The 72,089-nt window shown below is 40.0% G+C and overlaps 1 protein-coding gene and 1 pseudogene across 1 annotated transcript; both read left to right on the top strand.

Moving 5' to 3' along the window:
- Positions 1 to 18,032: 18,032 nt before the first annotated feature.
- USP38 (ubiquitin specific peptidase 38) lies at positions 18,033 to 55,524 on the top strand. The gene is made up of 10 exons (XM_036762696.1): positions 18,033 to 19,297; positions 23,442 to 23,577; positions 28,211 to 28,340; positions 29,459 to 29,560; positions 33,068 to 33,226; positions 36,782 to 36,975; positions 40,658 to 40,751; positions 42,520 to 42,626; positions 43,748 to 45,119; positions 53,150 to 55,524. The coding sequence occupies exons 1-10, from the start codon at positions 18,616 to 18,618 to the stop codon at positions 53,309 to 53,311; spliced, it is 3,138 nt and encodes a 1,045-aa protein (XP_036618591.1). The 5' UTR covers positions 18,033 to 18,615; the 3' UTR covers positions 53,312 to 55,524.
- A 10,556-nt stretch (positions 55,525 to 66,080) lies between these two features.
- LOC118854713 lies at positions 66,081 to 68,732 on the top strand (annotated as a pseudogene).
- The last annotated feature ends 3,357 nt before the right edge of the window (positions 68,733 to 72,089 follow it).

The raw sequence follows: 72,089 nt of genomic DNA, 5'->3' as shown, positions 1-72,089 counted from the left end.
TCTCCCCTAATCTACGCCTTCACACAAACACACTCATTCCTATGATGCAGGTTAAAAAAAAGCAGAGGCCAGACTTAATCTTGTGATCTAAATACAACATATTATAACAACAATGTTACTAGCACTTGTTGTGAGGGTGAAAGACCAACAAGAGCACGTGGAAGGGCTGCTAGCACAGGCCCTTTGGTCTGCTTTTCTAAAGAAAGCAACTTTAAGGGGTTAACAATCTCACTCTAACTAAACAAATACACTTAGTTCAAGGGGAAAAACCAGCACCCTGAACTTCAGAGAGAATACAAACAGAAATTACAAGCAGAAATTATGTAAACAGAGCAAATAGCACAAACCAGCAAACAGGCTTCTAGCTGTCTGTCTAACATCTCAATACATAGTTACCAGAGAAGCACCAACATCTGGGTTTTTCAAAGCCTGGAGGGCTACTTCCATGGCTACCCAGAGTCTCTTCACCAGTACTCTTTCAATGAGTGTGCCCCCAAAGGCAAAATGCTAACCTCTGAGTTTATTTACACTTCTTCAGGGTCAAAGAGTGTCACAAGCATGTGACTCAAACCCGGGTGACTTAGGCCTTCTTGTGACTTAAACACTTGCCCAGGTTCAGAGGGCAGAACTAGGCCTTGGCTTGACTAAGCAGGTCATCAAAGACTCCCGATTCAATCAAAGATTCCTTAGTGCTAAGAAGCACTGCAAAATAAAGACAACAAGGGGGGCGGAGCCAAGATGGCGGCTGGTAAGCACGGACTAGAGTGAGCTCCTTACCCAAGTCCCTCCAAAAACCTATAAAAATGGCTCTGAACCAATTCTAGAACGGCAGAACCCACAGAACAGCAGAGGGAAGCAGGGCTCCAGCCCAGGACAGCCCGGATGGTCTCTGGGTGAGCTCTATTCCACACGGAGCTGGGAGCTGGGAGCTGGGAGCTGGGAACGGAGTGGAGCAGAGCCCAGCCTGAGCGGCGTGGACGATCCAGACCGGAAGCCGGGCGGAGGGGGCCCTAGCGCCCTGAATATGTGAGCTGCGGCAGTTACCAGACCCCTCGACCCACAAACACCAAAGACTGCGGAGAAGGTTAGTGGGAAAAGCTGCGGGAGTGGAAGGAGTTCACGGTTCGGCTTCCAGCCCCCGGGGCAGCGGAGGTGGGGCAGCTACAGCTGTTGTTACTTCCGGCTCCAGGCCCACCTGGTGGGAGGAATTAAGTGGCGGATTGCAGCAGGGCTGCACAGCCTGCCGAAGATCTGAGCCCAGTCTGGACTGGGGGTCCTTGGGGAAGGAGGAGTGCGGCTCTGACAGAGCTGGCACCTCCCCCCCAAATGTAGAACATAGAACTCTGTAATCTACAAGCAGTCATACCCCACTGAAAAACTCAAGGGTCAAGTTAGTTAGTTGGGAATATGGCCAGGACGCGAAAACGCGCCCAGATTCAGTCTCAGACTTTGGATTCTTTCTTTGGTGACAAAGAAGACCAAAACATACAGCCTAAAGAAGACAACAAAGTCATAGAGCCTACAACCAAAGCCTCCAAGAAAAACATGAACTGGCCCCAGACCATAGAAGAACTCAAAAAGGATTTGGAAAAGCAAGTTAGAGAAGTAGAGGAAAAATTGGGAAGAGAAATAAGAAGGATGCGAGAAAACCATGAAAAACAAGTCAATGACTTGCTAAAGGAGACCCAAAAAAATACTGAAAAATACACTGAAGAAAACAACACCTTAAAAAATAGACTAACTCAAATGGCAAAAGAGCTCCAAAAAGCCAATGAGGAGAAGAATTCCTTGAAAGGCAGAATTAGCCAAATGGAAAAGGAGGTCCAAAAGACCACTGAAGAAAATACTACTTTAAAAATTAGATTGGAGCAAGTGGAAGCTAGGGAATTTATGAGAAATCAGGATATTATAAAACAGAACCAGAGGAATGAAAAAATGGAAGACAATGTGAAATATCTCCTTGGAAAAACCACTGACCTGGAAAATAGATCCAGGAGAGATAATTTAAAAATTATTGGACTACCTGAAAGCCATGATCAAAAAAAGAGCCTAGATACCATCTTACAGGAAATTATCAAGGAGAACTGCCCTGATATTCTAGAGCCACAGGGCAAAATAGAAATTGAAAGAATCCATCGATCGCCTCTGCAAATAGATCCCAAAAAGAAATCTCCTAGGAATATTGTTGCCAAATTCCAGAGCTCCCAAATCAAGGAGAAAATACTGCAAGCAGCCAGAAAGAAACAATTTGAGTATTGTGGAAACCCAATCAGAATAACCCAAGATCTGGCAGCATCTACATTAAGAGATCGAAGGGCTTGGAATGCGATATTCCGGAGGTCAATGGAGCTAGGATTAAAACCTAGAATCACCTACCCAGCAAAACTGAGTATCATGTTCCAAGGCAAAATATGGATTTTCAATAAAATAGAGGACTTTCAAGCTTTCTCAGTGAAAAGACCAGAACTGAATAGAAAATTTGACTTTCAAACACAAGAATCAAGAGAAGCATGAAAAGGTAAACAAGAAAGAAAAACCGTAAGGGACTTACTAAAGTCGAACTGTTTTTTTTACATTCCTACATGGAAAGATGATGAGTATGATTCATGAGATCTCAGTATTAGGGTAGTTGAAGGGAATATGCATATATATATATATATGCATATATATATATGTTTAAGTATATATATAAGTGAATGTGTATGTATGTATGTATCTATGTGTATATGTATGTATGTGTATGTATGTGTATATATAGATATGTAAAAGAGAGAGAGCAGACACAGGGTGAGTTGAGGATGAAGGGAAGATATCTAAAAGAAATAAAATGAAATTAAGGGATGAGAGAGTAACATACTGAGAGAGGGAGATAGGGAGAGATAGAATGGGGTGGATTATCTCGCATAAAGGTGGCAAGAGGAAGCAATTCTTTGGGAGGAGGGGAGAGGGCAGGTGAGGGGGAATGAGTGAACCTTGCTCTCATCAGATTTGGCCTGAGGGGGAATACCATACATACTCAGTTGGGTATCTTACCCCACAGGAAAGAAGAGGGAGGAAGATAAAAAAAAAAATAAAAGGTGGGGGGATGATGGAGTGGAGGACAGATGGGGGTGGAGGTAATCAAAACAAACACTTTGGAAAGGGGACAGGGTCAAGGGAGAAAATTCAATAAAGCGGGATGGGTTGGGAAGGAGCAAAATGTAGTTAGCCTTTCACAACATGAGTATTGTGGAAGGGTTATACATAATAATACATGTGTGGCCTAGGTTGAATTGCTCAACTTCTTAGGGAGGGTGGGTGGGAAGGGAAGAGGGAAGGGAATTTGGAACTCAAAGTTTTAAAATCAGATGTTCAAAAACAAAAAAACTTTTTGTATGCAACTAAAAAATAAGATACACAGGCAATGGGGCGTAGAAATTTATCTGCCCTACAAGAAAGGAAGGGAAAAGGGGATGAGAGGGGAGGGGGGTGATAGAGGGGAGGGCTGACTGGGGAACAGGGCAACCAGAATATACGCCATCTTGGAGTGGGGGGGGAGGGCAGAAATGGGGAGAAAATTTGTAATTCAAACTGTTGTGAAAATCAATGCTGAAAACCAAATATGTTAAAGAAATAAATTGCATTTAAAAAAAAAAAAAATAAAGACAACAAAAAGTCCACTTTGCTTGCCGTTACATTTGAAAAGCAAAACTCATCAAAGGCACTTGATTACCACAAGATTCCAAAGGAGAAAACAGTACAAAAGTCCCACCCCAGTTACCATAACACATTTGTAAAATGAACTCAAAGACTTCTTTCTAGGAGGTTAATGTCTTTAGCCCTAATTATGCATACTTTAATTTCTTGTATTTGTTTCATTGAAAATCATTTAATCAGTTTTTCAAAAACTTTGTTAGTACTGTATACACTGATTTATGTTTCTTATCTATTTGTCTTTTTTTGCAACAGCTTATCAATTTTCACTATTAATGTTATACATAATAGAAGTGATAAAGGGGATGGTTTTAGAGAAGATGGTGGGAACCTGTGGAGAACTGATACAATGTGAACCAAGAGAACAATTTATGCTACAACATTACAGAAATGAACAAATTGGAAAGACTTAACTCTGATCAATGCAATGATCAGGCATGATTCCAGAGGAACTATGATAAATGCTACCCACTGCATGGAAGAGAACCGATAGACTACACATGCACAACGAAATACATAGTTTTGGATGTGGTAAATACGGGAATTTTACTTGATTATTCATATTGTTACATGAGGGTTTTTTTTTCCTCCTTCAGTTTGAGTGGGGAGGTTTGAAGGGAGGAAAAAAATATTAATTAAAAAAATTTAATTTTGAAAAATCTCACTATTAGATAAGTAGTAGCTATCTAAAACCAACAGCAAGCATTATCTATAACAAGAATAAGCTAGAAGCCTTCCCAATAAGATTAGGGGTGAGGCAAGGATGCCCATTATCACCACGTATTCAATATCATATTAGAAATGCTAGCTATATATCCACATCCAGAGAAAGAACTATGGAGTCTGAATACAGATGGAAGCATACTATTTGCTCTCTTTTTTTGTTTGTTTTATTTTTTTCTTTCTCGTGGTTTCTTCCACTCATTCTAATTCTTCTTTACAACATGGCTAATGTGAAAATATGTTTAATAAGAATTTCTATGTAGAGCCTTTATCAGATTGCATGCTGTCTTGGGGAGGGGGAAGGGAAGGGAAGTGGAGAAAATTTAAAATTCAAAAGCTTATGGAAGTGAATGTTGAAAACTAAAATTAAATAAATTAATTTAACGGGGGAAAAAAGAAATGCTAGCTATAGCACTAAGAGAAGAAAAAGAAATTAAAGAAATTAGAATAGGCAATGAGGAAACAGAGCTATCACTCTTTGCAGATGACAGAATGGTATACTTAGAGAATTCTAGAGAATTAACTAGTTGAAGAAATTTACAAATTCAGCAAAGTTGCAAGATATAAAATAAACCCACATATATCACCAACTTTTCCATATATTACCAACAAAATTCAGCAGTAAGAAATAGAAATTCCATTTAAAATAACTCTAGGCAATATAAAATACTTGGGAGTCTATGTGCCAAAGCAATACTAGAACACAATTACAAAATACTTTTCACAAAACAAAGTCAGTTCTAAACAACTGGGGAAATATTAATTGCTAATGGGTAGACCAAGCCAATACAATAAAAATTACAATTCTATCTAACTTGCTTATTCAGTGCCAATCAAACTAACCAAATCAATCAAACTAACAAAAAAGATTGTTTTATAGAGCTAGAAAAAATAATAAAATTCATCTGGAAGAACAAAAGGTCTAGAATATCAAGGGAATCAAGGAAAAAAAATGTGAAGGAAGGTAGCTTAACAGTACCAGATCTCAAACTGTATTACAAAGCAGTAATCTGGCACTGGCTAAGAGACAGAGTGGTGGACCAGGGAATAAATTAGGTATGCAAGACACATAAATAACCATAATAATCTACTGCTTGATAAATACAAATATACAAGATTTTTGGACAAGTACTCACTAGCTGACAGAAATTGCTGGGAAAACTGGAAAGCAATTTGACAGAAACTAGCTATAGACAAACATCTTCACATCACATATCAAGATAAAGTCAAAGGGGCTACATCATTTAGATGTAAAGGGTGATACCATAAGCAAATCAGGGGAGCAGGGAATATCTTACCTGTCAGATCTATGGGTAAGAGAAGAATTTATGACAAAAAAGAGATAGCATACAGGAAGGAAAATGGATAATTTTGATTATATTAAATTAAAAAAAATTTGCACAAACAAATCCAATGCAGCCAATATTAGAAGAAAAGCAGAAAACTGGGGTGGGGGAGGGTGAAATTTTACAGGAAGTTTCTCTGATAAGGGCCTCCTTTCTCAAATATGTAGAGAAATGAATCAAAACTATAAGAATACCCAACTGATAAGTGGTCAAAAGATATGAATATATAATTTTCAGAAGAAAAGCTCTATATAGTCATATGAAAAAAGCTCTAAATCACTATTATAGAAATGCAAATTAAAACAACTCTGAGGTACCACCACATGCCTATCAGAAAAAGGGAAATGACAAATGTTGGAAGGGAAGGTGGGGACCCTAATGCACTATTGGTGGAATTGTGAATTGATCCAATCATTCTGGAGACCAATTTGGAACTATGCCCCAAAGGGCTATAAAACTGTGCATACTCTTTGACCCAACAATACCAGTACTGAATCTGTATACCAAAAAAGCTAAAAAAAAAAAAAAAAGGAAAAAGGAAAAGGACCTTATGCGGTTTGGGGTTACTGAGAACCCCAAAATGTCAGGGTACAGGGAGGTCTGCCCTCACTCAAACCTTTGTCCAGTCAAGGGGTAGTTTATTATAAGCCCATAGAATTGGTCAGAGTTCCTACTGAATCTTTGCCTTGATGAAGTGAGATTGATACTTATATACAAAAAAAGGAACAGTAAAAAGATCTGGATGGGACCAAGGAGTGGTAAATAGCCTGGGGTGGGCCAGGTGCAGACAGTGAAAGGAATTAAATGGTCTGGGCTGGGTGAAGAGTTACTATGAAAGGGCTGTTAAAAGGGCTATTGAGTATCTAGGTGGACTGAAATGGGCCAGATGCCTGGGATGAGATGCCAGGGACTGGGTTCTGTGGGAAAATTCAGGGACTGGGTTGCTGAAATGTATGAGAAAATTTAGGATCCAGGTCCCATCACCCCATTAAACCTATATGTACAAACATAGTTATAGCAGCTTTTCTGTGGTGGCACTGAATTGGAAATGGTGAATATGCCCATCAACTAGGGAATGGCTGAACAAGTTATGGTATATGATTGTAATGGAATATTATCATGCTATAAGAAATGATGGAGGATGGTTTCAGAAAAACCTGAAAAGACTTATATGAACTAATACAGAGTGAAGAGAACAGATCCAGAACATTGTACAGAGTACCAGCAATATTGTACTGATGATCAACTGTGAATGACTTGGCTCTTCTCAGCAATACAATTATCCAAGACAATTCCTAAGAATTTATGATGAAAGACACTATCCACCTCCAGAGAAAAAACTGATAGAGTCTGAATGCAAATCAAAACACTTTTTACTTTATTTTTACTGAGATTTTTTTTTTTGGTCTGTGTTTTCTTTTACAACATGGCCAATATGGAAATATGTTTTGCATGAATGAACATCTATAATCTATACCAAATTGCTTGCCTTCTCAAGAAGAGGAGAGGAGAAGGGAAGAAGAGAAGATTTGGAATTCAAAATTTTAAAAAACAAATTGGTTTTGCATATAATTGTAAAGAATGAAATATACTTTTTTAAAAATCTATTAACCTGGAGAAGGGAAGATATAATAGCTGTAAGAGGCCTGGTACAACAATGTTTTTACATTGTATTGCATATCCTTTACTTAGACATACCAAGGGCATTCTGGTATAGTTAAAGGCTTGGATCAGAAGAGAACTGAAATTGTATTGCTGCTTTGACACTTACTAATTGTGTGACCTTCAGTAAGGCCAACTTTACTTTTCCAAACTTCAAATTTTTTCAGCTTGTAAAATATACATATCATGTTTACCAAATTCACGAGGTAATTGTGAGTAAATGTTTTTGTAAATCTTTAAAATGCTACTGAAAGTCAAGCTGTTGTGGTCTAGGGGTGCTAGGAACTCCAATATTCAAGGGCAAAAGGCAAGGGTCCTGCCTCAAAAGAATTCAACTCAAACCTTCTTTCAGTCAGAGACAAGTTTTATTAAAACACTGGTTGAGGTGGGCAAGAGTCCTAGTGAGCCTGTGCTATTGGCCAGATTTTAAGAATCTGACCTTATATACAGAAAGGCTGTGGCAAGACCTGGATGGGATCAAGGTGTTACCAAGTATTCTGGAGTGACTGGGAGGTAACAGAAAAGGGGCCTGGATGGAATTAATGGTGGGAAGGGACGATCCAGAGGTGACAATGAAGGGCTGGGCTAGGTTAGAGGTAACTGAGAATTGGAGATTGGGGCAGGGTCCAAGCCACAAAGCAAGGACAGTTGTAAGGATTATTGACTGGGATGGGCCTGAGTACCTCAGGCAAATACAAGAGACTTGGTTCAGGAGGTTTGGTGTCATTTTATGGGTCCAGAGCAAATCCCATCCCCATCAAAGCTACTTTTAACAAGGATGACTATGCTGGGGGGAGGTGGGGATTAGGACGGAAGCAAAGGTGGTGGAATAGCATTAGATAGTGTAATGATAGCTCTTATCATTTAGGTAACTAAAGGATTGGAAGGAGGGAGTTGTTTTCAGAAACTTGTGACTTCATTTCTCTGTGTATATACCTTTCATGCTTCCTTCTAGATTAGGGGATCTTAACTTGTTGGAGCATTTAAAAATACATTTTGAAAGCTGTATTTCAATATAATTTATTTCATTTGTCTTTTCCTTCCTTCCTTCCTTCCTCTTCTTTCCTCTTTCTTTCTTTGTGTCTTTCTTTTTCTTTTCTGTCCCAAGGTATCTTGGGGTTTACAAGCTAGGTTTCTTTCTTAAGGACCGAACCTTAAATCCTAATCACTCTGGCTCTGATTGGCCAACAACAGGTCCCAGGCCAAACCCCACTTGGTGATTGTTTGGGCCCTGATTGACTCAGAGTGAATGTAAATAGCAATTGTTTCTTCTTTGGCCAGAGACCTCAAGGGTCTTTTCTATCCACTTTGATTTTTTTTTTCTAGACCAGGTTAAAGAGGTCATTCTTTGCCACATTTTTTTTAACCCAGCCTTAATCACTGAATGCGTGTTGCCTCACTCCAACTGGGACCTGCTGTTTCAGCAATCTGGCTAGCAGCTTCTGTGGGGGTGTAAGATCCACCCACAGCCAGCACCCAGAAAGCTGCCAACAGCACAGGTTCTTTTGATCTGCCTTAATAAGGAAAGCAAGGTTAAAGGGGTTGACAAGCTTACTTTAATTCAGCATACAAATATCATTCACTTAGTTCAGAGGAAAAAGCCAGCACCCTGAACTTTAGAACAAAATACAAATTACAAACATCAACAGACAGACCTTGTCTGATTCAAATCCCAATACATAGCTACCAGAGTTCAACAAAGTCTCAGCATCCAGGTTTACAAGCTGGAGGGCTCCTTAGCTACAGCTGCCCGTGTTATGCCCTGCCCCCCCTCTCCAGTTTCTCCATCTTGCCCCAGCTCACTCTACTGTTTGTGTCCCCATCTCCACAGAAATGATCCTGCCTCAGATTGTCCCACTATTTGTGTCCCCATCTCCACAGAAATCTAATTGTGTTCTTTCCCTTTAAATATTCTTTCTCTCCCTTTGCTCAGGGCTGTTCGATTTGAGTAATTACTCCGAACAGTCAGGCGCTTCAATAAATCCACATCTAAATTTATATCCGGGTCTCACTTGCTTTTTTTTTGGCACATTTCTGGAGGCCCCAGCAAGATTGGGGAGTGGTCTGTGGCACCACCCCCCCCAAGACCTGGGCCTGGTAGGGTCTCATCCTCGGGTAGTGGACAGTCTCTTACTCCAGATTTCTAGGGGGGCCAGCCTCTGAGACATTCCAAACATCTCAGAGCCCCTGGAGCTCCAGAGGGAGGAGAACTAACCCATCCCTGGACACTGACTTGCCCTCTATTCGGACTTTTGTGGATCAAAAAGAAAAAAAAAACCTCTAGGGGAAGTTGATCTCTGAGATGTTCCAGAGCCCCAGAGGGTAAGTTGAGTCAGGTTTCTGTTTTCTGGTGGGAATTCCCTTCTGGTTCTGGTGGAGATTTGGGGCCGGACAAGGTTTTAGCTGTCAGTAAGGCTGGGAGACAGACCTAATTAGTCTGACAGGCCCACCTTCTGAAAAAAGTACCAATCTCCCAGGCATGCAATAAGACGTTAGTCCTCTGCGTGTTCTGGTTTCTGGTATATGTCCCAGGGTGTCTGTCTGTTTTGTGTTTTGTGGTTTTTTTGTCTGACCATCTGTGCCTGTATGTGTGTGTGTCCCTGAGTGAGAGTAGCCTGTCAGCTGCTGCTGCAGCAGCGGGCAGCAAACTCCCCCCTTGCCCCTCCCTACCACACTGGCATTCCTGAGGAGGGAGCAGAGCAGGCTATGTGTCCGTAGTTTGGTTAAAGTTTAACACTGTAAGGAGAAATACCCATAAGTTAAAGTCAAGTTGTGGGGGGAGATTGATTTATGTTGAAGATGCGAGAAAACAGAGTATGTGAGAAAAGAAAGCCTGAGAAGTGTTAAGACTGAGTTCTCAGGGCTCTGGCATAACCTCCGCTCAGAAAAAGACGGAGTTATCTGAGCAGAAAGACTTAAAGGTAACCGCTCAGGAGAAAAACTTAAAGGTACATGGGAAAAGTTCCTTTGAACTTCTCTGCACTAAAAAAAATTTCTAGATAAGGAAGAGTTAACTCCTTCCTATAGATCAAATGGGAAACAGCTAGAGAGGTATTTTAACCCTTTTTGTGCCTACATAAAGCAGAAAAAGTTTTGTGTAATGGGACCCAGCCAGAAAAGAAGTGAAAAGTGAAGATGTGTCATTCCTAATTTAATGCTTAAGATAAATTAGAGTTCATTTTACTGCTTGTCACTAAAGTTTATGAAAAAAGGAAGAGAGAGACTGTGATAAAAAGTGGAAGATTAGTAAATTTAAAATCTTGAGGAAAAAATCTTGAGCAAGCAGCTTAGAGTAAAAGGCTTGATAGCCTGAGTTAAAAACCCAATAGATGAAGTTATAGAGAGACAGAAGAGGATTATGTCCACCCACCTTTTGGACTAGATCTGTGAGTAGGTTGTGTTAAAATTTAACATGAATATTGGTCCAATATGTCACTTTAAACTGACCTGGTTATAACAGGTGATTCCAAATTGTAAAATTATTTAGTATATTGATTGGCAAAAACAAACGTTCAAGTTAAATAGAATTGCTTCATATATGAATTTTCTCAGAAGTGAAGTTTATGTAAATGGTGACAAGATGAAGGTGAACATACATCCAGCCAGATTGGTAATTAATTATGATTCTAAAGGTTTACATCTGTTTATTATATTGTTGTATTTCTAAAATTTTGTTATATTTCTTGGTAACAAATTAAGTTCATGTTGCTAGGTAACAACTGTTTGGTTCATCTGTGTTGTTAGAGAAACAATTTCTCTAAGTGTTGTTAGATTGATAATTGTACTGTTAAAATAATGAATGGATTAGGAAACTGTTAAGTCATTTCATATGACCATGTCTTTTAAAGAAGTTTAATTTAGGAAGTTATAAACCTCCAGGTTTTGTAACAGCAATACTGGGATCCCTATTTTTACAATAAGTTGGGAAAAGCCTGGAAGTGGAAGTTTTTACTGAAAGAAAGAGAACAGTGGAGTCAGAAACTAGCTGACCTCTGAACCTGGCTCTTCAAGTCAGTAAGACTAATTTTTAATAATTGGCTTTTAGGATATTCTTTTAAAAATCAAAATTTGATTGTTAGGTCCAGGTAAAATAAGTTTTAAAAAGAAAAGGTATTTGTCAGAAACTGCTATTATTGTCAAGTTGTGATACCATGGTGAGTCAGCCTCCCTGGACCTAGCCCGGACCTCCCCTCGGTGTTGCCCTCCCCTCCCCACCTGCTGAGTTCCTCCTTCTTGAACCAACTGAGTCAGCTTCTGCTAGCCCCCACCTGGACCGCTTTTTTTTCCCCTGGCCCCTGGGGTTTGGGCCAAATCTAACCCTCCTGGCTCCTAGCCACAGCCTCTCTGGTTTCTATTCATCAGTATCCCATGTTTTCTGAAGCCCACAGGGGCATAGCTCTCCACTTTTCTCTCCTCCGGTGGCCCTCCCCCAGGACCCAAAACTGCTTTTCTAGCCTCCAGACAGATTCGTTCTCTTTCCTCAGTAGCTCTCCATATTTCCCGCCTCAAGGAGGCTGGCATCCTTGCCCCGTGCCAGTCCCCCCTGGAACACCCCTCTGCTTCCTGTTAAAAAGCCTGGCACTTCTGACTTTCGGCCAGTGCAAGATCTTCAGAAGGTCAATAAGCCATCCTTACACTCTCCTCAGCCTCTTGCTACCCACCCACACTATGTACACTGACTTGGACCTTAAGGACGCTTTCTTCTCTATTCCTTTGGCTCCTGCAAGCCAGCCCCTTTTCGTTTTTACCTGAGTCAACCCTTCATCAGGCTTCTCTGGCCAGCTGACCTGAACAAGGTTGCCTCAGGGTTTCAAAATTCCCCACCCTCTTTGATGAAGCCCTCCACCAGAATCTCTTGCCTTTCCAGGAATCTAACCCTTCTTGCTCCCTCATTCAGTATGTTAATGATCTCTTGTTAGCTACATCCACTGAGGGTGGTTGCTTTCAAGCTACCCACTCTCTTCTGTCTCTTTTAAATTCCCTCGTCTACTGTGCAGATCTGTTGCACTTGGGCACTGCCCTGAGGTTGGAAATCTCTCTCTCTCTTTCTCAAGCTCGTATCCAGGCCATACTAAACATTCCAGTTCCTACTATCAAGAAGCAGGTCCATGACCTGCTGGATCCTTGGGTTTTCTGACCTTGCTAAACCCCTTTACTCTTCTACTGCTGGGTTTGGCCCTCTAGTCTGGATCCCGGCAGAACAAAAACCCCTCTGACTCCCTAAAAAGGTCCCTCGCCTCTGCCCCTGCGTTTGCTCTCCCTGACAGCACTAAGCCCCTTCATCTTTTTGTGGCAGATCAGCCCCTGCCCTACCCTTTCTAAGTCTTCTGCCCTTAACCCTGCCACTCTCCTTCCTGACTCCGACGATTTTTCTGTCTATTTATAAAGAACGGGGCCCCCTCACATCTTCCAGTAGGACAGTCGGAGGCAAGGGGGAGATCCTCACCCTCCTAGACTCTATTTGGCTCCCCTCTCAAGTTTCTCTTGTCCACTGCCTGGGCCATCAATTCGGCAACTCCCCTGAAGCAACTGGCAACCATGCCGCTGCCCAGGCAGCACCCCTCTCAGAAGCTGTCCCTCTTCTTTTTGTTTCAGACCCCCTCCCCTCTGCCACCCCTCCTCTCTCCTATTCACCCTCGGATGATTCCTTCACAGCCAAAAGGAAAAAAGTGGGGGAAGAAGGAGTTCGGGTGGTGAGTTTTGGGAGACAGTCAAACTTTTGCTCCTGAGGTCTTGGGGAGGGATTGGGTGGGAAGACTCCACCAGATCACACCCCTGGGGGGGGGAAGCTACTCAGGGACAGATATTACATCCCCCACCTAGATAACATCCTTACCAGCACAGTCACCAGATGCACATCCTGCACCCAAGTGAATGCCAAATAGACAAAGACAGCTCCACTGGGGGTGGGGCTGCGGGGGGCGGGGAGTGCAACCAGGGGAGCATTGGGAAATAGATTTTGCTGAAGTCAAACCAGCAGCAGCAGGTTTTAAATGTCTCTTGGTCCTTACTGAAGAAAGAGACAGCCCCTGATGGTTGTAAAGAAACTCTTGAATGAATTGATCCCCTGTTTTGGCCTTCCCCCTAGCACTGGCTCAGATAATGGCCCTAGCTTTGTTGCCAAAGTATCTTAAGGTGTGCTCACGGCCCCAGAGCTCTGGTCAGGTTGAATGAGCAAACCGCACCCTTAAAGAGTTTCTACCTAAACTTGTCCTAGAAACCCAGGAGAACTGGGTCACTCTACTCCCTCTAACCCTGCTCTGCAGCCGATGCATCCCTAATAAACTAGGTTTGACCCCCCTGAAATTCTTTTTGGGCGGCTCCGTCCTGTTAACGTTTCCTTCATTAAGTTCCTACAGGGTCTGCAACATACCCAGTCTCAGCTTCATAAATCTGTCTGGGAAGCCCCACCTACTCTAACTTCTGACCACCTCCACCGCTTCTAGCCTGGGGACTCTGTCCTAGTCCGAAAACAGCCTCTGGTCTCAAGCCTAAGTGGAAGGGCCCTTACACTGTCATCCTGACCACCCCATCTGCATTCAAGGTTAACTCCATTCCTGTCTGGCTCCACCACAGCGGTGTGAAAGCAACAACATCCGCACAATGGAAGGCAGAGCCCCTTGACGACCCCCTAAAGCTAAGACTGTTCTGATCTCCTTCTTGATCTTCCTAATAACCCCTTCCCCTCCTATTAACCCCTTCCGTGGTCCCTGGCAATCCCCATGCCCCCAAGCTAAGCTCTACTTGGGTAATCACTACAGGGAACAAACAGTCCTGGACTTTCCAAAGTCACGAAGACATACATCTCTCCCTCAATACCCTTTTTGAGGGCCCACCAGCAGATGCAGGCTACCTGCTCTGTTCTACTTCAGGATGCTCAACCACACGTGCCTGCCCTTGTATCATGGCCTACAACCTCCCCTCAACTGACCTTACTGACTCCCTGTGTGTCCTACTGGGCAGCATTAGGGACTCCAACCAACCCTCAGACCCGTTACTCCGTATCCGTATAATCAAGTCTGACCCCTGGCACCCCAAACTCGATCTTATTGTCCTAAACCCTTTCGACCCTGCTTGGAGAGGCCCGGTCTCTCGGGTACTGGGACTCATTATTATCCCTTGGGTGACCACGGGGTTGCCACACATGGGAGAGACGGTGACCCTGACTGTGACCAAGAAGCCTTTACCAGGTCCCCATCCCATTGGCCCAATAGGGGACCTGGCCATCCCTGCCCCAACACCTATTACTCAGGAACCCCATACCTATCAGGTTTCCTTGCCTGCCCTTTTATCGGCTGTTCATAAGACACTTAACAGCTCTAACCACATACTGGGCAAAAATTGCAGGATCTGTGTTAAGCCCCACCTCCTTACTATGTAGTGGTGGCACTAAATGCCTCCATCACCCCTACCTCCAATATGGAGAACTGTGAGTGGAACCAACCACAGCTCACCCTTGGGGATATACAGGGAACAGGTCTTTGCCTTACATCATCTACCACCACTTTATCCAGTTCTCAGTATGGCTCCATTTGCAAACAAACTCAGGAGATTCAGGCCTCCAGCTCAGACTACATCCCAGCTCCTCCAGGAGCCTCATGGGCATGTCACGATGGCCTTACCCAGTGTGTCTCTGCTACTGTGTTCCTCAGACACCAACAACACCTGGAGGGCCCCCTGTGCATCTTGGTGGCCATAATTCCCCAGGGTTCCCTCCTCCTGGGTGAGGAAGGCTGGCGCTATTTTTCCCCTGAAGGGCAACCAAGTTACCGTCAAAGGTGAGCAATACCACTCCTCATCCCCATCTTAGTGGGCCTGGGGCTTGTGGGCTCCGCCACCACTGGGACGGCAGCCCTAGTCAAAGGGGATCTCAACTATAAGGCCTTAAGTGCACAGGTAAACACTGACCTCTCCCACATAGAGCAGTCCATCTCAGTCCTAGAAAAACAAGTGGATTCGTTGGTGGAGGTGGCCCTCCAGAACCGCAGAGGCCTTGACCTTCCTTTTCTCAAGCAGAGTGGCCTACGCATGACCCTGGGATAGGCTTGTTGGCTAACAACGCTGCGGTGGTGCGGGAAAGTCTGAGGTTGGTACGCCAAATATTGCCAATAGACAAAGGGAGCTGGAAAACTCTGAGAACTGGTATCAGTCCCTGTTCCATAGATCCCCTTGGCTCACTACCCTGGTGACGACCCTGGCTGGCCCCCTCCTCCTCCTCCTCATTATAGCTCTGGTTGTGAGCCCCTGCCTCATTACTCGTTTTCTGCAATTTGTTAAGTCCCGCATAAACTCTGTTAAACTGCTATTGATTAGGGATCTCCATTACCAATTTGCAAGTCCCAGTCCCCCCTGATTCTTGTGACAGATTCCCCTGAGAATGTGTGAAAGAATTGACACACTTTGAAAAGAAAGTGGGGAATGTTATGCCCTGCCCCCCCTCTCCAGTTTCTCCATTTTGCCCCAGCTCACTCTACTGTTTGTGTCCCCATCTCCACGGAAATCTAATTGTGTTCTTTCCCTTTAAATATTCTCTCTCCCTTTGCTCAGGGCTGTTTGATTTGATTTGATTTGAGTAATTACTCCGAACAGTCCCAGTGCTTCAATAAATCCACCTCTAAATTTATAACCAGGTCTCTATTGCTCTTTACTGAACAACACCCGGAGTCTCCTCATCAACACCATCTGGAGAGCCCTGCACAAGTGGCTCTGTCCTCTCTTCTTATAGGGCTTCAGACGTCATGGAACGTCTTGATTGGTTCTTGACTTGGCCCCTCCCCTTAGGACCCTGGGAGGTTCACATCCACATAGATTGGGTTAACACCTAATAGGGCATGGCTCTGGAGTTAGTACCTCCCCTTAGCCAGCCCCACCTTGGGCCCCACCCGAGTCACCAATCCATACCCACATAGGCTTTGCCTCTGATAGGGGTTTGGGCCAGGGACTTAGTACCTAGTAAGACTCAATCAAAGACACTGAATTAAAGCAAACAAAGGCCGAACTCTTCAAGGGCATTTGTTGAACTAAGTGCTAAGGAGCCCATTTTGCTTACCAACACACCTGCTAAAGACCATAGCTTTAAAAGGCCAAGATCTCCCACCCCATCTGGTTGATCATCAGGCCGAGGGACCCAGACAGGCTCTGGAGGAAAAAGTGAGGCCCGAGTCTTTGCATAGCCCTCCCTCACTTAAATCCCATTCACTTGTAAGTCTGGGCATCAAGGCATCACCTCCACGAAGTCAGGTCCTCTTAGAGAAGATAGAGTAACGATCCTTTGTAATCCCGTGTGTTTTTCTATGCATATAAAAACATTCCCAGAAAAGACGCATGAGCTTCTTTCCACTGGCAAAGGCATCACACACGCATGGAGTTAACGTGAATGAGCAAATCTGCAGTTCATAGTTTTAGAGAATGGGGGGGGGGGGATGGATTGGGACTTGAGGAGTGGTTAAGTGATCTGTTCTTGGTCAGACAGCTAGTCCATGTCGGACAGGCTAGCTTTGGGGAGGTTTTATTTAGGCAGGGTGCCGTGCCATCTATGTACTCAGCTGTTACCCACATTTAATAAACAGGTTCACAGATTCACCAGCCTCCCCGTGGGCACGATGGAGAAGCCGGGGCGGGGGAGGGGGCGAAGGGGCTTGTAACTGGGCTCCAGCCACCACCGCTTCAAGGGCCGTCTCAAAGCTCAACAGGAAGCGCCCCGACGTTCCACAAAGCGCTGGGGGCTTGAACCTCAACACTGGTGGGGGGTGGGGTCGGTGCCCCGGGTCTGCATCCCACCCCAGACCCGCCACGGGCGGAGGAGGCGGCTGCGGCTGAAGGGTGCGGAGACCCAACAGCGACCGTAGGCGTCCGGATGTGGAGCGTTTCATAAAGCTGGCAAAGCGCTTCGGGCAGGGGAGAGAATAAGCCGGGGCTGGGGTCCCCATTTTACAGATGAAAGACATAAGACTAGGATAAAGCCAGTGACTAGCTCCTCCTGGCCCCACGGAACTGGAAGGCAGGTCTACTCATCCGAGGCCGAAGTGAGGCCCTCTAGGGAGGAGGGAAGGGCCTAAAGGTTGGGCCCCGAGTCCAACCCAGGAAGCGAATGAGCCCCAAATAAAAGGAGGAAGGGGGTCCAGGCGGGCCGTTAACTCCCACCTCAAGCAGGCTGCCGGGAAGGGAGAACAGGGGAGGGCGGGGAAAGTGTGCGTAGTAACGGCTGCGCACGCGCACAACAAAGGAATGGTGGGGGGAGGGGAGGGTGTGTGGGGAAACAACTGCCTCGAGGCGGCCGGAAGTGAAGGCGCTGAGGCACGTCCCCCCGCGACCGTTCACGCAGACTGCTTCCCGGTCTGGCCTCTTCTTCCCACCGCGGTCGCCTGTGACTGGACAGAACTTCCCCAGTGACGACGCAGCCGGGAGCGTCGGCTACGTCGCCGCGTGACTGTGCTGGAGGGGCGGAGACAAGAAGGGGAGGGGGCGGGGAAATTAAGTAGGGGAGGAGGGCGCGCCTGCGCATTAATTGGCAGAGGCGGGGAGGGGAGGGGAGGGAAGGGGGGGCGGGAGGGGAAGGGGGGAGGTCCAAGGAAGGGGCGGGGCCCCAGCCCGGCCCACCTCAGGCTTAAAAAGGGGCGTGGCCCTCCTCTTCCACTTCCAACTGACCTAGATTTTCCTCACTTCCTGTTTGGAGCTGCTTCTGTATCCGGGGTCAACGGGGTTCTGTCTCTTTCCTCGCTAGTTCCCGGTCCGGTTTTCTCTTTCGGTTCTGCCGGAGCTCGCCCCGACCTTCTTCTAACCCCGGGAGTCGGGGGAGGGGCGAAGACCAAAGACCTTTCCTCCTCCCTGGGCTCCGCGACCCCCGCCGCTACTCCGCGGCCGGCGCCCATGGTGAGGGAGGCCGCCGGCCCGGGACCGCGGCGAGCTTCTACTACGGACGAGGCGGCGTTGGCGGGTGTCGGGCCTCGGGCGCCTCGGCGGCAGCAGAGCCGGAGGAGCGGAGCGTTGGCGGCTCCGGTGCGGGCTCCGTCCCGTCCTGGGCGGCCCCCCGCACGCGCTCCCTCTCGGATGGGCCCGCCCGCCCCATAGATGTTGCTGCTGAGGCGGCGGCGGCGGCGGTGGCCGGTCCAGCTGCTGCCCCCCCTGGCCTCTGCCCGGGTCCTCTCATCCTTTCTGCTGCCACCCCCTGTCCCGTGCCGCCCCCGCCGCCATGGACAAGATCCTGGAGGGCTTGGTGAGCTCGTCGCACCCGCTGCCGGTCAAGAAGGTGATCGTGCGCAAGGTGGTGGAGTCGGCCGAGAACTGGCTGGACGAGGCGCAGTGCGAGGCCATGTTCGGCCTCACGACGAGGCTCATCCTCGAGGGCCAAGACCCCTTTCAAAGGCAGGTGGGACACCAGGTGCTGGAGGCCTATGCCCGCTACCACCGATCGGAGTTCGAGAGCTTCTTCAACAAGAGTTTTGTGTTGGGCCTTCTGCAGCGCGGCTACCGCACGCTGGACAGGAAGGACGTGGCCATCCTAGACTACATCCACAATGGGCTAAAGCTGATCATGAGCTGCCCGTCGGTGCTGGACCTGTTCAGCCTGCTGCAGGTGGAGGTCCTGCGCATGGTGTGCGAGAGGCCCGAGCCGGCGCTGTGTGCACGGCTGAGCGACCTCCTGAGCGACTTCGTGCAGTGCATCCCCAAAGGGAAGCTGTCGGTGGCCTTCTGCCAGCAGCTGGTCCGGACCATAGGCCACTTCCAGTGCGTGTCCACCCAGGAGAAAGAGCTGCGGGAGTATGTCGCACAGGTGACCAAAGTAAGCAACTTGCTGCAGAACATTTGGAAGGCTGAACCTTCCACGCTGCTGCCTTCCCTGCAAGAAGTTTTTGCAAGTATCTCTTCCACTGGTAAGGAGTTTTCTTGTAATTTTCTAACGTGAATTTGTATCAGGAGCTCCATAAGTAAAATTAACCCCTCCCTCCCTCTAAAAAACAAAACACTCACAAACTCACTGGGCAGTAACCACGTCCAAAGATTTGTTGAACTCTTGTTTTCTTCAGGTCTCCCAGCGCTTTATAAATACACTAAAAGCAATATTTGTTCAACATTCAGTTAGCGGGCTCATCGTACCGACACTGCGGAACCTGGGAGATAAGGAAGATTGATAATGCCCTTTCAGAGCTTAGACTCTAGTTGGAGGTGAGGAGTATGAAAACAAGGATAAAAAGGCTGTAATTATCATAACACGAAGAAGTAGGAAGAAGGCCTTAATATACGGGTACAGGCAAAGTAGTTTTGGAGGTTCCACAGACAAATCCCTCCTGTGTCGAGGATTCATGATGGTAGGTGGCGTTTGAAATGGTCAAGGATAGATAAGATTTTCAGTGGCGGAGATGTGACATTCAGGGCATTTCAGGAAAGAGGAAATGTATAAACAAAAGTTTGGAGATTGGGAAAGCTCCTGAGACTTGAGGATTAAAGGGGACTATGCTGGTGTATAGGGAAGGTAGTGGGAAATATAAAATAGGGCCACATCATGGAAGGCTTTAATGTCTCTCAGCTCCCAGTGTATTCACTGCCTGTCCCCCATAATCTAAATGAAGGTTCTCTTTCATCTCTGCCTTCAGACTTTCCTAGCTTCTTTCAAGTCCCATCTAAAATCCCACCTTCTACTGCAGACCTTTCCAAATTCCTCTTAATTCCAATGCCTTCCCTCTATTGACCATTTCCTTTTTATCTTGTATATGGCTTATCCCTGTACATATTTGTTTCCATGTTGTCTTCTCTGTTAATTACATTTGAGCTCCTCCCAGGCAGGCACTGCCTTTTGCTCTTTTATATACCCAGTGCATAGCACAGTGCCTGGCACATAGTAAGTACTTAATAAATTCTCATTAACTGACTGGTAAGAAAAGTCAAGAGAAATACATTTTACAGCTAGGTGACTAAGGAGAGTGTGGTAGTAGGGTGAACAAAAATAGGGAGATCAGAAGCTGGAGGTGATTAGTGGAAGAAGGTCAGTTTTGTTTTAGAATAAGTTTTAAAACTACTAGGTTATAGGAACATAAATTTAGAGCTGCAAGATACCTTAGTAACCATGCAGTCCAGTTTGCCTTATTTTACAGTCGGAAAAACCTGAGACCCAGAGAAATTCATGGATTTGTCCAACGTCATATAGGTGGTGACTGGATTCTCAACCCAGGTTCCCTGACTCTCAGCCAGTGGTGTGTCTGTTGCTACATGCTCCACTCTGTCAAGAAAACTAGTGACATTAATAAAGCTTCTGTACTACTTTGCCTTTGCTCAAGTTATTTATGGACTGTTTTGAAGATGAAGTTTTTTCCTAATCATTAATGACTCATAATCACAGGGTAAACATTATAGCTAACTGAATTGGCTTAATGTAATGTCTCGTATTTCTGTGAATATCCTAAGACTTTCCAGAAAGTAATTTGCGTCCTTACTCAACCTGTCACTAATATTTTATTCCTATCCATTGCAATTTTTGTTCTCTAACATGTAGAAGGGGAGAATAAGATTAGGAATGTGTAATGATGGGAATTTAGAAATATAAATAGTTTTTTGGGGTGAATTCTAAAGAACAGTATCCACAGATAAAGGTGCAAGGAGAAGAGGGAAGTAGGCCTTCTTGGGGTCCTAGATGTAATCATCAGGAAATCTTCTCACCTAGGGCTTCTCATTTCTTATTCTGGTCTGGTATTTCCTGATCTGGAGGTGTCCTGGGGTTAAAGGCCTGCTCCCAGCACTAAATTACCTTTGTTTTCCACACCCAGTCTACACATTCTCATTTGATATGTCATTTATCTGTAATTATATACCCTAATTATACTAGTCATGTCTGCTTTGTCATCCCCCTCTGCTCAAAAACCTGCAATAATTTCCCATTGCTTACTCAATAAAATTTAATTTTGTAAGCTGATGTTTAAGGCTCTCCTTGCAGTGGCCTCGTCCTACCTTTTTAACTTTGTGTCCCCCTAGCCCTCAACTATAAACTCATTCCCAAATTATTCCTCAAACTTTCTAGGCTCTTCACTCCTTTGGAGTTTGCCTTCTAGCGAAATCTTACCCATTTTTTAGTATTTTTCCTTAGTTAAAAGGAAGCATCCAATTTTGAAGTAAGAAAGTAGGTATTTCCAGATATGACTGACATAAAAACAAAAGGCATTAGCAAAACTTTGTGAAATGCAGCCTCCCTTCCCAGTTTGCCATCCTTACTTTCCTTCTTTGCTGATTACCTCCCAGTGGAATGTGATCTCTTCACAGAACTCCCTAAACTCCTCATTCATTGCCTCCTTTGTAGCCCTTGATTATACTGTTTTGGGCAAATTATTCCTGCTCTGGGTAAATTAATTATTCCTATACTCTTATCTTCCTATTAGGTTGTGTAAATTCCTTGAAAACAAAGGACCATATTTTATTAATCTTTGTATCCTAAACATAATGATTCACCAAGTCAGTCAATTTATTGATTAATTTCTTGTGTGGTTTGTAGAGATAAAGCTGGTAAGAAGCACGCACTCTAGGTTGACATCCTAAATCAACTTTCAGTTACTAGTAGAAATGGGGTCTGCTTTTAGACTTTGCTCCCCTCAAATCATACTTGATGAGAACTGTAATCATCTATACCTACTTAAAATACTTTATCACTACTTATATGCTAAGAAAAAAATGGGATGTTGGAATTTTAGGCGGTGCTACATTCCATGCTATATGTTATACCTGTTCGGTCACTTTTAGTTATGCCTGACTCTCTGTGACTCCGTTTGGGGGTTTCTTGGCAAACATACTGGAGTAGTTTGCTATTTCTTTCTCCAGCTTATTTTATAGATGAGGAAACTGAGGCAAACAGATCTAAGTGACTTACCCAGAGTCACACAGCTAGTAAATGTCTGAAATCATATTTGAACTCTGATCTTCCTGACTCCAGACCAGGACTCTCTCCATCCACTTCGCATTTAATGTGAATACCAATTAAAATTGTCAAGTTTTTTCAAAGTATTTTTAAATTATCATTTTAATCCATATATGTCATTGTAACTTTGTTAATATTCTGTCATAAATTGAGTAATTTATCTAATGCGTTAATGTTTGCCTCTCTCCTTTTATCCTCCTTTTTATCTCAGTGGATGTGATGAAAGTAATTTTTTACCTCTTAATGTAACTAATATGAATTTGATACCTGGCATTTATACTTTATAAAGTTTTAATTTGATCCTCACTACAAATGCTCTGTGAAAACTATCTCAAGTAGTATTTTTCTCATCTTCCTAATAAGAAAACTCGTACTGAGAGAATTTGAGACTTTTACCCCCAATTTCATTTACGTACTAAGTGGCAGAGCAGGATTGAAACCCATTAGCAGTATTGATTAGGTTCATTTAATGGTTGTTACTTTGAAATAAAATGTCAAATTATGTAGTTGTATACCACTTTCTGTTATAAACTGTAACACACACATATGTGGAAAATAAACATTATAGCTCCTGCTATGTGCCTGACACTGGACTAAGAGGAGATTTTTGTTTGTTTTAACTTGATATCTCATTGGATCTGGGAAATGGGTACTATTATCTTCATATTTTATGGTTGAGAAAACTGGCAGACATGTTAAGTGACTTGCCTAGGTGCATTCCTGAGGGCCAGATTTGAATTCAGGTCTTCCTGATTACAAGTCCAGCTTTCTCTAGCCATTGTACCACCAGCTGTTTCTGGTCATTAAACAGATAATATATTCCATAAATATAAACGTTAGCACAAAATAAATATATAATAATGAATAAAAAAATAACCTTGATATTTTTAATAAGTAAGACATTCCAGACTTTTGACTATCTGTTGCATGGATGTACATAAGATGTACTTTAAGAATATATATGCCACCATTTTCCTCCTTTTACTATGTTAAAGGATGTCTTTGGGATATAGCATAACAAAATCTTATGTTGTAATTTATATTCTCTTAATATGTTTCTAATGTGCCATATTCCTCAGGCTTTATTTGGACTTTCTTGTTGTATGTTTTTTAAATAGATGCTTCATTTGAACCCTCCGTTGCCTTGGCGAGTCTTGTGCAGCATATTCCACTGCAGATGATTACAGTTCTCATCAGGAGCCTTACCACGGATCCAAATGTAAAAGATGCAAGCATGACTCAAGCTCTGTGCAGGTATTCATGTCACTATATTGACGATGATTGTAGATTTGTAAGCAAGAGACATTTTTAATTAAATTAAATTAAGTTTTCTGAAATCACTACCAAACCCACTTTTAGTTTTTTAAACAAAGTAACAAGATCATAAAACAATTTTTTCATACTTTAAAGTCATAACAGTGCAAAGTGCTATATATCCAGGATTCTCATAAAACTAACCCCTTCTCTCTACTCCACAGACTCCCTTCCCCCTCTCCCAAACCCTAACCATTCCGTCTCCAGAATTTTAAATTTCCTCACTTGTTTCTTCGTTTCTATGTTCACATATTTTGGTCTTTGTTTAAAAGGCTTTTGTCTAATTCTTTTTTAGCTTTCATTCAGTCTGCTTCCTGTCACTATCAGCTTTAAATGAATTAACCTACCCCTAATGCCTTCATTTTCTCACCACCTCTTCTTTTCCTTCCTTAACCTCATTCATCATTATTCTCCCCTCCCCCACCTGATAGAACCTAAGCTTCTTAGGGCAGAGATTGTTTTGTTCTTGCCTTTGGATACCTAGCACTTATATATAGTGCCTGACTTGTTGACTGAATGAATACTATACCAAAACTATACTCTTGGTGCTCTCATTCACCTTCAAATTTATGGAAATTTTAACACTACTGCAACCTATCCCTTTTCCTTAAATTTTTCTTCTTATGCTTTCTATTACCCTTATGTTTTCCTGGTTCTTTCATTTTTTCATTTTTTTTTTATTTAATATATTTAGTTTTCAGCATTGATTTTCACAAGGGTTTGATTTACAAATTTTCTCCCCATTTCTGCCCTCCCCCCCACTCCAAGATGGCGCATATTCTGGTTGCCCTGTTCCCCAGTCAGCCCTCCCTTCCGTCACCCCACTCCCCTCTCATCCCCTTTTCCCTTTCTTGTAGGGCAAGATAAATTTCTACGCCCCATTGCCTGTGTATCTTATTTTCTAGTTGCATGCAAAAACTTTTTTTGTTGTTTTTGAACATCTGTTTTTAAAACTTTGAGTTCCAAATTCTCTCCCCTCTTCCCTTCCCACCCTCCCTCCCTAAGAAGTCAAGCAATTCAACATAGGCCACATGCGTATCATTATGTATAACCCTTCCACAATACTCATGTTGTGAAAGACTCACTATATTTTGCTCCTTCCTAACCTATCCCCCTTTATTGAATTTTCTCCTTTGACCCTGTCCCCTTTCGAAAGTGTTTGTTTTTGGTTACCTCCACCCCCATCTGCCCTCCCTTCTATCATCCCCCCTTTTTTTTATCTTCTTCTTCCTCCTTTTTTCCTGTGGGGTAAGTTACCCAATTGAGTATGTATGGCATTCCCTCCTCAGGTCAAATCTGATGAGAGCAAGATTCACTCATTCCCCCTCACCTGCCTTCTCTTCTCTTCCTTCAGAACCACTTTTTCTTGCCACTTTTATGCGAGATAATTTACCCCATTCTATCTCTCCCTATCTCCCTCTCTCAATATATTCCTCTCTCATTCCTTAATTTGATTTTATTTCTTTTAGATATCTTCCCTTCATCTTCAACTCACCCTGTGCCCGCTCGCGCGCGCTCTCTCTCTCTCTCTTTCTCTCTCTCTCTCTCTTTCTCTCTCTCTCTCTCTCTCTCTCTCTCTCCCTCTCTCCATATATACACACACACACACACACACATACATACATACATACACACTCACATATACATATATATACATAAACATATATATATGAATATTCCCTTCAGCTACCCTAATACTGAGGTCTCATGAATCATACATCTCTTGCAATTTCTTTTTCTTGATTACCTTTTCATGTGTTTGAAAGTCAAATTTTCTATTCAGCTCTGGTCTTTTCACTGAGAAAGCTCTAAAGTCCTCTATTTTATTGAAAGTCCATATTTTGCCTTGGAGCATGATACTCAGTTTTGCTGGGTAGGTGATTCTTGGTTTTAATCCTAGTTCCATTGACCTCCAGAATATCGTATTCCAAGCCCTTCGATCTCTTAATGTAGAAGCTGCTAGATCTTGAGTTCAGATTGTGTTTCCACAATACTCAAATTGTTTCTTTCTGGCTGCTTGCAGTATTTTCTCCTTGATTTGGGAGCTCTGGAATTTGGTGACAACATTCCTAGATTTCTTTCTGGGGTCTATTTGAGGAGGCAATCTGTGGATTCTTTCCATCGCTATTTTACCCTCTGGTTCTAGAATATCAGGGCAGTTCTCCTTGATAATTTCTTGAAAGATGATATCTAGGCTCTTTTTTTGATCATGGCTTTCAGGTAGTTCAGTAATTTTTAAATTATCTCTCCTGAATCTATTTTCCAGGTCAGTGGTTTTTCCAATGAGATATTTTACATTGTCTTCCATTTTTTCATTCCTTTGGTTTTTTTTATAATATCTTGATTTCTCATAAAGTCACTAGCTTCCACTTGCTCCAGTCTAATTTATAAGGTAGTATTTTCTTCAGTGGTGTTTTGGACCTCCTTTTCCATTTGGCTAATTCTGCCTTTCAAGGCATTCTTCTCCTCATTGGCTTTTTGGAGCTCTTTTGCCATTTGATTTAGTCTATTTTTTAAGGTGTTGTTTTCTTCAGTGTATGTTTCAGCATTTTTTTGGGTCTCCTTTAGCAAGTCATTGACTTGTTTTTCATGGTTTTCTCGCATCCTTCTCATTTCTCTTCCCAATTTTTCCTCTACTTCTCTAACTTGCTTTTCCAAATCCTTTTTGAGCTCTTCCATGGCCTGAGATCAGTTCATGTTTTTCTTGGAGGCTCTTGTTGTAGGCTCTTTGACTTTGTTGACTTCTGGCTGTATGTTTTGGTCTTCTTTGTCACCAAAGAAAGAATCCAAAGTCTGAGACTGAATCTGGGTGCGTTTTTGCTGCCTGGCCATATTCCCAACCAACTAACTTGAGTTTTTCAGTGGGGTATGACTGCTTGTAGACTAGAGAGTTTTATGTTCCAAGCTTGGGGGGATGTGCCAGCTCTGCCACACCAGCACTCCTCCTTCCCCAAGAACCCCCAGCCCCGACTGGACTTAGATCTTCAACAGGCTCTGCACTCCTGCTCTGATCTGCCACTTAATTCCTCCCACCAAGTGGGCCTGGGGCCAGAAGCAACTGCAGCTGTAGTTCTGTAGCTGCCCCACCTTCCACTGACCCCAAGGTGGTAGCCAAACAGCAAACTCCTTCCATTCCCGCAGCTTTTCCCACTAACCTTCTCTGTTGTCTTTGGTGTTTGTGGGTTGAGAAGTCTGGTAACTGCTGCAGCTCACTGATTCAGGGCGCTAGGGCAAGCTCCGCCCGGCTCCTGGTGTGGTTGGTTCGGGAAGCGCACACTGGGCTCTGCTCCGCTCCACTCCCAGCTCCGTGTAGGATAGACCTCACCCAGAGACCATCCAGGCTGTCCTGGGCTGGATCCCTGCTTCCCTCTGCTGTTTTGTGGGTTCTGCAGTTCTAGAATTGGTTCAGAGCCAATTTTTATAGGTTTTTGGAGGGACTCGGTGGGGAGGTCACACTAGTCCCAGCTTTTCAGCTGCCATCTTGGCTCTGCCCTTTCCTGGTTCTTTTTTAGTTTCTTTGATTCTGCCTTTCTGTCTCAAGATTTAGCCTTTAGCTCTTTTCCCTTTCTTTAAAAAAAAATTGAGGAGAATAAGGAAATAGTGTCAAACTCACATAGAAATAGGGACACTAATAAATACGTAAGAATCTCCACACATTGACTTCATTTTAAAGTGTAATATCTGTGTTTTATTGTATTTTTATTGATTTTGTTAAATATTTCCCATTTACAATTTAATCTAGTTCAGACCATAACTCAGGAGTTGACACTTGTGATTAAGGGATCTTCCAACCAAGACTCCTTCAACCAGTGCAAACTGACAACCATTCTATAGCATTCTTTTGTCAGATCGTTATATTATAAACTCCAGGAGGACAGGGATGGTCCTTTATTCATCTCTCTTATTCTTCACAGTGTCTCACTCATGGGCACTCATATATTCAGTCCATAGTCAGTAGACATTTATTAAACATGTACTGTGTGCCAGGCACTGTGCTAAAAATACAGATAAGAAAAGGAAAGACAGTACCTACTGGATTGTGGTTTACAATCTAATTGGGGAAGACAGCACACAAAAGAAAGGTGGAAAGTGGGGCTGGGGGATGATGAAGAAAAAGAGGATATACAGCTCTATAGAAAATGAGATGCCTGTGCTGTCCCTTCTCCTTAAATGTACTTTATTACTCTACCTTCTGATTGGAGGGACAAAGGGTAGTAACAATGTGGATTGGATCTTGCATAATGATGAGAGTTCCTGATGAGTTTACTGGGGGCATGGTGGAAAAGTACAAGAAGTCCAAAATGGGTGGGAAATGAGATGTTTGAGGAGAAACTCAAATACTTGTTTTGAATGAGTGAATGGATAATGATTTAAACAGTTTCTTAGAAGTATGTTAGATGGAGAGGGAATTCACTGCTGTTTATTCATCTGAGAACCTACATTTTTGTTCTCATCTTAATCCTTTGTAAAAAAAAAATAAATTAGTGCTCTGTATTGGAACTCTTGCTGTTCCTGAGCAAAATATTTTGAAAATATGCTTACAGGTTTTTTCTGATTTTCTTTTGTCTTTCAGAATGATTGATTGGTTATCTTGGCCTTTGGCACAGCATGTGGAGACTTGGGTGATTGCACTGCTGAAAGGACTGGCAGCAGTCCAGAAGTTTACTATTTTGATAGATGTTACTTTGCTCAAAATTGAATTGGTAGGTGGGATGAGAACCTTTCCATTTAAGGGATATAATGAACAAATTAATGCTTTTGCCTATTTGGAAGGTGGGAAAGGGAGTACTTGCTGAAGGTATGTGAATATTCAGTTAATCAGTTAGAGATTGTACTTGCTTATGAATTATTTGTGCATAATTAAGATAAAAGTACTTTCTAAAGGCCCTTTTAAAATACAGTGTTGTATTAGGAGGGCAGAGTTTATAATCTCAAAGAGGATCATATATGTGTCTGAAAGGTTCGGAACCGCCGGATATAAGAAACTCTCAAAGTAGGAGGCAGAAGAATCAAAGCATATATTTAGGCTCCACAGTAACCAACCCATGAACCAGCATCCCCATTTTGACATATTGATCAAAAGCTCCCAGGCCCAATAAGTACGCCTTACAAGAGTAACCAGGAGGCTACAGAGAAGCATGATGGTGTAAAACAAAATCATGCTTCCCCCTCTATGGTAAAAAGATTACCCACTGGCCTCAAGTCCTTGTTCAGCTTCCTCCCATAGGTCAGCTCTGCTACTGGCAGCTCCTGCTTCAGCTTCGGCTGTGGCTGTAGCTATAGCAGCCTCTGGCTCCAACGGAAGCTGTTTTTAACCATCTGGCTTCTGCGGGGGTGTAAGGTATGCCGGGGAAAGCACAGGTTCTTTCGATCAGCTTAAGCAAGGTGAAGGGGCCGACAAGCTTACTCCAGTCCAACATACAAACAGCATTCAGTTCAGGGGCAAAAGCCAAACTAGTCAAGGGCACTTGTTGACTAAGTGCTAAGGAGCCCATTTTTGGTTGCCAACACAAGTGTTACAATTGAAGTATCCATAGTAATAGCTCATATTCCTATAGCTATTTAAGGTTTGGAAAATCCCTATCTTATATAAAGACATATTTCTAATAAGATTATGTAGCTAGAAGTATTTCATTGTATAGTACTTAGACCTCTGCAGAGTTTTGGGGGATTTTCTAGATTATGCCAAGTACAAAAATAAAAAAAGGTTACTTCAGAAGAAATTTTGGTAACTTAAAATATCTTAGACTAGGCAGTCTTTAACATGTTCATGCTTTTTTGAAAAAATGAAACATGATGAATATTTGAATTTGTTTTAAAGGTTTTTAATCGACTTTGGTTTCCTCTTGTGAGACCTGGTGCTCTTGCAGTTCTTTCCCACATGTTGCTTAGTTTTCAGCATTCTCCAGAGGCTTTCCATTTGGTAAGTTACTTTTCCATTTTATTTCTAAATGCTAAATTGCTTTTAAAATTTTTAGTCAGGTTTTATATTCTCAAAATGAGGTCGTTTCACCATATTAGCAGTAGGCTATTTAAGATACTACATAGGGGATAAATAAGACATTCTGCACTTGTAGTCTAGGCAACTCAGGTTCCTTCTGCCTCTTAACTCATGACCTCTCAGGGTCCCCTAAGGCAACTCTCTAGGACTTAAAAAGTTACAGATAAGTTACTGTTTTGTGTTTGGTGGGAGTTTCCACCCAGAAATTCCCAGCATTGTGGAATTACAGGTCTGGATTTTATTTTTTTCATGGAGATTATAATACTTGAACCACCTGTGTCAGCGTAAAGAAAATGCCTTGTAAATGTTACAACTCTGAATCTGGGTTAAAAATTAAGGAGTATTTTCAAAACTTGAAAGGATAGAATTTTTTTTTCACTGACCTTTTTGGTGACATGTAGTGAATAGGTAGAATTCTTTTAAACACAAAACTCTTTATAAGAACGACCTTGAAGTAAAGAAATAACATGGATCACACAATATTGATTAAAGATAAGGCTCCTAAAAGTTCCAGAATGATATGGAAAGAGCTTAACTTCCCTCTTCCTCCCCTTCTTCCACTCCCCATCTATGTCCTTTGTTCCAAACGTTAATTTCTTGAAAAAATTGCTTTTATTTGATTCTTCTATTTATTCAGTCACCAGGACAGTAGAAGGTGACACTTCAGCTAAGTCTAGGCAGAAATGAGGTTGGAGCGCATTCCAGGCATCAGAGAACAGAGATGGGAAATGGAGTGCCATGAAAGAGAAGTAGTAAGAGGGCTAGGTTGCCTGGTCCATAGAGTGAACAAAGCAGAAGAGTGTGTGTAAGTCATTTGGGGCCAGGTTGTGAGGAGCTTTAAATGCCAAACAGAGAATGTTGTTGTTTGCTCCCGGGGGTAATAGGGAGGCACTGAAGTTTGCATCCCCCTGCATCCTTATCCACATCTGGCCACTGGACCCAGATGGCTCCAGAAGTTTAGAAAGTGAGGCTGGTGACTTTGCACAGCCCTCTCTCATTTAAACCTAGTTCACTTGCATGTCATGGTCCTCCTCGAGAATGAAGGACAAATAGTAACCTCTGTAAGTAGAGAGCTTCCAGTTGGGCAACATGGCTGCTTTCTTTTTTCCTCTTTCTTCTCTCCATAGGATACCACACCCCTACCTACTGGTATTCTGCCCAAAGAGAACGAAAATTTTAATCTCTGAAACTTTTTTTTGTTGTTATTTTGGGGTTTTTCTTGAAGACTAACCTTAACTCCACATCACTCTGGTCCCAGATCAAGCTCTATTTGGTCACTGGGCCCTGATTAGCTCAGAACAAATGCAAATAACAATTTGTTTTGGCCAGAAACCCTGAGGATCTTTCCCTCCCCTTTTTTTTTAAGAGTCCATTCTTTGCCTCATTTTTATTAAGTCTCATTGAATGGGCATTGCCTCCGTCAAGCAGAGACCTGTTAAAAACCTGAGCTTGAAAAGACCAAGGTTCACCACTGCATCCTGGGCCATCTCCAGTTGTCCTGATCCATATCTGGCCACTGGACCCAGATGGCTCTGAAGGCGAAAGTGAGGCTGGTGACTTTGCACAGCCCTCCCTCACTTAAATCCAGTTCTTGTGCATGTCGTGGCATCGTCTCCCTGATATCATGGTCCTCTTTGAGAACAAAGGACAAATAGCAAGCAGCAAAGTTTGAGTGCTATTACAATCATCTTACTACAATAATAAAAAGTAAGGAGTGAGGCATGAACTAAGGTGGTGATGGTCTTGTGAGTGGATAGTAGGAGGCAAAGGTTTAGAGATATTGTGGAGATAAAGAAAAACCAGATTTGGCAATTGAGGGTATTTAGGGTGTAGAATATTTGAGAGATTACTTGTAATTACATTACAGATTACAAGTACTTGCTTGTAATGAATATAACTTTATGGAGAATAAATCCTTCCATCTTTCCTTTTCTTGTCACTGTAATAGAACTGGAAGTTCAGAATGTGACAGAAGATAAGATACTCTAAGGCCCAGATGTACTTACCAAAGGAAAGGGCAAAGCAAAATGCTGTCCCCAGGGTATTTGGAACAATATAGTTGGATGATTTTTTTTCTTCTCTTCCCCCTCCAATGAATTTTCCCCATTTTGATGTTAACTTCTATTAATTTTTTTTTGGAATGTTGATAATGCTAATTATTTGAAATACCAGCTGTGGAAATTTTAGGAGTCTGTATAGACTGATGACTTTTATTTTTCAAAATTAATACCTGGACTGGAAGCAAGATTAAAGCAATTGAGGATTATTGAGGCTGGAGAAGTGAACTGAAGTATGAGAGAATTCTTTCAAGTAAAGGAAACAGGGCACTAAAAATCATGAGAATGGACTATGGCCAAAAGAACCAATTGTATATAGAGTTTTGGTAGTGAGGAGAGTTGGAAGGTTATGTTTTAGGTGGGAGTAGAAGAATAACGGAAGAGCTTTAGATTGGCTTTTACCGTGCATTATCTGCAGAAAAAACTGTAGGTAGAAAGGTAGCTTCCCATAGTAATTATGCAAAAGAACAGGGTTTGGAGGAAACAGTTATGTTGGATATTTGCAAATAATTGGTTTTACCCCACTCAACAAAACGTCATCCATATCTGCTGAATGCAACAAACTATTTGCTGCAAAATTTAAGTAGTTCCATTCAGAATATCTCTTAGAATAATAGTAGTTGTCATTGGAACCATCCTACCTAATCTTTAGTCTGTGTTGACTTTAGTGGACCCTGTCTATGCCATATATTCTCATTAGTTATATCAATACCAACAGTTTTCCTTTTTGTCTTCTCCCTGAACCATGCATTCATTATTATAAATGGCAAAATTCTAGTCCATTCCCTTAAATAATAGAAGTGGGTCTGTGACATAACAGGTTACAAAGACAAAAATGGCTCATGTTACTAAATTATTTTTTATTCTTAAGAGTAGAGAGTCTTCTCTTACTCTTAGAATAGCTATTGAACCTGTGCCATAACTTGTGTGTGTCCTGTGTGGTTTCTTATTTCCAAGATTTTGAGTAGTGTTATGGTTTACTACATCCACACTAGATGGAGCTCCAAACTAAATTTGGGCTTATCTTTTCGAAAATGTAATTCTCATGGAAGATAGCTGATTAGTGTGACCAAAACTAAGGTTCCTTCCTCCTAAAATATTTTCAGAATGGTAATGTTGACCTCACTATTTTAGAACTTGATATTTTAATATATAATTTATTTCTTAAGAGAATTGCATGAAATTCCATGTAATTCTTAAGGGCTGAAATATTGTCCACATTTTGAGAATACCAAGCTTTTAAAATACAGAATATTCGAAAAATATCTCTTGTGTACCATTAAAATACAGTTTATTAGCTAGGCTGTTACCAGGTTTATCATCTTATAAGTACATTTCAAGTGATTTTTTTCCCTTTTTTTTTCCCCTTTAGATTGTTCCACATGTGGTTAACTTGGTTCACTCTTTTAGAACTGATGGCCTGCCTTCCAGTACAACCTTCCTAGTTCAGTTAACAGAGTTGATACATTGTATGATGTATCATTATTCAGGATTTCCAGATCTTTATGAACCTATTCTGGAAGCCATCAAGGTACAGTGTGACATGAATGTGCAATAACATTGACATGTAAACAACTGAAATGGTGACAACTATGGAGTGTGTCTTGAAAGGAAATAGTAAAGGTTAGCATTCAACATGATCATTAATACGATTTTTATGGACTCCGTAACTTATGGATATATTAATTATCAATTTAAGAGCAGTAATCTACAGTGTTAATGAGAGTGGTGGCTTAGCTCTCCTTTTTATATCCCTCGTGTTAGGAATTATTTGTCTGTAGGTTTCTTATAAGTTGTCTAAATTGGTTGTAGAAGTATTAAAAATTACTATGGACTGTGGTTCTGTCCTAGAAGGTAATTCAGTTAGCCTCTGTGACTAAATATTTCAAAGACAAAAAAAAAAAAGGTAAACCTTGTTTTTCTTTTAATGTAACCTGATTGCTAAATAATTTTTCATCACAGCTTAGTTTATAGGCATATGGATTCAATCATGAATTTTCTTTTGTATTCCCTCCCATTTACATCCTGAACTTAATTCACAGGTTGGCTAATGGGTTTTCCAGTTGAAGTCTTTACTCTCTTCTCATACTGAAACTTTTCTGAGTCAAAAAAACAAAACAAAACATGGTTCTCTTTGTTAAAGTCATATTTATTTCTTGCTAGGCGTTTCTAATTTGAATTTCAAAGAAAACATAATGATCCAAGAAGTAGGACATGTCAGTATATAGAGGAGAGAGAAACAACTTTAAAAAGTGATAGCTTTCATTTTCTTCCACATACTGACTTTATCATAATAGGTCAGTATACTGTCTTGTGCTGTGTATTGTCCTCCAGTTAGTAGATTAAAAAGTATATAAGACTCAGTGAGTTTATAACACATATAACATTATAATCAATACACTGGTATTTTTAAAGGGAGAAAGTAGGGTGGTGTCATGGAAAGAATACTTCATTTGTATCAGTCTGAGTCATTCAGTCTCTCTGAGGCTCATTTACCTCATTTATTAAAATGAGGATGAATGACACTTGAATTACCTTCCTCACAGGGTTGTTCTTAGGATCTAATGAGGTGATTTAAAGTGCTTTTTAATAAAAGCATTTTAAAAATGGAAAATGCTGTCAATTAAAACACTGGGTTCTTCTAGCCAGGGCGTCTGTGTCACTCTGTATAGTATTATATAGAACAGCATTGGAACTTGAGTACTAACTATTTCTCAGTAAACATCTAACTTGGGGTAGAATTTGTCATCTTGAGACCATACCCAATTACCTGCCTGTTGGCTCCTTAGCCTTTATACCATCCTTAATTTCTTTGGTTAGTTGCCACACAGTAAAATTCATTAGCAATTTTCAGTTCTGACTGACCAGTAAAGATTTTATCCTGTGTAGTAAGGTTTTTCTGGTGCTCACTGGTTGGTACATGACCATAGTTATGTTCCCAGCTTATTATAGGTTTGTAGCACTTATTCATCATGGTAGCTCATTATGTGTTGCATATGTGTTTATAAATTACATGAGTACCTTTTACCTACTTAAGAAGATAATTCCTGAGAGTCCATTCTTTTAAATGTTTTTAACCAGTTGAATTGGAAAATATTTTCCAAGTGTTTGGAAAACATTCTGACAGCTTCTATTTTCTTAATTTTCCTTTTTTTTTTAAAACAACTATGGCTTCTCAAGATAGAATAGAAATTGGATCACTGTACAGCCGTGCCTTCCTCTTTGAGTGATATGGGGTGAGAGTCAGGCAAGGCATCATTCATTCTGACAGAAACAAAACTATCAGAAAATAAAATCAGTTTGCTAAACTGGAAACAGTGAGGTTTGTTTTGATCTCTAAAGCTTCCTGGTGACTTACAGATTTGTGTTTTTCAGTTACCAGTAGAAAAAAGTTCTGATAATTGCTTCAGCAAATATAAAAGTAGAGGAATAGATTCAAGTCCTGCCTCTGACACTTACTGGTTATACACCTGAACAAGTACCTTAACCTCTTTAAGACTATAACTTAAAAGAGCAGTTACAGATCTGCCCTGGCACAGGGAATTTTCTCACCAGAAGTTCTCTAAACCAACAATGTCATGGCTCCAGATTTTTTTGAAGTACAAGGTACTGTGCCCCCTATTAAGCACATTTGCAGTTTTTGTAAATAATAATTTTTTTTAAAACTACATGAAGCAGTACAAAGAACAGAGTAGAACCAGGAAAAGACTAGACTATTAAGTACACAAAAAAGTTCATTAGGGATTGTGGAAATAAAAAGGATAACTTTATTACTACTTTGTTATAGTCAATATCTGCATCTTGTGGATTAAAATATCCATAAAGAAAAATTTATGGGAATATGTAGCTTGACTTCTTGAAGATAGTGAGAATATTAATATCTTGTAAGTTTTGGGACATTTCTAAAATATGCTCTATTTTTTGAAATTATGTGTAGCCCTTACTAACATATCTTTTTGCATAATATTTCAGAAAAAATATCTTTTTGTGTCTCTGACAGTAACTTGTTCCCAAATTGGGACTTTGCTCTTAATAATAGAAGCTATGTTATTGCCTTATGGCAGATTGCCATTTACAAGAAATTTTGGTACTTTTCTGAAATCCAATTTAAAACTTAGAAGAAGCTCGTGTGGTCATTGTACTTCGGAGTAAAGTAGTTTCTATGGAAATTAGCTGTTAATGAAAGGAAATCACTTCTTGAAATCATGTTGAAGTGTTACCTTTCTAAAGTTTATGTAGCAAGTGGTTACAGTTTTGGAAAGTCTTGCTTCCACCCACTCCCCTTACTCATTTTCCTTTTGTTTCCTCCTCATACTTCTCTTACCCATCAACTCATTTCAGGTCTTTACTTAAATTTTCTCAACTGCATCATAGAATCAGGTTGGGAAATAACTTTATCTCTTTAAAGAACAATGACTTTTCTACAGAACTAAGAAAATTAAATGGAGTTATTTTAGGTAAAATATGAAGTTTGGCTTGCTAAATATATGTACAACTATGCATCTAAATGTTCCTTTTAGCTCCAAACCAGTTTGCACATGTAATTATGGCGTGAATGTTGAGAAAATAAAATAGTGTGTATAAATGATGCACATATTACATTAAAAGGGCTGTAGATTAATTTATTATTTTTTAGCTTAGTTTATTTGATTGCATTTTGGTTTAGTTCTTCATTTTCCTATCTTGTAAAAACACTATAGCATATTTCCTAACCTAAAAATTTTATATTCATAAAAGTTTGACATACAGGGCACAGTTCAGAAGTGACATACAGTATATATATTTTATGTATATAATATATGTCTTTGTAGTGTTGTTAAAATTGATAGTCTGACTCTAGGAAGATTTATTTTGGCTCTGTAATGTACTTTGAGTCTTTGATGACTAGCCAGACAATTTTACTGTCTGATTTCAAAGCCAACTAAGAGATAATTTTGGGTTGTAAAAGTGGGAAATTGTGATATGACAGGTAAAGAAAACTTAAGTCTAACTAGAAACCTACCACTGTAGCAGTACTGGTTAATTCAAAAGCAAAACATAATACGTTAAACTTTTTTCCCCTTTTTTTTCTTTTAATAATCTACAGGATTTTCCTAAACCCAGTGAAGAGAAGATTAAATTGATCCTCAATCAAAGTGCCTGGACTTCTCAGTCTAATTCCTTGGCATCTTGTTTGTCTAGACTTTCTGGAAAATCTGAAACTGGGAAAACTGGTCTGATTAACCTAGGAAATACTTGTTATATGAACAGTGTGATACAGGCACTATTCATGGCCACAGAGTAAGTTTAAACTTAAGAATGTTTTATATAGTGAACAAACATTTGTTAAACTCCTATGATATGAAAAGCTAGGCAAAATATAAAGTCAAAGAAGTCTTGGCCTCACTCCTCAAGAAGCTCAAAATCTAGTGTAGAACCAATGCACACCAACAACTTATAAGTGTTAAGCTGCTATCTGCTAGGTGATAGGGATACAGGAGAAAGTTCCTACCCTCCAGGAATTTACATTTCATATATACAATGTATAATGAGCATAAACCCCATAAAAGCTTCAGAAGTACTATGGATTATAAGAAAGAATAGATCATTTATGATTCTGACAGGATTAGGAAAGGGGTCATGGAAGAGCTTGGGATTTGAGCTGGATCTTGAAAGATAATAGGATTTTAACAGACAGAGATTGGGTTATTGCAGGTATAAACAAAATCTGTCAGGATACTGTTCCATGGAACAAAAAGCACCACCATTCAGCATATGGATGAGTTGAGGAGAAGGCTGGATAGGATTGAAAAGGTTCTTGGACGACACACCAAAGGGTCTGAACTGAGGGAATCACTGGCACGAGTGCTTTTGAGTGAATGTATTAAGAGTTTAAGCATTAGAAAGATCAATACCCGAGTATAAGCAGCGTCAGCATGTGAGCGACTCTCAGCTTGGATGTAACTGCCGTGACAAGGGGGAGCCGGGGCCTCCGGCCGGGCGACACTTAATAGCAATAGAATTATTTTCTTTTGAAAATCTGTCCCCGTTGATCTATTAGTATTTTCACACAGCTCAAGAACTGACAAAGCCCCACAGGCACAAATATAAAAACTTGTGAAAATTAGCATGCCCATCCTCCTCTGTATGTTTTACAGTCAGCCCAGAGGCATTTGTTTAACTTTTGCTACATAAAAGGCAAGCACTGGAGATACAGGGACCAGGAAACTAAATAATCCCTTTTCCCTAGGAGCTAACCTTCTATTGGGGGAGGCATGTACAATTAGAATGTTTAGGAATGAGGGACGCTAGATATCTGGAAAGGCGCTGTGTAGAAGGATGGTTGAGACACTTCTTGAAGAGAGAGGTGGTATTCTATGGGACACAGGTGAGGAGGGAATGCATTCCAGACATGGGAATTGGCCAGTCTAAAAGAACAGGTGGGAAAGGGGCTACATGAGGAACAGAGAGAAAGCCAATTTGGCTGGAAGTGGGTAGGCTAGACTACAGCATACAGGAAGGCATATGATGTGTAATGTGACTAGAAAGTTAGATTGGGCCAGGTTGTAAAAGTATTTTAAAAGCTAAATGATACATATGTGATCCTAGAAGCAGTAAGGAGTTTGAGGGGATGTCATGGTCAGATCCATAAGCAAAATAATGGTGGCTATGTGGAGGATAGATTGGAGTGAAAGAGAAAGTGAAACCTAGGGTTTGCAGTTTTCCTTTTGAGAGCTGATGAAGATCTGTCCTAAGATGGAGTGCTGTGAGAGAAAGGGTCAAGTACACGAGATAGTGTAGAGGTAGGAATATTTGGAAACTTACAGAATATGTGGGATAAAGAGTTGACAAGGACCCCAAATTTTTGTGAGCCTTGGAAATAACAACTTGTATGCAACAAGCTGAATTTGAGATGGAAATCCAGCAAAGGAGACAGAGGAAGAGTCGTCAGAAGGGTAGGAAACCAACCAGGAAAAGAAAAGTGGTGTTCTGAAAACCCAGAAAGGTGTTTGTAATTGGGAAGGGGACTTGGGGTTGGGGAGGTGGGGGTGGGGGGTAGGACAGGAAACAATACTCAACAGTGTCAGATACCATGGGAAAGACCATCACAACTGGCAATTAAGAGATTCTTGGTAACTTTAGGAAGAGGAATTTTCAGTTGAGTGATTAAGTTAGAGGCAGATTGCAAAGGGTTGAGAGGAGAAAGGGGCAATGAGTGTATATTCTAGGAGTTAGCAAAAGAGGAAAATTATGGGATGACTACAGAGGATAGTAGGGTTTAATCAAGTTTTTATAGGAGAACCTTGAGCGTGTTTAAGGCAGTAAGGAAGGAACCAGTAGATAGGAAGGGATGAAGTATCAGAGAGGATGATTGAGAGAACACTGGAGAAGACAGGAGGGAAATGTAATCAAGGGCAGTTAGTTACATGGGCAGGAAGGAGTGCTTAATCAGAGCCTAGAGAATGGGGGAGGGTGCTGAGGGACTGGAGTTAACAAGGAGATTGGGACAAAGGAGCTCCTGGGGAATGGCTTTGATATCTTCAGTAAAGTGAAAGATAAACTCCTTAGCAAGAGAAGAGTGGTTTCTTATTGTGCCTGCCTGTGGAGAATGAGATTAAGAATTGTTGGGGAGTGATACATTGTTCCCCATGCTGCTAGCTTGGGCATAAATCACATAACTTTTCTGAAAGTCAGGATAATTATATATGTTCTTCCTACCTTGCACAGTTAATTGTTACAAAGTAAGTAGAAGAATATATTATGGAAGTATTTGGTGGTACTGCTATCTAGTCATGCATTGTTATTTAAAAAATCATCAAAATTAGGGCCATAGTGTTAAGATTACCACCTCTTATCTCCAGCCCTTTCAAAGCAATCGGTTTATTTCTGTGATTGGGAATGAGGAAAAAGGCTTGAGTGAAAAAAAAATGATGTAGATTTAATGTTGATGGCTGATAGTGAACAGGGAGCATCATTTCCCCAGAAAAGTCTCAGAAGATTTTGGGTGAAGCAGGTAGCTTCTTTTCAGCCCCTCTTTAAATATTCAGTTCGCTTTTCAAAAACACAGTAGGGGGAATAGGTGGTTGCATCTAGCATCAGCTGTCCCTCCACAGGGGCTCATTGCTTATGCTAGTTTTTATGATTTACTTATGAGTAACCCTTTCACACCTTATTTCATTTGATCTTCATAATCCTCTAAGATGGACAGACTATAAATACAATTCCCATTTTTAAATGAGGCAACTAAAATTCAGAGAAGGTAAATGATAAACTTCATACAGCTGGTGATTGGCTGAGCCAGAATTCAAATACAGGTTGAAAACCTTGTTTGACTGTGCCCTTGCTCCTTGAAGCTTGCTGCAGCAGTTCTGGTACTTGTCACATTCTACAAAATTCTACCTGTGAAAAAATGTGAAAGAATATGCTGATGGCTCTGAGAAGGGAGTGTCCATGACACTTGCAACTTCTATGGCTACACTAGTATCTCTTTATTTAAACTATGTTACCTCATTATTTTAATGCAGTCTTCTATTCCAGACATTTGGGATGCATGCTTACATAGTGAGTGACACTTAATTCAGGATCATAGAATGAGGTTTTCAACATAACTTGATTTTCTGTGTAAAATAATTACAAAACTTATTGCACAAATCTCTTGTTAAGAATAACAAGAGGATACAATGTATAATTTACCTTTTTGTTATGACTTAATATCACCATGTGTTATACATGTAACAATCATACCTTCTAGGTTATTGAGCTAGGTCTGGTTTGGCCCTATGCTAAAGGTAAATGGCTATTTTCACAATCTTGGGGGTTCCTCCCCATATAAACATGGTGTATTGTGTATGAATTAGTAATGGTCTTTTGGATTTGAGGGTTATAACAGTGCAGTAACTTTCCTTTAGATCCATGTTTATCTAAATTTAAAGAAACCTCTCTTATGAAATAATACCATTAATTCTGTTTTATTCTCTCTTAGTTTCAGGAGGCATGTATTATCTTTAAATCTAAACGGGTGCAATTCATTAATGAAAAAATTACAGCATCTTTTTGCTTTTTTGGCTCATACACAGGTAAGTATGAATTTGCCTGTGTTCATTATAACAATAAACACATTGTGCCAGGTCTGATGAACTGTTCATATTGTGAAACAAGACATCACATGAAAATAAGGCATCAGCATAGTTTAAAATGACCTCTTTTACATGTTTCATGCAGATGCCTAATGGAGGTAGTATCTTGCTTTCTCAGGCAGGTAATATAAGAGTCTTTTGCCAACTACTTTTGAGTATGGTTAATTGTGACATTTAGAATTTATTATTCCTGTATAGTATATAAATGAAAATACAAATTTTTTTCACTAGATTTTAATTTTGCCAGCATTATGCAGATGTGTTGACAGGAGGGAAAACAGTGAAGGAAGAAGAACCTTGATTTCAAAGTAAAGGAGAGTCATTAATTTAATATTTGCTTTTGAGGGGACTTTTTTTTAACCCCACGTTTTAAAACATATGCCCTAATTGATGAAAATGGGCCTCTGACATCCACTGCTATCTCTTCTGGCCCAGTGGATTCCCAGGAATTCAAGTGGCAGCATCTAGTACTCTTCCCCTTTGTAATAGGGATAGTTTGTTTTGTTTTTTTTAACTCTTATTCTCCATAACTTTGCTAGTTGGCCATTCCTAATAGCTCTTCCTTGTTGGTAAGAATCTGATACCAAAAAGCAATTCCCCCTTGTTGGTTTCACTTACTGCTTGCAGAATGAAAATGTGAAGACAAGCCACGGATTTACTTTGCTTCTATGGGAGAATATTCCAACAATGTTCACATAGTCTCATTGTCACAGTTCTGTGATATGTTTATGATCTATTTCCCAAACTCATCTATTTCTGCTTTGTTAGTAAAACTTCCCTCCATCACGTTTGACCTCTCTGGTTCCTTGATGTCCTCACATGAGTGAGGATGTACTATACTATTTAACCCCTAGGTGGCGCAGTGGATAGAGCACTGGCCTTGCAGTTAGAGGACTTGAGTTCAAATGTGACCTCAGACACATAGTAGGTACACAGCTACCTATCTGCCTCATTTAGTTTCCTCATTTAGCACCTACTTCCCGGAGTTATCTTACCAACAAGATAAGTTATTTCTCCAGTGGGAGTAATTAGACACTTAGGAAGAAGTGACTGTCTTGAAGAATGAAAGAAAGACTAGTAATAGTCTGATGTACAACATAGATTTAGGGAAATCAGTTTTCAAAGGCTTTGTAGAAAAAGTAGATAGGAGCCTATGGACTACAATTCTCTAGGGGTAATCGGCCCAGAGGAAGATGGGTAAATTTCAAGAAAGATTCTGAAAACTAAGAATTCCAGTGAAGTTGTGAGTCAGTAATGTAGACTGGCAACCAGAATAGCTGAGATGACACACAGCTGCCACATGAGAGGTGACATGTAGAACAAGAAAAGTAAACATCCCTTTGTATTCTTACTTAATCTGACCATATCTAGAGTATCGTGTTCAGTCTACATTTTAGGAAGGAAATTCATAAAGTGAAAAGACTCCAGAGGATGATAATCAGGACGGTAAAATACCTCAGAATCATTCCATAAGAGGGTTGGTCAAAACAATTGGGGATATTTTGACCTATGGAAGGCAAAGGGACCATGGTAGCTAACTTAGAGTGGATTTTTGTTTAGGTTTTAGAGTAGATGGCCTCTGAGGTCACTTCAAGACCAAAATTTTACAATATTTCATAAATTCAGAGGATGATGACTTGGCCAAAAGCTATTTTGTTCACTGTGGATAAATTGTTTACTTCTGTTCTAATTTACTTCTTCTCAATAGAGGGAAGCATATGCCCCACGGATTTTTTTTGAGGCATCCAGGCCTCCCTGGTTTACCCCTAGATCACAACAGGACTGTTCTGAATACCTCAGGTTTCTGCTAGACAGGTAAAGTATTCTAAACTTTACAAGTATGGGATAGGTTTTTATATTGATGAAGTATTTCAAATGGGGTATTATTTGGATATTTTAAGTATCTTATAGTATCTGTAAAGGTATTTATTAACTGTAATAAGGATGAAAATTGTTTTTAAAATCCCTTGCATTCAATCTGATCTTTGAATGTTATTTTTTAAAACACAATTTAGTTCTTCCTGGATCATCTTGTTTTTATTCCTTCTGATAACTGGTTGTTTTGAGTACATTTACTATCACTTTTCTTCTTTAAAAAATTTTAAGGGGCAGCTAGGTGGCGCAGTGAATAGAGCATAGGCCCTGCAGTCAGGAGGACCTGAGTTCAAATGCCGCCTCAGACACTTGACACATGTACTAGCTGTGTGACCTTGGGCAAGTCACTTAACCCCAATTGCCCGGCCTTCCTCCCTCAAAAAAAAAATTTAAAACCTGCTATCCTTTTCTTGCTCTATAGCCTAAAATCCCCTTTATTAAAAATGGTATATTTAACTAACAAATTCTATGTCTTGATTCTGGTGAGAAATCCTAGACAACTTAGTAAAGTGGGTAGATTCTAGGTATAGTTCATCCTCTTAGTTTTTTGTTACTCTGAGACCCTGTAAGCCTGGGCACATGCAGCCACCTGCTTGTCACATAAGACATTGGGATAGGCCTGGTTTCACCTCATTTTCTGTTCTTTCCCTCACCTGGCCTTGCTTTTCTCTGTTTAGACAAGTGCAGTGGCTCCAGTGTAGTTATCATCCAGTAAACGTACTGAGCTGAGGCATTGAAACATGAGTTCGAGAAGAAGATATGCAGAGTATCGAAGGCTGTTTGACATTTTTGGAAAACTAGTCTGAAATAGACTTACTCTGTTTCTCCATTAACTATCAGACTTGCCTCCCAGTTTAAACAACTAAATGCTGTGTAGGACTAACCACTTCTTCCCAAGCCTTGTCCGCACCCCAAGAAAATGAACACTCTCTTTGATTATAGGGACATTATTAGTTGGTAACAAAGCACTTATTTCTAAATTGTTGATTTTTCTGTAAACTTGGTTACTTATAATTCTAAAGCTGGTTAAGAAAAGGTAAATGTGATTGTTTCCTTTGTAGACTCCATGAAGAAGAGAGAACCTTGAAAGCCCTATCTTCACTTAAGCCTTCTGAAAGTATGGGACCCAATGAAGCCTCCTTACAGGAAGTAGCCAACAAGGCAGCACCATTTACAGAGATCCCTTACACAAATGATAGTGAGAAAACCTTAATAGAAAAAATGTTCGGGGGAAAACTACAAACTAATATACACTGTTTGAACTGCAGGAGTACCTCACAGAAAGAGGAAGCCTTTACAGATCTTTCACTTGCATTTTGTCCTTCCTCTTCTATGGAAAACCTACCTTTTCAAGGTCCATCATGTTCTCCTAAGGTGCAGGATGACTTTGTGGTACAGGCTAGCGTGGTAACAACTGGCTCTTCTGAAGAGTCAGCGCTTTGTCATTCTGTCCCCGCTGGCTTTGGCTCGGAGACAGTCATGGATGAAGCAGCTTTAGACAATCTTCCTTCTGAGCTTCACTGTACAGAAAACACTTTGGTCTCTAATGAACCATGCAAGATTCAGATTAACAGAGGAGTATCTCAGAAACCAGGAGGTGAAAGCACACCTTCTGTTACTGACTTGCTAAATTATTTTCTGGCACCAGAGATCCTTAATGGCGATAACCGCTATTATTGTGAAAACTGTGCCTCTCTACAGAATGCAGAGAAAACTATGCAAATCATGGAGGAACCTGAATACCTTATTCTCACTCTCCTGAGATTTTCCTATGATCAGAAGTGTCACATACGACGCAAAATCTTAGACAATGTGTCACTGCCATTGGTTTTGGAGTTACCAGTCAAAAGAACTAACTCCTCTCTAACTTCATTATCAGAAAGTTGGTCAGTAGATGTTGATTTCACAGATACTGGTGAGAACCTGGCTAAAAAGCTCAAGTCCTCAGGGACTGATGAAGCGTGCTGCCCCAAACTGGTGCCCTATCTGTTAAGCTCTGTTGTTGTCCACTCGGGCATCTCCTCTGAAAGTGGACATTACTATTCATATGCCAGAAATATCACAGGTTCTGACTCTTCCTTTCAGCTGTGCCATCAGTCTGAAACTCTGGCTCTAGCTTCCCCTCAAGGTCATTTGTTGGGGGGAGAAATTCCTACTGCAGTTATTGAGCAGAATCTGGAAAATAGCGAAATGTCAAAGGAGTGGTTTTTATTTAATGACAGCAGAGTGACGTTTACCTCATTTCAATCAGTCCAGAAAATTACCAGTAGGTTTCCAAAGGATACTGCTTATGTTCTATTGTACAAAAAACAGAATAGTACTAGTGGTTTCAGTGCTAGTAACACAACTAATGGACTCTGGGTGAATGGAGACCCGCCTCTGCAGAAGGAACTCATGGATGCCATAACGAAGGACAATAAACTATACCTGCAGGTAAGTTGGAAATCTACCTAAGTTGTGACTTACAGAACTTTCCCTGTTTGTAACATTCCCCTTCAGTGATTGTCACGTGTGGTCAGAGTTTCGCAAATCTTACTTAGCTAATTTTAAAATCTAATCTCTTAAATTCTCTGAGATTTGTTCTTAAAGTAGGAATTTTGAGTTCTGATTATGAGTTTAGCATAAAAGATACCAAGTCTATAAAATTGCAGGTGAGCTTTCTAAAGTCTTTGTAAACCATTATATGCCATATAAATATCAGTTAGCAGTAGCAATATGTGAAATTTGTTATGAAATTCATAGTTATAGTTGTTATTTCAGTTATTTGAAAGTTGTCTCACACAACTGAGGTTAGTGAATTTGTTCAGTCAGCCTTCAAAAGGAAGTAAAAGTGCCTCGCTTATTGGGAAGGTCATAAGGCTTTTGCTGAAATCTCTGTTTGGAAAATCAACTGCAGCTCTTCTCAAAACAGTTATTGTATGTGTTTGAAGTGGTTCAATCATCTAGTCCAGGTGACTTTGTGGCCTTACAGAACTGGTATGCTTTGGAGCTTTGTTTCTGACAATCGCATAAAGAACTGTTGGAGACTGGTAGAGGATGGAAGAGGAAGAGGGCTGCAGGTCCTAATATTTAAGGAGGGAAGACATCCCAAGAGTATTGGGCATCAGATTTACAGTTTGGCAAAATAATGGGTAGAGTATTGAGGAAAATGTACGTATCCACAATGGGGGCTTAAGAATGTCCTACTAGGCAAATGCAATCAAAACCCTCTATTGGGATTTAAGTAAGCTATGTGACTGAGATTTTACTTTTGCAAAATTGACTGATATTCACTGGCATAAAAGTACAGTATAATGATATGGCAGCCAAAGTAGAACTTTCAGTCTAAATTTTTTCTAAAGGGAACAAATAATGCATTAATTAAATGTATAAATTACATTATAGTGGATGTAATTGCCACTTAGAAGAAACGGGTAGAAAGAAAAGAGTCTAAGTTAATGCTTAGACAAATACATCTGGAAGAAAGTTCTTAAGCCACATGTTCCTGTTGAAAGGAGGAAAACTTTAGAAATAGCCCTAAAAGAAACCTAAAAAAGATTTGTAATATAACATTATAATAAAATAGATAATTGAACCCCCCCCAGTGTATGAATGGATAATTTTCCAAAAGATGGTCTCTAAATTGGCTTTAAAAGATTTGAGAAGTCATTTTCCCGAAGAAAAAAATTACAGAAATGGTGGTTACGGTCCCCAGGCTAGTCCACAGCAAGCCAGAATGAATTTTGACGTAATTAGCCCTCTATTAATAATAGAGAGCCTAGGCACAGTCTAACAATCAAACCTTTGTGCCTACATGTGCTGGGCACTGGAGATACAGAGATAAAATAGTTCCTGCCCTTACAGAGCTTACATTCTATGCCAGAAAGTAGCTTGCACAATGATTGGTAAAACATTTTTAAAGAATTCCAATTTGGGATAACTTCCCTTTCTACCATTTCAAAGCTGTTAGTAAATTAGATTTGCATGATATAAGGGAAAGCAGATAGGAGGATTAAGTTTAGCAGAGGTGGGGGACCTGGCCCTTGGAGGCCACTTGTGGCCTTCTAGGTCCTCAAGTGGGGCCTTTTGAATAAATCCAAACTTCACAGAACATAATCCCAAATCTCTTTATTTTTTATTTTCCTTGGCCCACCTCTTTGAGTCTTTCTCAATGTCTACAAGTGTGCCCAAGTTGCCCCCTATTCTTTTACTAGAACCTCCTAACCCTTGAGCTATCTTCTAGTTCTGAATATAGTTATATTCCATTGAATTCCTAGAAAATTATTTTCTACACATGTTGCTTCTATTTCCTCTTCTATCCTTAGCCCTTGTCATCCAACTGAAACTTCTCCCCAGTGAACAAGCATCTCTTAATCACAAAATCTAATGGGCATTTCTCTTTTTTCATCTTTCCATCTCTGCTGCATTCAACACTGTTGACTAACCTTGAATTCCCTCTTCTTGACTGTCATAACAGTACTCTCCTGGTTCTCCTTGGCTGCCTCTTATGTTCTACTCCTTAGCTATGCCCCAAGGCTCTGTGTTTTGTACCATCTTCTCTATTTTCTCCTTTGGTGATCTCATTAGCTCTCATGGATTTAATTATCCTTTCTAGGCACCCAGCTCCCAGATCTACATATCCAGCCTTAGTCTCTGCCTTGCACTCTAGCATCACATCTCCAACTGCCCACTTAGGACATCTAAAATGTATGTCCTGGGAAACATTTCAAATTCAATATGTATCAAACAGATCATTATTTTTATCCTCAAATTTTTCCAAACTTTCCTATTTCTTTGGAAAAACTATTCAATTTGTGGCAAAGGGAGTGTGTCCCTAAAAGCTCACTTCAAGTACAAGTACTCTTCTCACTATTTCTCAGAGAATAATTTCACAAAGCAGTCATTAAAAGAATGAAATTTTCCTGATATTTATACTTTTACTTTAGTTAATGTAAATCTCATTAGTTTTAGCTATTTCCTTATTAACCAGGCCATCCCTTTTAGAAATTTGTTGGGAGTCTATATAATTTTCTCCCACACCAATCCACTGTACTTATACTAGTACATCTTTCCTTCTCCTTAACATATTAAAATGGAAACATTATGGATGCTGTCATTGAATAGTTTAAAAACAAGAAAAAGACTTCTAATTCTTAGTATTTGGCATTGGGCTTTTTTTTAGTGGGCAAGACTAGTTATTTTTTCTTGCCATCCTGAAAGCAGATTTGAAAAAAAAAGGTTAACAAAATTTAATTCTTAGAAAAGTAACATATTTGTTTTAACATTCATTGGCAATTTTGACATAAGTTTGTTTCCTTCTAAAACATACTTAATTCCACTTCTTTAATCCAAATAGCTTCCAATGACTATGATCTTTCAGTGATGAAATTGCTTTTTTTCTTCTGCTTGTCAATATTGAGTACGTTTTGCAGTTTTCTGTATAATTACTTGAGTGCCATTTTTTCATTCACAGTATAATAGTTATGTAGTTTGATTTAATCTTATGTCATAAAATTTGTTTAGAGGTAATTTAGCAAAAATTTAACAGATGCTTAGTAAGTACCTACTGTGTCTTGTTCTGTGTATTGAGAGGCAGCAGGGTATACAAAGACTTTAGAAACCAGAGGAAAACCTGTATTCCAGTTCTGTTTCTAACATTATCCTTGTGACTTCAGGCAAACTATTGAACCTCTTTGGCTCTATCTGTAAAAGAGGGATAGCCTACTAATTGATGATTTCATTAGAAGATGCTGGAGTTAGAAAAAAAAATAATCCTGCATTTTTGAATCTCATTTTTGAAGCTCTTTGGACTTCTGTGTTCCACTGAAGGCAAGAAAAAATTCCTGTTCACCTTCCTAGTTTCCTTTTGAAATAAGAAGTCTTAAGCATACAGTAAAAATCTAGCTTGATATTATAAGGAAAATCAGACTTACAGACTTCACAGCTGTAAATTGGAATTCCTGACCCCTCATTATAAAAATAAAGAAATAGACCTAACACAGTGGTGGGATTTTCAGCCTGAGTCCTCTTGACTCCAAAGCCAACACCCTTCTCACTGCATGTGATCCATAGCACTATTCAAGAGTGACCTAGCTTTAAAAAGAAAAAGCAACTTTTCAATAATTCCATACTTTTTATATTGTTTTAAGGTTTATAAAGCAATTCACTAAAAAAATCTGCAATGGATAGGTCTTGTAAGTGTTATTCCTATTTTATAGACAGGAAACTGAGACCCAGAACTATTAGATGACTTGATACCACATAATTGGTGCAGTATCCAGGGCAAATTTGAATTCAGATCTCTTTGCTCCAAGTCCAAGAAGCTCTCCCCCAGCACTATTAGAAATCCAGCCTGTGAAACTGGTTGTTAAAGTCAAGTTAATCAGAATCCTTAATTACTGGTTAGATTATCTGTGATGTGACCAAGACAAGTGTATTCTGTCGCATTCTTCCGGGGCCACAGATGGAATACTTGTACTTGAACAAGAAGAGGAATGACTAACTTTACTGCTTTCTACCTGGTGATCTCCTGTTTGTCTTATCAGAGGGAGGGCCTCCACAGCACTGTATCCAGATTGTATCCCTCTAGGGCTGTGAGAATGCTTTAGTGAAATTCAGATTGCCAAATTGTATTAGCCACAACTTGGCAAAGATTCCTAGGTTAAGAAGGGTGAAAAGAGTGTGTGCCCTCTTTGCAGCAGACTTGTTAAAAAATTCTGAACTTACTCTCCTGCCCCCCAAACCAAAAAAAAAATTGTTTTAATTACACATAGTATTTAGGTTTGAATTGTACACTTGAGGCAATTTGTGGACTAAATACAATTTTTGAGGGTTACCCTACACATTATTTAAAGGAAAAGTGTTTTTCTACTTTCAAGTAGCTGACTTAAACATTTGGAGCACAGCCCATTTTGAAGTTGGGAATTGTTTGTATCTGGTTAATGTAGCAAACCCAAGCTTGTGCATTTTTCTTTTTAACCTCTACATCTAATGACATTTCTGATTTAAAGGTTTTCTATTGTCATCAGCTGTATGTATTAAGGAAGTAATATTAATAGCTTACATTTAACGTGCCAGGCATCATACAATTTTTCTCTCTTTCAATTTTCAGCAACAACACTGGGGAGGTAGGTGCTGTTATCTCCATTTTACAGATGAGGCAAACAGTGAAGTGACTTGCCCAAAGTCAAATTTGAAGTCTGGGTTTCCTGACAGTATCTACCATGTCACCCAGCTGTTTGTAAATAACTAAAAAAGCAGTTATAGCAATTAGAAGAAGAACTCAATTGCTTGCTTTATCAAACCAAACCATTTGGATCCTTTAATCTTATGCCAAGAAACTATTTTGTTTCTCTCAAAAAATTAAGCATGTTTTAATAATTGACAAGCAACTGGAAAATGTAATGGAGCTTGTTTTCAGCTGTTACATTTAGTATTGTTATTTTTAATGTTGATAGTGTGGCACATTTTTTTAAAAAATAAAATAGCTCTATTGCTTAGTATCCTTAGATTTTTATTAAATACAGTACTAGTTTTATGCCTATTCATTTTTTATTCTGTAATAGATTACATAAAATATCTTTGGCTTTAACATATAACATTAAAACTGTAAATCATTTTTTGCCAAGATTATTCTACCATTAATTTACTAAAAAAGAAGAGACTTGGAATAAGCATTTTAAAGTTACCTATCTGTGTACTACACATTTTATTAAAATAAATATCTACATAAATTAGTATGTAATAAATATTAATATAAGCAAACTCAGTTTATTAGTGATAGGTTCTAATATTGTCAACTTCTGAGTAGCAACGGTAAGAGGAATAGTTAGGTAAGCTGAGTGATAAGATGAGGCCATCATTGCCTAGGCAAGAGAACAGTCCTTTTCCAGTCTTTTTATACCCATAACCTAATGCAGGGGTGGCCACACGCAAGGACCTAGAAGGCCACATGTGGCCTCGAGGCCACAGGTTCCCTATCCCTGGCCTAATACATAAATATGAAATTTAATCAGATTTTAAATTCTGGGTACCCAGGTAAAAGTTGCAGAGCTCTTTCCGTTTGTCTTTTTTTAGAGAGGATATGGGGGGGAGGGGCATAATCCAGAGGAAAAGTCCAGGAGGACAACCACCACAGGATCTAACTATTCCTACAATGTAGATCCGAGAGGAATAGGTTAGGGATAATAGATGGCATTTATAGAGCACTTTAAAACGTGGAGTACTTATGAGTATACTAAGGTTCAGTAAACTTGCCCATGGTCACAGAGTTAATGTCAGAAGACAGATCAACAATATTCAGTGTGTAGGCCTGTGGTGCTGAAGGTCAGTCTTTTCTGAGTCTTTGATGGAGTTTGATTTTAATCATTTCTCTTAACTCAGAGCAAGAAATCTAAACTTCTTAACCCCTACAGCAACAGTAATTCTTCTATGGGCATAATATGTTATTAATCATGGGATTAACAAATACCCTGACAAATTTGCGATGTAAATGAGTCGCTATGGGAACCATGACTTTTGACTATTAAAAATGTATCCCAACGTTATGTTTTTCCCTTGTAGAGAAAAACCAAATGAAAAGGTCAGTTTTTCTTTCTTGCATTTGCTTATTTGGGAATCTCTCCCAAAGACTAAGAATGTGTCATATCTAGACCTCTGTCAGCCTAATATCTGTACAGTCAACTGAAAAAAGAATGACAATTTCATTCTGATACTTTCTTGGAAAGCTTCGTGAACTAAGATACAGGTTTTATGATCCCAAAAGCAATGGTTCAGTTAACTTAATTGCTTATTCTATATCCTTCATTGAGCCTTGGGAGAAGACATGGCTTAAATTTCTGAAAGTTGCATAAAATTCAAACCAAATTCTCTATTTTGAGAGCAGTATACAAAATGTCTTGAGCTCACCACAGTAAATTCACCCACACAGGAGTTTAGCATAGTTGGTCTTGAACATCCTATGATTTCTCTTTATTATAAAAATAAGAAGAATCAAATAGATGGTAAGCTATAGGTATGCCTGAAACTAGGGTGCTCTTCTTACAAATGGCATGCTGCAGACTTGCTTGTAGTTCATGATACCTTGAATTCTAGAACTGAAAATGAACAAATGAGCAGTTTTCTGTTGAACTTAATGGGCCGAGTTGCCTTGGGTATGTGTCTGGATTTCGGTTTTCCTCGTCTACAAAATGGGCATTGAGCTAGGTGATCTTTAAGGTCCTGCCCAACTCCGTGACCCTATACAGCATCCAGCTATTACTTAAATTATTTTCGAGTATTCAAATCCAGCAGGTAAAGGCTCTTGCCATTAAACTTAATCTGCAAGATTTTAGGCTTTGCTATCTGGATTTGCCATTGGTTTCTTCATGTGTGTTAACAAAGACCAAATAGATGATACCTTACAATGCCACTGTAGACTTGGGAAAATGTGGAAGAAACTTTGCTCTCTACTTAGTTTATGCTTTTATTCATTGCCTCAGTTTATTACCATAATCAACAATTTCCAAAATACTCACAGATCTGGAACAATGCTTTGTGCTTGCTAGATATCTTTTATGTGTGGACAAGACTTCTTGTAATGTACCCTGAGTAAGCAGGGAGAGACATCTTTTCCTAAATGTTGGTGTTTATTAAATAATCTATAATACTGTCTTTGGGTCAGCTATCTTCCTTATGTAGGATCATGGGACTTTTAGCTAGAGGGGCCCTTAAAGATCATCTAATTCAACCCCCGTCATTTTACAGATGATGAAAACTGAGTTCAAGATGAAATGACTCTGTCCAAGGTCACAAATGTCAACAGCTGAGCTAGTATTAGAACCCAGATCTTCAGATTCAGGGTGCATTCCACTATACCATCAGTTGATCAACAGGCATTTATTAAGCACTTACTATGGGTTAGACCCTGGGAATAAAAGACCACAACTAACAATCCCTGTCCTCAAGAAGTTTATATTCTACTGGGGACAGTGTACCTAAATAAGAACATATGAACTAAAACCAAGGTAAGTGGAGAGTAGGGAAGAAACCTATGTTGGGATTAGGGAGATCTTCAGGTTGAAGGTATGGATGAGAGTTTTGAAGGAAATGACATTCTAAAGGTGGAGGAAGGCTGGAAGTGCATCCCAGGCATGGGGAACAGCTAAGGCAAAGGCACCGAGGTGGGAGAGTGGATGTCATGTTTTAGGAATGGCAAGAAAACCAGCTTGGCTGAACTATAGAGTACATAAAGGGGAGTAACATAAGGTTGGAGTGGACTCCTGCCATTGTCCCCTTCCTGATCTGCTGATTGTGACTTTAAATATTTACCAGTACCTTATTTTTTCAGCTATAAAATTAAGATTTTATACAGAGATAGTCTAAAGATTAGCGTGCTCAAGTATATAAAGTCCATTTGTTCTTGAATGTAGAGTATTGAGATGTTCTGTTAAAAGAGTAACTTTTTATGTAACTTCCATCATCTCTTCAATTTGTTTTTATTTCAGGAACAAGAGCTGAATGCTCGAACACGTGCACTACAGGCTGCTTCTGCTTCCTGTTCCTTTCGGCCCAATGGATTTGATGACAATGACCCTCCAGGAAGCTGTGGACCAACGGGGGGAGGGGGAGGGGGAGGATTCAGTACGATTGGCAGGCTCGTTTTTTGATCCTAAAAGGAAAAGTCCAATCCTGAATGCACTGATTATAAAACAGCATCCAATACTTCTTATGACTGTTAAAATGTCAGATTGTATCAAACATATCTAGTTTTATTTTCTTTTTCATTTGATCCCTATACTAAGAACCTACCCATTACTTGTTTTTATTTTCTTGACAATACATTTATTTATTAACAAAGTACATCATGGAAAAAATCTACCTCTTAAAAGTCCATTTACTTTTATGGTTAGACATGCTTGACCAAAAGAAAACATAAAACTTTCAAAGAAAATATATACACGGTCCCTAATTAAGCTGCATTAAATTTAGTAGAGGCAGTTAAACTGTCCTGCTCCTATTCGTACTGAGCAAAAGGACAATTTATTGTCCTTTTGAAAAGAAATCTGCATTGAACCAAGAAACGAGGAGGAGGGTGGGAAGAGGTTTGAAACATATTTAAATGTATCATACGTAGTTTTCCCATCATTAAATTTGTATGTCCTTGAAAATATCAGAGGTGATGCAATCTACAACGAAGGCAATAACTTAACATTTGTCCTGCTACAGTACTCTCCAGGTTAGTGCTCTTCAGAGACATTTTATTTACATTTCAAGTACAAATGTTTAAGGAAGAACATTTATAGATGTTTGCTAAATTGATTTCAGAAAAAAATGCATGGTCCTGTAGGAGCAAAATTTTTAACTAGGATTTGCTAACTTTGTAGTATTTCTAATTGTTTAAGGATTTTTAAATTCTATTTCAGGGAGTATATCTGCTTCGTGTTTTGAAGGAGGTGGGTTCTGTATGTGCCTTGCAGTACTGTAATTAAAAATGTGAGTCTTTGGCTGCAGAAAATTTAAAGAACATGAAACCTTAGAAATTAACTTTTTTTGTGTTGATGGTATTAGAATTACAACTTTTTGAAAGATTAGATTTTCCAGAAGTAAAATCTGGTGGTTCTAAAAAAAAGAAAAAGAAAAAAAAGATGTTTGGTAGTTTATTTTAAACTCCTAAAAGAATTCAGAAGAAATTAATCTAGGAAAGCATAATTTTTTTGAATTGCATTAACCAAACAAAATCCTGAGCATTAAACTTTGATCCCAAATTTTTGGAGCTGTAAATTTGTTTTATTTTTGGTTCAGATCTCATCTCTGTGTGTTATATATTTGTATCTCTGTAGTAGTCTGGAAAATGTCAGAGTATGGACTTAATATCCTCTGTCTTACCTAGCAGAAAACTCAAATCAGCACTAGGGCTTCCTTACTCTACACTGAATTTGAAATATTTTTTAAAGGTAATCCTTCTGCTATGTTCTTATGATTTTATTGTTTCATCTACATTTGCTTTGAAAACAACTTAAGGGAAGAATGGAGTTGGGGAATTTGTCTTTGTCTTTTTTTCCTTTGTGTTTTATGACAATAAGTAAAAAGTCCCAAGTCTCCAGAAAAAGGGGAGGAGCCCAAGAAAATCCATTTGAGTTAAAGGCTGGATATATTTTTGCAGAATTAATTGGTGTTGAGAGACAGTGTGACATAGTGGATAGACTGTCTTCTGAATCAGGAAGTACGGGTTCACTGAAATCTGTCCTCTGACGTATACTTGATTTTGTGCCCCTAGCCAAACAACTTCTCAGGGCTCCCCAGACAACTCTTAAGACTTTAAGTTACACAGCATTTGCTGTTATGGATGGAAGGGAGTCCCTCACTGGGAATTTCCCCTACAAAGATGAAAACAGCAATTCTATGAAAACTCTGCATTACTCTTAAGGTGAATGAGTTGCCTGGGATTTTATTATTCATCTTTGCTATAGGTTTGAGCCTCTAAAGATAACTACAGCAAAATTGCACATGGGTTAATATTTGTGATTTGTGACAATAAGAAAATGAATTGTGAATAGAGGCTTCCTCGAAGAGAATTATTTCATGGCCCAGGTTTGATAGAAAAGCAGAACATTTGAACAGGAAAGACCGTGAACTTCACTCTGGAGATTTCCTGTCCTATCCATACTTCCCACATTGCCCACAGGTGACAAGATGACCTTGTCCTCCTGATTAGGTGTGGGTTGTTATTGTGATGGTGGGTCGGTTGATTTGTTTTTGGAGCGGGAGGGGAAGGCAATTTAGATGCAAGTAATTTTTTTTTAGTTCTGTTGCAGCCTACTTTGAATCCTGCTTTTCCAAGTAATTTTTGACATAAAAATAAAGAATTTATATACTGTGAGATAATGTATGTAAAGGGCATTGTAAACCTTAAAGTATTATATGTCAGCTATTATATCAAAGGCTTGGGATGAAGATTAAGAAACATTTCCCCTCATAAATCCTGCTGGTGAAGAAACTGATGTTAAAGTTTACCAAAATTGTAAATGCATTAGTTTGGACTTCCAAAGTATAAATGAATGTTGTTTTTATTATAAACTTTGGCCATTCATTACTGAGACCATTCAGAATAATAGAACATGAACTTAGCTTTGAAGTATTACAGAAATTAACATCATCAGTTTCTACAAATCCTTGTCTAGAAAAGAATGACTCCAGAGTTATTGGAAACATACTTCATAAATGAGGAATTGGTTATCAGTAGATAAAAGACATGTATTTTGGACAATTTACTGCTCCCTTCAATGATTTCCATAAAAGTTATAAGCAAGGGAATGTTGCCACAAAGTTATTTCTTCTCCTGAACATTGTACTTCCCTTCTTCCACAGGCTTCCTTCCCAATAGGCTCCTCATGTAGTTGACCAGATAAAGATAACAAGTTAACATTTCTCTTTAGTTCAGCCAAAAGTGTTCTTTTGAATAGATGAGGCTGATTTCTTCCCATGTGGATATCCATTTGTTTTCAGTACTTACCAAAAGATAGAAATCCAGATGTCTTTTTCAGAAGCAGCTGACACCGAGTATAAAAGCAAACTTTGTTCACTGACTCTTGAGAAGGAAGGAAATATTACTTGACACAAGGTGTAAGGGCTGAAGTCAAATTGTTATTCATGCTATGCTATTTCTAAAGCCTTTGGAGGACAGTACTGTGGCATTTTCCTGCCGAGGCCTTATGCCAGACACAACCCCAATCTTCTAAACCTTCCTCTCCCACCCCCAGGTGTTAGAGGTAGAACCTGGACCTGCACTTAAATGCTGGCTTCCCCTCCCCCACAAAGCTCTGGATCCCTATGGTTCCAATGTGTGGAGTTAATAGTTCTCCTAACTTTTAGAGTTACAAAGGCTCATATCACATGATTGTGGGCCAGAGTAACAACTCAATTAAAGCAACTTAATAATGTTTTCTAGGCTCACAACTGGCACAAAAATTTAAGAACTAAATTTGTCTTGATCATGAAATGATTTTCATTTCCTCTTTATTTCTGTATCTTTATATTCCTGTGTCATTTTATTTTTCTTACTAGTATTACATAATATCCATAAGCTAAAATAATAGTGAATGTGTACTGTGAATAAGTTGACATTCAATCTGAAATGCTTTTTGCAGGTTTTTATTTTGTATAATTAAAGAATCTGTATTCCTCAGTAAGGGTGCTCCCTCCACTCCAGTAAAGAAGTTCTTAACCCTGTTTTAAACATCTGTCACCTAACAGCCACTCTGGGGTATTTCTTTAAAAAAAAAAAACAACTCAGGCTTATTTACTGGAGTGGACAGTTACCTATGAATCTTGCAGTAAGCTATAATTTTAATTTTGTGGTTTTTTTCCTCATTTCTCAGTCTTATACCTTTCTGTGACTTTGATTGCTAACTTTAAAGCACAATACAGAAAGATTTTAAAATACAAGATATTGTAAGGTGGGTAGTATTTTATATCAGTAAATAATGACACCTTTACACAGCACCTGGAGGAAAATAAGTCTGGAAAAAAAAGAATCTGCCACTGCCTCACTATTTCCCGTAAAATTGAATTCACTTTACTCAGCCTCAGTTTTGTCATTTATAAAATAAGAGTTCAACTAGACTACCTCTCAAATCAAGTTCATCTCCCTGGGTTGTAAGGATCAGATAATATGTAAAGCCATCTATAGACCTATTGAGTTCCTTCAGTTATATGCTAAGTAAAAGCCATTTATTCTGTCAGGTATTTATTGGCTTATGTGCCAAGTACCAATGCTGGAGATACAAAGAATGAAGCTCCCTATGCTGAACTGTGCTTACATTCTAATGAAGAGACAGATACGCATGAAAAAGCATATACATATGTACACAGTAGTTCGGTTAGGAGGGCACTAACAGTTGCAGGTGATCAGAAAGGGCTTCATGCATTGGGGATAGTGCTAAGGACTACAGCTTTAGAAGCTGAGGAGTATTTATGTGACTAGCAGAAACAGGAAGTCAGTGAGGTCAATTGAAAGGGGTGGGGAGTCCACAAGGTCAGATTTGCCCTTAAGGAAAATTACTTTGGCTTGTTCTTGTGTTTGTCCTTCCTTCTTGAAGGGGGACCGTGACATCAGGCAAATGATGACATGACTTGCAGTTGGCTTTGATTAGAGTGAGGGAGGGCTGTGCAAGGTCACCAGCCTCACTTTCTCCTCCAGAGCCATCTGGGTCCTGTGGCCTGATACCAGGACTGGAGATGGCCCAGGATGCATTGGGAGACCTTGGCCCTTTTAGGCTAAAGTCTTTTCAGGTTCTCATTTTGAGTGAAGTAACACCCATTCAGTGAATAGGCCTCTTGAAGAAGTTAATCGAGGGATGGCCCCTTTAATCAAAATAAAACAAGAAAAATTAAACTGGGAAGGGAAGACAAACTGGGAAGGGAACCCCCAGGGTTCCTGGCCAAAAGAGAAACTCATTATTTAGTATGTACATTCATTCTGCTAGGAGGGCAGGGTCCTACCATCCAATCTAGGAGCTCAAGAGTGAACTGGGTTTAAGACTACCGTGTGTTGGATGGATTGTAGTAGGGAAGAGAGAGGAGTAGGAGACCAATTAGAAGGAGGATGTATCTCTAGCTGAGAGGGCCTCAGCTAAGCCATGGGAATGGAAACTGAAAGATTGGGCAACTGGATGTTCTTCCAACGTTCCCTCCCAACAGTACTACAGTTGTAATTCCCACCCTGATTGAGCCAGGTTTGAGTAAGACCCTGTCAGGACACCCATAACAGCAGCCAAAATTCAGAAAATTCTGAATCTCTCAGGAGGGCTGACTGTGCTCCCAAAGGAGCCCTGCCTTCCCCCTTTTCATTTTGAGTGGTTCCTGGGGGTGAAGCAGACTTGGGTGAATTTTAATCTGTGTCACAGATGCATCCCTACAACACTTCTAAACTCCCCTGTTTACTGTGTAGGACTTCAACATTCTTCCATCACCAAAGTTCCCAAAGTCATTGTCATTGAATCCTCAATCTCTCTTACACCATATAACCATACCTTGTAGTTTCTAACTCCCTACTGTCCACATCTGTCGCTTTCCACTCAAAAAAAAGGGGGGGGTTTTAGGCCCTTGGAAAAGATACGGTTCAAATGACCTTGAGTCATTGAGAAAAGTTAAGAGGCTTGGGAAGAGTTTAACCACTTAACAAGCTAGTTTTAATTAAATTGCTCACGTTGCCTTCATTAGTTTTTTGTTTTTGCTTTGTTTTTTCAAAATGCTTTCCAGAGGAAAACCTCTTAACCATGAAGGATCAGCCACTGAGCTTCCAATCTACTTGGCATCTTTATGAGGATGACCTAAACTTATTCCAGCCACTTTGAATTGTTAAGTTTAGAGCTGAAAGGTACCAGAGAAATAATCTCATTTGAAGAAACCTGGTGCCTAGATGTTAGAATTCACCAAATAGCTTATAGTGATCTTTGTGGTAGATTAAAAATTTTAAAAAGCCACTCAATTCTGATAGCAATAGCCTCTTTTATTTGAAATTTTTAAGGGAAGAACTCAAGGAAAAACCCAAGAGAACTGGGAGAGGAGACAGCATGTTAGGGATAAGGGGAAGGTGCCTGTTGTTTAGGTCTTAGGCAAAAAAAATGGGCTGAGGACAGGGTGCTGTCAGGTTAAGATGGGATTCATACTGTTGCAGGAATGAGTCTTGGATGATTTTCTAGGACTTCTTGGTCAGTGTTTCAAGGCATCTTAGGGTTCAGGCATCTTCAATCACCTCCAGTGCCTCCATCTGCAGTATAAGTTTGGTTTGCTTGTTTTTTTCTTTAATGGAGAAGGGAAGGCTCCTGCTCAGGGCCAGAAAAAGGAACCACCCTCATTCCTACAATGTTATTAAAAATTTTGGGGGCATGAAGTTCAACGGAGTGAAAGAAATGTCACATAGGAGTGGACTAAGGAATAGTGTGTTAGATAAAAAGGATAGGACACCCTCACACAGACACCCACACACACATGAACAGGTTGGCTATACCCATATCCAACTATTGGACAACTACTTGACCTACAGGGCTAATTAGGTTTAAATGGACAATTGTAGGTCATAAAAGTATGGTTCCTGAGACTAATCCACTTCCCTTAAGATTTCACAAAGCAGGGGAAAGGATAGGATTTAATTGTTTCATTTGAGGATTAGTTTTATACACAGACACACAATCTACTGTCCCTGCAAAAAGGAACCTGTCACCAAAACTTCCTACCCATCACAGAGTATGTATGTCTTCATTTGCAGTCTTTTCCAGACAGGCTCCATCACAGCACCCTCAGTTGAAGTCTGCTTATGATCAGGGGCTGCTGGAGGTTCCCTTAAAGCCTAAACATTAATAATTATAAACTTGTTTATAGTTAAGGCAGCAGAAGTTGTGAGAGCGGCCAAAGGTCAGGTCTGCTCCCTTCCCTCCGTAAATAGGGTATAACCCTAAAAATCCACCTGTCATTCTTCATGGGGGTTGCTTAGCCAATATCTTGCTTCTCCCTGACAAAAAACCAGGAAGCAGCTTAAATGTGACACTCAGAAGCACTTCTATATTAATGCTTTATTCCTTCCTCCCTGTTCCTCCACCCTTTCTTTTCCTCCCGTTTGTAAAATCCCTACTGACAATCTGCTCCTGCCCGCGCCCCTCCCCCCCCCCCCCCCGGCTCCCAAGGGGTGGGAGAGGGAGAAGCAGGAATAGGAATTGATTTATTTAGCACACCAATATGAGCAAGTGTTAAAAATCCAAGTATGAAACAAGATAAAAATGGTATCATTTAAGGCTAGTCTTCCACTGATTTCTGCTAAGTGACAGGAAGTGACCCCTCCCCACCAATAGTCTTCCAACAAGAAAAGAATAAAAAAACAAAAAGATGATAGAACACTTCTTAATGCTTTCCTTTAATCTCTATAGAAGGGGAATGAGAAATTTCAGCTAGGTTTTCATTCTCAAAACCAGTACTTTTCCATCTAGACACAAATCCCCCAGTAAGGTAGAACAGCTTGTTGGGAATCAAGCTTAAAGCTTTTCTAGATGCAGAGGCCCAAGGGATTTGTAAAGAAAAGCTTAGTCCGACCGTTAGCAATGCAAAGCCAGACTTCCAGTCCCAGCCTTCTTCTGAATTTGTCTTTTTCCTTTGGAGGGGAAAAAACCATTTATTCTCAGAAATTCTGACTCTCCCTTTATGAGATTAAGCAAATGGAGAAAATCCCTTAAAAGAACTTGAGGATGTTAATAAATGACCAGACCCTGCCTCTTAAAGGTTGTTCCCTAGCAGCCTTGAGAGGAATCCCCTTCTGCCTGGGGAACACCCACCACCTCCTGCCCCTCAGCCAACCTTGAGGTCCTCATCTACTAACTCAATACTGCTATAACCAGAAGTGGGATTCATGGGCTCTGGTCACAAAGTGAGGAGGCCTTTCTCTTGGACAGTAACGTTAGAGGCCTCCTCCCTCTGCTCTTGAAACTAGTCTTTAGTGACCTCTAATATGTCTGAGTGTCATTTATGCAGTCACAAGGCAAGCCTTGGATTGGGAAGGGAATAAGCTTTTATAATACCTACTATGTGCCGTACTCTGTATTGCCTGATATTAGCCCCATTTCACAGAAGAATCTGAGGCGGGCAGAGTTTAAATGACCTGCCCTGGGTCATACAGTTAATAGGCATTTGAGGCCAAATTTGAACTGACTCCACATCCACCTTTTTATCCACTGTGCCCCTTCCTGCCTCCCTTGGATAGCCTGCAGGTCATCAGGACCTTGGATTAGGGCCTTCAAACTGACTTCCAGCATCTTGATTTTGAGTATCAAGTTGTTCTTACAGTAATTTTTGAGAAAATATAATAAAAAGCCTGTCTCACATCTCTGTTAGTACACATCACTGCAAAGAAACACAAGCTAGGATGGGGGAGGGGGAGGGCATAAGGGGAAAGTGAATGGGGGAAGAAGACAGCACCTTTTAGGAGAAAACCACCATCCAGTCATATCCCACTCCCTGCCAGGAGCTTTGACTGGGATGCAATTTTCTTTTTTTCTTTTTTCTTTTTTTTGGCAGAAGTAGACAAGCCAGCCAAAGCTGAAGTCCTTTAATTTGGCTTGTTAAGGCAACTGAGAGAATTAATAAATGATCAAAGGATATGAAGAAGCAAATTTCAAAGGAAGGAATCCAAGCTGTCAATAACCATGTGAAAAAATGCTTCAAACCATTAAGAATTTAAAAAGTGAAAATTAAAGTAGTCTGAGGTTCCACCTATCAGATTGGCAAAGATGACAAGGAAAATAACAAATGTTAGAAGGACTGTGGGAAAACACATGTAAATGCCTTGTAGGTCTTGAAGCTTATGGCCTAGCCTTTCTGGAAAGCAGTTTGGAACTCTGCCCCCAAAGTTACTAAACTGTGCACACCCTTTGATCTGGCAATATCGCTACTGGGCTACCAAAAGGGAAGAGAGAAATTGGAAAGGACAGAGAGATACAAAAATATTTGTAGCAGCCCTTTTGGCAGTAGCAAAGAACCAGAAATTAAAAGCATGCTCATCAGTTAGGGAATGGCTGAATAAATTATGATACATTAATATAACAGAATATTATTGTATGGCAAGAAATGATGAAGGGACAGTTTCAGAGGAACCTGGGCAGATATGAATAAACTGATTCAGAATGAAGGGAGCAGAACCAGAACAATTTATATAACAATAACATCATAAAGACAAATTTTGATAGATGAGAATTCTGATCAACGCAAAGACCAACTCTAATTCCAAAGGACCTAGGACAAAGCACGCTTCCTGTCTTCTCTCAGAAATGATAGATTCAAGATGTAGGAAGACATTTTTGGACATGTCCAGTGCAGGAATTTGTTTTGCTTGACTAGGTACATTTGTTACAAAGGTCTTAGTTTTGGGCTAGAAAGCAGGCACTTGCATGAGCTCCCCACCCCACCCCCCCCCCCCCCCCCCGCCCAGGTCCCTCCAAACACCTATAAAAAATGGCTCTGAACAAATTCTAGAGCTGCAGAACCCACAAAATAACACAGGGAAGCAGGGTTCCAGCCCAGGAAAGCCTGGATGGTTGCGGGGAAGGGTCTATCACACGGAGTTAGGAGTGGAACGGAGCAGAGCCCAGCGTGGCCTGTGCCAGGACCAACCAGACTGGGAACCGGGCAGAACAGGCCACAGGGCCCTGAATCATTGACCTGTGGCAGTTACCAGACTTCTCAACCCACAAACGCCAAAGACAACAGAGAAGGTTAGTGGGTAGAACTGCTAGAACTGAGTGAAAGGAGTGTGCAGTTGGCCCCAGCCCCAGGGGCTCGGAAGTGGTGCAGTTCAGGGGCTACTTCTAGCTGCAGTTAGTTCCGTCCCCAAGCCCACCAGGTGGGAGGAATTAAGCGGCGGATCAGAGCAGGAGTGCAGAGCCTGCTTGGATGTGAGTCATGATCCGGGTTGGCTGTTCTTGGGGGAGGAGGAGTGCCGGTGTGGCAGAGCTTGCTGTGTAGAAGTAGCTCTGAAAACAGCAGCACAAGGCCCCTAAAGCTTAAGACAAAGTACCCTCTACTCTACAAGCAGTCATACCTTTACAAAAAGCTGAGGGGTCATGTAGTTGGCTGGGAACATGAAGAGGCAGCAAAAACGGACCCAGATTCAGACTCAGACTTTGTAATCCTTTTTTGGTGACAAAGCAGAGCAAAGCATACAACCAGAAGAAGTCAACAAAGTCAAAGAGCCTACATCAAAAGCCTCCAAGAAAAATATGAATTGGTCTCAGGCCATGGAAGAGCTCAAAAAGGATTTGGAAAAGCAAGTGAGAGAAGTAGAGGAAAAATTGGGAAGAGAAATGAGAGTGATGCAAGAAAATCATGAAAAACAAGTCAATGACTTGCTAAAGGAGACCCAAAAAAATGCTGAAACATACACTGAAGAAAACAACACCTTAAAAAATAGACTAAATCAAATGGCAAAAGAGCTCCAAAAAGCCAATGAGGAGAAGAATGCCTTGAAAGGGAGAATTAGCCAAATGGAAAAGGAGGTCCAAAACACCCCTGAAGAAAATACTACCTTAAAAATTAGATTGGAGTAAGTGGAAGCTAGTGACTTGATGAGAAATCAAGATACTGTAAAACAGAACCAAAGGAATGAAAAAATGGAAGACAATGTGAAATATCTCATTGGAAAAACCTCTGACCTGGAAAATAGATCCAGGAGAGAGAATTTTAAAATGATTGGACTACCTGAAAGCCACGATCAAAAAAAGAGCGTAGATATCATCTTTCAAGAAATTATCGAGGAGAACTGCCCTGATATTCTAGAGCCAGAGGGTCAAATAGAAATTGAAAGAATACACTGATCACCTCCTGAAAAAGATCCCCAAAAGAAAATTCCTAGAAATATTGTTGCCAAATTCAAGTTTCCAGGTCAAGGAGAAAATACTTCAAGCAGCCAGAAAGAAACAATTTGAGTATTGCGGAAACACAATCAGGATAACACAAGATCTAGCAGCTTCTACATTAATGGATAGAAGGGCTTGGAATATGATATTCCGGAGGTCAATGGAGCTAGGATTAAAACCAAGAATCACCTACCCAACAAAACTGAGTATAATGTTCCAAGGCAAAAATATGGATTTTCAATAAAATAGAGGACTTTCAAGCTTTCTCAGTGAAAAGACCAGAGCTGAATAGAAAATTTGACTTTCAAACACAAGAATCAAGAGAAGCATGAAAAGGTAAACAAGAAAGAGAAATCATAAGGGACTTACTACTAAAGTTGAACTGTTTTGTTTACATTCCTACAGGGAAAGATGATGTGTGTAATTCATGAGACCTCAGTATTAGGGTAGATGAAGGGAATATAGATAGATAGATACATAGATAGACAGAGGGCACAGGGTGAGTTGAATATGAAGGGATGATATCTAAAAAAATAAGATCAAATTAAGGGATGAGAGAGGAATATATTGAGAGAGGGAGAAAGGGAGAGATAGAATGGGGTAAATTATCTCACATGAAAGTGGCAAGAAAAAGCATTTCTGTTGGAAGGGAAGAGGGGGCAGGTGAAGGGGAATGAGTGAATCTTGCTCTCATCGGATTTGACTTGAGGAGGGAATACCATACACACTCAATTGGGTATCTTACCCCACATGAAAGTAGGGGGAAGGGGATAAAAAAGGGGGACAATAGAAGGGAGGGCAGATAGGGGGAATAAGTAATCAAAAGCAAACACTTTTGAAAAGGGACAGGGTCAAGGGAGAAAATCGAATAAAGAGGAACAGGATAGGAGCGAGGGAAATATAGTTAGTCTTTCACAATATGACTGTTTATGGGAGTGTTTTGCATAATGATACATGTGTGGCCTATGTTGAATTGCCTGCCTTCTTAGGGACAGTGGGTAGGTAGGGAGGAGGGGAGAGATTTTGGAACTCTTAAGTTTTAAAAGCAGATGCTCAAAAAAAAAAAGGTTGTTTTTGCATGCAACAGAGAAATAAGATATACAAGCAATGGGGCATAGAAATCTATCTTGCCCTACAAGAAACTAAGGGAAAAAGGAAGGAGGGGGAGGGGAAGGGGGGTGATAGAAGGGAAGACTGACTGGGAGACGGGGCAATCAGAATATATGCCATCTTGGAATGAGGGGAGGGTAGAAATGGGGAGAAAATTTGTAACTCAAAATCTTGTGGAAATCAATGCTGAAAACTAAAGATATCAAATAAAGAAAATGATCACAAAGATCTTAGTTTTGTTTTTTTCCCAGTAGGTGAAAGAATTGGGGGAGGGGAGTGAATAAATGCTTTTTATTTTTTAAGATAAGGCAGAGCAGAAAAGAAAAACAAAACAAGGAAAAGTGTATAGACTTTCCCCACACCAAAAGGTGTTCCTTTTGGCTTCTGGCTCCTAGGATGGAGCTTAAGGGAAGAGAGATAATACAGGATTAACCCTTTGGTGTAATTGAACACAGAATGATGTCATAAATAGGATACTGGACTCAGAGCCCAGTACTTGCTTTAGGTTTCTCTGGTATCTTTTAGCCCTAAAATTACAATTCAGTGTGGCTGGAGTAGGTTAGGTCATCTTCATAAGGAGGCCAAACAGATTGGAAGTTTAGTGGCTAATCTTTCATGGTCAAGAGGTTTCCTTCTGGACAGCATTTTGAAAAAGCAAAAAACTAATGAAGGCAATGTGGGAAAAGCTAGATTCAAATTCTGACTAGCTGTGTGATCCTGGACAAGTCACCTGTGACTCAGTTTTCCCTTCTGTAGAATGAGGGGGCTGTTCTCGATAACCTCTAAGGTCCTAGTTCTAGTCTATGATCACCTACAGAAGTAAACAAGACAGCCAAGGAAGAAGACTGTACAAAGAAAAGAGAAGATGATCTCAACTGAAGGACTCTACTGAAGAGGATGAGGAACCGGCAAAGGAGACAAGGCAGGAATGGTCAGACAGGTAGGAGGAGAAAATGAAAGGGAGTGGTCAACAGTGTCAAAAGTCACAGAGGTCAAGGAGGTTGAAGACTAAAAAAGAAAAAATTGGGTTTAGTAATTTAGACGAATGTTTACTAAGTTTCCTCCCTCCCCCAAATAGGGATTCATTTTTCACTAAAAGGAGACAAAACCATCTCTGGAAGCTGATTGGCCCTTGCCAATTAGGAAGGGTTTCCTTCATAAGATAGCATTTAAGGCAAGCCTTTTTTTTTGGAGGCTGTTGGGGTTAAGTGACTTGCCCAGGGTCACACAGCTAGGAAGCCTCTGAGGCCAGGTTTAAACTCAAGTCCTGACTCCAGTGTCTGTGCACTATCTACTGCACCACCTAGCTGCCCCTTAAGCTGAAACTTGAAGGAAGTCAGGGTAGCCACTCTTTAGACAGATGGGCAGACGGATTTAGAGACAGAGAGACAGAAACAGATAGAAAGAATTCCAGGCATGGGGGACAACCAGTGAAAATGCAGGAAGATGGGAAAGAAAGGTAGAAGGGGGTCAGGTTATAAAGGGCTTTCTTTAAAAGCCAAACAGAGGATTTTATATTTGATTCTGGAGGTCATAAGGAGCCAAAGGAGTTGACTTACTAGTCAATCAAATGGTTGGACCTACACCTTAGGAAAAATCATTTTGACAGCTGAGTAGAGAATGAACTGGAATGGGGAGAGAATTGAGGAACCAGACAGCTATAGCAATAGTCCAGGCATCCTGGTCATCCCAGCTTTGAAGCTTGCTCTGTTTCTATGACAAATGTCCTCCCTTACTATTATTTAGTACAGACCGATAGATCTTGAGATGGAACAATTTACTTGGTTAATTAAAATTACCTTAGGAAATCATTCATTGATTAGTTTTTTCTCTGATTAGCAGGAAAAATCAATGTAATTAAATTAAATAAAAGCTTTTTCTACTCCCATCTTTTCCCAGTTTCAATTCCTTGGACAATTGGTAGACTGGGGATGGGTGCCATTGAAATTTAACAAGTAGAGTTCCCAGGAGGCTTCATGGTGACTGAGCTTCAGTGTCTGACTATACTCACAAAGCTTTAGTTCTACATTTAGTTTAGGTTTAAGTTCCTGGCTCCAATCCAAATTGAAATTCAACACTTCACTGCCTAAGGGACCTTGCAATTTGAAGGAATCTTATGTTAAATTCTTTTGTAAAAGTGAACTATCACTCCCTAATTGGTCCTTCATTGGCCTGGATTTGCATGCCCAGATTGGCAGCTATTTAAAAATAATACACTGGAAGCACAGAAGAAATGAATGAATAAATAATATTGATGTGATGAAGAGGAAAAAGGGTACCATGTAGGGAAGTCCTTGGATAAGGTCTGACTCCTCCTCTTTCCCCCCTTCCCCTCCGTTCCCCTCTTAGGCTTTGAAAATATAATTAGGCTCTTCCATTTTTTTAAAAAAGTTTCTTTTTCTCCCACACAAATATAACTTCCACAGCAAGTCATCATCAAGCTTTTCTTATCAAATCCAGAGGCCTAGAATTTTAGTGATAACATTCTTGCGAAAGAGGCAGTTCCTCTCCCAATGACCCTCCCTTCACAGCAACTTAGTTATATTGGTTAGAGAAGAAAACCTCTGTTTTTAAAACATGAAAGGAGAAGCCATGTGTTTGGAGTGCTGAGGAAGCAAAATATGCATTTGCCCTAAATAAACTATTTTATAGACAGCAGGAACTTAATTCTAGTTTATACATTTCTGAAATGAGGAAAGAACCTTCAATTGTTGAGCTTTGGACGAGAGTCAATCTGCCATTTACACTGAAAAAAGAAATCCAGAAAATGATTTCACCATGGGGGTCATTTTTGCATCAGCTAATATGCCCAATGTTTTCAAAAACAATAACAATTTATAATCAAGTTGAAGTCAAACACTATAAAATAACAATGAGGGTCCCAGGTTCTAGGTTAGAGCTTTCCACGTCAGAGTGTTCTATGGACCAGAATTTTGGACCACAATGACAGATTATTGTGTTGCAAGAAACAATACAATGAGCTGGAGGATATGGAATCCATCTGCCAGGATTCTTTCATAGTATTATCAGAAAATTAAACCAGTGTCACCATTAATGTGACATCTGAAGCAAGAAAAAAATGATAAAACTGTCTAGAAGGCCCTTCAGTTTCCTTTCGGGAAAAAGTATTCAGATGAAATCCTTGTTCTGAAATGTTCTCCCCCTAAAATCTAGAAGATAATGATGCCTGAGATGTGTAAAGTGATTAAAGTTATAGTATCAGCTGTTCAATAAAAAAAACTAAATGAAATTATAGATCAAATCAAAGCTAGAAGAGAGGAGAAAACAGAAAAAGGAGCCAAAGAGCCTTCTTTCCATGGCATTCCTGGAACAATTCAGAATTTCTGAAGTTGGAGGCTAAGTCTGATTCAGAGAGAGCTCCTGGAAATTAAAGCCAAAAAAACGAAGGAAGAAGCAAGAGAAAAAAAATAAGTGGAAAACAGCTGTTCTAAACAGATCATAATCTTGACACATCCGGTCTATTCAGTTCCTAGAGGAAGCAGGCAAAAGCAGGAAAGTGGATGGATCTTTGTTCCAAGAGAACAGGAGAATGAGTCTGATGATAATTCTGTTGATTTAAAGAGTGACTAAACCAGGGTGTCTTAACCTGGCATCTGTGAACTTGGTTTTTTGTTTGTTTTTCTTTTTTGTGAAATTGTTTTTTAAAAGATATTTTGATAACTGTATTTCAATTAAATCATTTTCCTTGAAATTCTTTATATTTTATTTTATGCATTTAGACACATGCTTCTGATAAGGAGTCCATAGGCTTCCTCGGGCTTCCAAAGGAATCTATGACACGAAAAAAGTTAAGAACCCCTGGACTAAATGAACTAATGAACTGGCAGTTAGCAACATGGGAATCCTTCCTTGTATCTCTATTTGCAGAGAAATTGGAATGCTATGTTAAGTGTATATTGGCTTTCATTTGTTAAAAAATCATCTTAATTTTTAGGATAATGTTCTGATGACTTTCATCATTGTTCTTGAAACTTTAAAAAAAAATGATAATGACCTTTAAGCCTACCCAAGGATGAAAAAAAAAAAAGATAACCAAGCATGGACCTATATGAGAAAGCACCTCACTCTGGTTTGTTTTTTTGTTTTAACTTTTATTTTTATTGTTTTTTTTCTTAATTTAAGAAACCAGTATTTTTAAATTAGTATATCTCTTCCACTACTCTTCTCCCCACTAATCAATTTATAAAATTATTCAATACATATCTATATAGTCTGGTAAAATAAATACATATTCAGCCATGTACAAAAATGCATCTCTTTCTACATTTTAAGTTCACCACCTTTAGTCAGGAGAGGAGTGACGTTGTTTCATCTTTATTCTTTTGGACTCATGGTTCATCATTGCATTAAGCAGAGTTCTAGTCTTTCAAAATTAATTTTCTCTATAATGTTTTTGTCATTACATAAATTGTTCTACTTTTGTTCATTTTTCATCAGTTCATAAAGGTCTTCTCAGTTTCCTTTGAAATCATCCATTTCATCATTTCTTATGGAACGATATTGTTCTATTTCATTCATATGCCACATTTTGTTTACATTCCCCAACAAGCTCCCCACCCCTTAGTTTCCAATTTTTGACTACCACAAAAAGAGCAGCTATAAATATTTTTGTAGATATAGATCCTTTTCCTCTTTCTTTGATTTCTTTGGGGTCTAGGCCTAATAGTGTTATCACTGGGTTAAAGGCAATGCACAGTTTGGTAACTTTCTAGCCATACTTCCAAATTGCTTTCCAAAATGATTGAACCACTTCATACTGCCACCAACAGTGCAGTAGTGTGCCTGTTTTTCCACAGCACTGCCAACATTTGTGATTTTCCTCTTTTTGTCATCTTTGCTAGTCTCATAGGTATGAAGTAGAACTTTAAAGCTGCTTTAATTTGCATTTCTCTAATTCTTAATGATGTAGATCATGTTTTTATGTGATTGTTGATAGGTTGGATTTCTTCCTTGGAAACTTGCCTGGTTATATCCTTTAACCATTTATCGACTAGGGAATGGCTCTTACCCTTATACATTTGAATCACTTTCTTATATATATCTGTAAATTTTAAAGCACTTAGCACAGTGCCTGGCACATAGTCATTGTTGGCTATTATGTCTCTTAGGAAAGAGACCCTTAGAGAATAATTTTTGCTACATTAGATTTATTTGTGCAAAGCCTTTTTAAATTGTATATACCAGAAATTGTTCATTTTATCTTGTGTGAGCTTTTATTATTTGGTTGATCATGAACTCTCCCCCTACCCACACATCAGAAAAGTCATTTCTTCCTGTATCTTCTAATTTGTTTATGATACAGCCTTTTATATCTAGATCACAGATCAATTTGAAACTTATCTTGGTATATGGTGTGAGGTGCTACCCTGAACCTTCTGTCCAGTTTTCCTAACACTTTTTAGTCAAATAATGAATCCTTCCCCCGGTAACTAGAGTCTTTGAGTTTCTCAAACACTGTGCTAAGGTGTTTGTTTGCTTCTACCTGTGTGTACCTAACCTGTTGCACCAAACAACTTCTCTTCTTTTTAACCAGTACCAAATCATTTTAATGATTACTACTTTGTAGTACAGCTCAAGATCAGGTACTGATAGCCCCCCCTTCCACTTTTTAAATTATCACCCTTGAGATTTTTAACCATTTATTCTTCCATAAGAATTATATTATTTTTTCTAGCTCTATAAAATATTCTTTTAGGATCTTAATTGATCCAGTATTAAGTAAATTAATTTAAGTGGTATTGCCATTTTTATTATATTAGCTCGATCTACCCACAATTAATGTTTCACTAATTATTTGAGTCTGTCTTTATTTTATTTTATAATTAGATTCACCTAGTCCCTGGGTGAATCTTAGAAAAATACACTTCCAAGTATTTTATAGGTTCTATAGTTATTTTGAATAAGATTTCACTTTCTAGCTCTTCTTTCTGACTTTTGTTGGTTATATAAAGGAATGGTAATGATGTATGAGGGTTTCTTTTATATTTTGCTAAATTTATTTAGCAAAATATTTAAATTATTTAAATTTTGCTAAAATTATTAATTATATCATTTACTTTTTCCCTCCATTTCTTTGCAGAAGTGGAGGGCTATGGATTTGGAACATTGCAAATAATGTCAGGCTTTTTTTTAAATATGTTACTTTTGCTGAAATGTTTTAATCTCTCTTTTTTCTTTTTTGTTATAAGGGGTGGCTATCTGACATTCAGCCTCAATTTGAAGAGAGCATATTTCAAAGGATCCAGGAAAAGGATAGGAAGGATCCCAGAGCCCAGGGTCCTAGAGGGGAAATCAGCCCTGGCAGCATGGGAAGATCTCAATGAAAAACTGAAGACAAAAAGATACTCCAAACCTGAAATTTGAAAAGAAAAGCTATGCTAAATCTAAACAATGTCTTCCTTTCTCTGTCTTCTTAAACCCACACAGAGACTTACTTAAAACTTCACTCTCAGGGCAGCTAGGTGGCGCAGTGAATAGAGCACCAGCCCTGAAGTCAGGAGAACCTGAGTTCAAATTCAGCCTCAGACACTTGACACACTTACTGACACACCTGACATTGGACAAGTCACTTAACCCCAATTGCGTTCCCTTCTCCACTCCAAAAAACAAACAAAAAAAAAACTTCACTCTCTAGCCTTGGAGTTAGGAGATCTCTATACCAATTAAGAATGATTTCTGAGTATCGCTTGGTAAGTTTCTGTGCTTTTGTCAACCCCTCTGTCAGCAGATGATGTTTGAGAGTTGCTGTGGTCCCCAAACTCATCCATGTGCATTAAACCTGGTGAAGAGACCCCCTGACTCAATGATAGATAACCTGGTCCTCGGAGGGCAGAACTAGAATCTGTCACCAGGAACATTCTTCAGGAAGCTAAAAATAAAATCTAAAATGTTTTTTGGGGAGAGGGCAGGGCAATTG

This window comes from Trichosurus vulpecula, chromosome 6, assembly GCF_011100635.1.
Source record: "Trichosurus vulpecula isolate mTriVul1 chromosome 6, mTriVul1.pri, whole genome shotgun sequence".
Classification (NCBI taxonomy): domain Eukaryota; kingdom Metazoa; phylum Chordata; class Mammalia; order Diprotodontia; family Phalangeridae; genus Trichosurus; species Trichosurus vulpecula.
This window is presented reverse-complemented; position numbering and strand designations above follow the sequence as displayed.

Bases quoted from the DNA above. Each gene is read 5' to 3' on its own strand.
- USP38 (XM_036762696.1), top strand. From the start codon at position 18,616: ATGGACAAGATCCTGGAGGGCTTGGTGAGCTCGTCGCACCCGCTGCCG. The intron at 28,341-29,458 runs GTAGGTGGGATG...TTTGTTTTAAAG, and splicing joins CTTTGCTCAAAATTGAATTG to GTTTTTAATCGACTTTGGTT. The intron at 40,752-42,519 runs GTAAGTATGAAT...TCTTCTCAATAG, and splicing joins CTTTTTTGGCTCATACACAG to AGGGAAGCATATGCCCCACG.